The sequence below is a fragment of the Ostrinia furnacalis genome, unplaced genomic scaffold (assembly GCF_004193835.3).
Source record: "Ostrinia furnacalis isolate ACB-3 unplaced genomic scaffold, ASM419383v2 OfSCF6383, whole genome shotgun sequence".
Classification (NCBI taxonomy): domain Eukaryota; kingdom Metazoa; phylum Arthropoda; class Insecta; order Lepidoptera; family Crambidae; genus Ostrinia; species Ostrinia furnacalis.
Genome location: NW_021136622.1, coordinates 1 through 72,089, shown reverse-complemented (window position 1 = coordinate 72,089; position 72,089 = coordinate 1). Strand labels below are relative to the sequence as shown.

Genomic DNA, 72,089 nt, shown 5'->3' with positions numbered 1-72,089 from the left:
GCCATTTCTGTTATAATTCAATACAGTGACTATCAATAAATTCAATAATCCTTGCAGGTAAGCCTATGAGGTGAAAAACTACAATTACCTATCATTTTAATTAAATAGCCATTGAAAACGTTTGTACATAATGTTAATTATTAAAATATTAATTCTGCGTCCAGTTTTAATAAAATAACATTTATTTAATATCTTAATAACCTATGACATCCTATAAAAGAGGAAGAACGATGTCAAATATTTAAAAACCTATCCTAGCAATCGTTTACATTGCGTTTACATCTTACCACGTCTAAGTTTAACAAATATTATTATACAAATTGTTAACATAAACAAAACAATGAACAAAAAATGTCTCCGTGACTGCATTGGAAGACTCGGAACAAACGCAACAAACTACGTAATTATGGCAAGTAAATAATTAAAATATGAAAAAATAATTTAATTTAAAACGTTTGGAATGATCGCTTAACTAATAATATTTACAGTGCAACAGAAATAACGCAATACCGTTATTTTTAGGGTATTTACAGCGTGGATTTTGTAAAGCTAGAGACAATTGTTGGTAATTGTAAGGAAGCTGTGTATACTATGACACCACTCAATAATCAACACTACAGGAACTGTCACTTAAGCATTGCTGTCACAGTAAACTCAAACTGATCTGTCTCTAGCCTTAAATATACATAGGATTGTATTACGAAACGACACTCACACTTGAATAGAGATAAAGCCTATGATTTGTTGAATTTCAGTACCTATTTATTTATTTTTTATTTTGTATTTAGTATTTAGAACAATCGTGAAGAATGTAGTCTTGAGTTTATATTCAAACATGAGTGTCGTTCCACAAGAGCTCTAACTAAATTAGTTCAATCTTTGATCGCTCGGAACTCGTGTTAACAAATTAATTTTACATACCTAACAATCGTTAACGTGCTGATTTGTTTTTGTACTAAACAGGTAATGAGCAAAATAAATCGATATTGCTATCAAAGCCTTTGAATCTAGACAAGATAACTACGCTACGAATTTTCACATTCAAAAATCACTGGCAACTTCATAATTTAAATTTTAAAAAAATGCATCTCGTCTAAAGTTTGTTCTCACTGATTGAAATGTCCTGATGAAACTAAGCGAACTCAGTCTTTATCGCCGACGAATCGGTATACGTCTGGGGGCGGTTCTGGCATGCAGTAACCGTGGTACGTGCGGATGTCCTCGGCGGCGTACGTGACCCCAGCTAAGACCCCGACCTCGGTGTGGTGCTTGGGGCATATGTGGTCCCTGGGGCATTGGCAGATGGTGTTGGCATTCACCTCGTCTATTTGCTCGTGGCGCCTCCTAGCGCTGAACAGCTTGCACGGTTCTTTGCGGGAGCAGCGTAATCTCTGTGGAGGGATAATGTTCTCATTAATAATATTGCCAGCAAATGCACTAAATTGAACCAAAAAATTGTATTGAATGAAAAAAGAAAAACATAAATTTTTCTCCCAAACTTTCCATTTAAAATGTTTCAAGCGATACTTTAATTTCAATTCAGTCTGTCAGTTTTACAAAGTATTCGTCTGGCGTAGAAAGAAAACCTTGAACAGACTTTGATTTGTTGTGAGAAAATTTTACCATATTGTGAAGTGTACCATTTCAATTCAATGTGTCAGTTTAACAAAGTAGGTATTCGTCTAGCTTAGAAAGAAAACCTTGAACAGACTTTGATTTGTTATGAAAGAAATTTACCATATTGTGAAGTGTACAGAAATTCAATTTTTGCTTCGCTTTACTCCTTATTACATAAATGGCCAATGCAAAAGCTATGTAATGGATCAAGACAACTAAAAATGCAACCTACAAAAGCCTACAAAAAGCGCCACCAAGCGGCGTAAGACCGAACTACAACACTTACGCTTTGCGGCGAACACGCGAACTGGTACTGGTTCCCTTGCTCGCCGGTAGGTGTCGTGTACGGCAGCTTCTTCAGCAAATACGTCACGGAGTTTCTGGGGCAGTGACAGTTGACGATCTGCTGGGTGGCGTTGCTGTCAGGGAAAGAGAAGATGGTCCACGCGGCCTCCTTGAAGTAGCGGCATTTGGGCAGACGTTTCACGGGCTCGCACGTTTTGTAAAGAGTCGTTTTGTCGGCTAACGTGTGATTGTCGTCGGCGGTGAGCTCGCTGAAATAACAAAAATTCAGGTTATTTCGATTTCTTTAATTTTTATAAAAATAGTCCAATAATACGGTTACAAACTAAAAATCTTTTAAAAGGGGATTTGGGTAGAGTTGTAGAGTTTTTACTGTAAGGTCGAGTAATTTTTGACTGAATGACATGTCGTGCCCAGCAGGTAACAAATGAATCACATTGAAGTTTCTGTATGGAAGGCAATATCTAGAACATTTATTTGCCACAGAATTAAATCAGACACTTAAATCTCTAGTTTCAGTAAAAGATGCCCTTCTATAACTAAATTAAAACCTTTGAAAGTGTGATATTCTTAAGTAGCAAAACAAAAAAATTAAGTCAGAGTTTTAGGGTACCTATGTATATTAGAGACAAAACTAGATATTATGATAAGTATTATTAAGTCGGGAAAGAAAGTTTTTCAATTAAAAGCTTACCTAGAACAAGGTCTGTGCCCCAAACAGCGGCATTTCCTCTCGATCCAGGGCTGCCTCGCGTCGTACAAGTCCACCTTACTGCAGACCTGTCTCGCCCTGCAATCAGGGAGATCCTCCTCGGACACCTGGAATAGAAGACAACCATAATGTTATTGATGTGGTTTTAAAAATAAAACATTCGAAATTTGAAAATGTACGTATTGTTTTGTTTCAATCGAACAAAGTTAGTAAAAACATAATGTTATTAACGTGGTTTTAAAAATAAAACGTTCCATAATTGAAAATGTACGTAGTGTTTTGTTTCTATCGAACAATGTTAGCAGTACAAAACAGTGTTTAATTTTATGAGAGTGATGCCCGTTTTCACCATCAACCCCTAATTTGTAACTGACCCCTATGGTAACACATCAGAATTTTGTTTTCAAAGGGGTCACTTAAAAATTAGGGGTTGATGGTGAAAACGAGCATAAGAATGCTTTTTTTCTGACTTCTGCCATAACCCAAGCTACTCCTTTAATAAAAATACGTCTTTTTCTATTGTTTAAGGTAACTATCCTGCTACCACAAAAATTATGCTATCTTGCAAAGCAATAGAAACTTCTGCTCCAAATCTTATCCCTACCGTTGTATTGTGTTGTGGCTAAACGCAAACCGCGAAAGCCAAGAAAAAAAAATCTCGTTAAATTTTCATCTGAAATTCCCATCGGAAGGTGGAATTATTTAAAGGCATTAAAATAATGTCACACATAACGATATCCGTCATAGATATTTGTTCTGACTAGTAAAGTTTGCGATTATATCCCAAGTACCTATCATAAAATAATTACGAATATCCTATGTGAAGCAACAACATTAATTGCGGAACTTTTATATCGCTGTAATTTCCTTCGGTCGTACCTACAACTCGTACCTATTACTTGTGTATCAAGTCACTATTTTAGGAAGTTGAATTATATGGCTGGTACACAGTAAGTTTTCCATATAATTCCGTTATAGCTGCCGAATTTTTTTTTCATAGAGCGACTGATTACTTTATAGTTATAACCGAGGTATAACTCCCTTTGCAAAAAGTTGCTGTAGGCAATACCATTATGTATCCGATGACGTAATTTAAATTAATACTTTTGCAATATCTTTGACGTAACGAAGTTATAAGTAAAGGTATTGTAATACTTTGTTAAAAAAAAGTGCTGTTGATCTTGCCATAGAAGACTGGCTCTTTCGAGCACAAGCAAACTCTGTTGCTTAATGGGAAGCTTCATCTACTTGATACCTACTGTAATACATCCCACTGATATTTAAATAAACATATATATTTGTATATTTGAAAAGGAATAAGTAAATTCTGACTGATGCAAAGCTTCAACGACCTGTATCTCAACAACAACAATCATGTAGAGTCAATGTACAGGAAATGTTAAAATTAGAAAGCACGTGGTGCATGCTAATGTGTTTTTTGTCCATCGTCTAGGAATGCAATCCACAGTCTTCAAATTCGCGCACATCCATCACATTTTACGTGTTTACGTATTCAAGTCGCGTCCGCTATCGAATATGACACTGAATTCGCTTAGGCTGAGTTGCACCACCTAACTTTGACCGTAACTATTAAGATAACCGGTGCTTTTTGTATGGAGTTTGACAGATTTTTGACGTTTCGACTTAGAAGTGAAGTTAACATGATACAAATCATTTGTAGGAGAATGTGGTATCACAGAATAATAATAAGTACTGTATCTACATTCTTGCCATAGTAAAAAAAACTCTGCACCCCTTAAAAAAGACGAGCTTTTTCGTAAAATAAATAACCCTAATTGAGAAAAATTGAAGAAAACGACATGAAACAGTTAAGAATAGTTAAAAATCTACTCATTAACTAATAAACTATCAGAATCAAAAAAAATCATTATGTCAACCCAAACCTTACCAACCGATACATTTTCTGTAAATTGTCATGACGCTACTACTAAAACAATATAAAATATCCTAACACACAAGCAATAGTGATCGTTGCTTTAATTTACAAGTAGGCAGTATTCACACATTTCAAACCACTGATTCCAATTCCAATACAGAAACATTTGCCAGATCCTAATAACAGGCCTAATTGCCATATGCTCTAAACCCATTGTGGATACCTCGACCTTACCTCGTGAGAAAATATACAAGGTGTTCGAAACCAGATCGCACCTGCTGCTGCAAGAAAGTGATCACCATGACGAATGGCGTCCGAACACTGGCCATAATGGCACAATGAAGGCACATGTGTCCCATTTTTTGCGCCAGATTTTTTCTTGACTTCCGACCGGAAGACCGTAGCAACCTGTTTGCTGTGAGAACTTTTTTTACCTTCAGGGCTGGTGATGTCATGAACACGGTAATTTGTTTCATTTAAATACGTTTATTGCGTGATTACTACCTGAATAAGTTGGCGTTATGCATGGTAGACTTTAAGGATTATGCGTAAATTAAATTAATTTACAAATTATACAGAACTTTATGGCAGTTGTAAGCTATTCTACACGTATGTTATCGACCATGTTGTATAATAATTTAGGCACACAAGTATTATTCTTTTGTTTTAACGTTTAAATAATAATGTAGATAACATTTTTATTACAATAGTATGGCAGCTCTTTTAAAATAGTTCAGCGTTACATTTCACCAAGGCTACAACCCTAACGATGACATACTATTAAAAAAAGCTTTTTTCCGTTGTTCCGGCCACACTTCCCGTTTCTTGTGCATTGCGATAGATTTCGCGGAAACGGCCCGGTCCGATCTTTGTACGACCGGATATAGCCCTTTTGTGTCGCCCACAAAAAGCTGGCAACACAATGAGCCGGTTGTTGACTTGTTCCTTAAGCGGGTCGAGCTTAATCGGTGTGTCTCCGGCCTAAGTTAACGAAATTCCGTGTCTTCTGATTTCAATTTTTTTTAGGGAGTTCCATCATTTTTTGTGGAATAATATCAGATTTTATCTTTATTGCAAACGACAAAAAACTGTCAAGTTGGAATGACACAATTCAAGCGGTCTTATTGCTAAGAAGTAATCTCGTTCAGACTACACGAGTGGACGTTTGTTGGAAACAAAAAGAGGAAAGCGTCAAAGAAAAAGTACCTAATATGAATAAAAGATTAATTTAAGCTATTTTATACAGAATGTTTTTTTTTTTAAATTGAACACCGAAATAGTCATACAAATTCGTAAAGTAGAACTAAATTATTTGTAGTTATTTTTTGCCTACACTCTTTAACGGGTCGCACGTCGCCTCTAGAATATCAATTTCGCATACAACAGAATGTATTGTGTTGACAACTGTGAATACATAATCGGTCGGACATAAAACGACATAATAAAATGTATTTCGATTCGATATTGACACTTCGACTAGTCAATCGCCTCGTTTGAACTCGAATAATTTTGATAACGATGTACGATGTTTGTCGTTATTTTGATTAAGCTATAAAATAGGAGTAATAAAATTATATGTGTTTGACAACGTTTTTTCCTGCAAATGTCATATGCTAATGTTCCCAAAGTTTGAATTTCATTTTATTTGTTCAAGGTGCAAAACATACAACAATTATGACTTTAGAATTTGTTTAATAGGGCTTATCATAGACTAAAATTAACAACATATTGGTTTAATTCTACTGCTTATCACAAAATTAAATTTACATAACGATACATAAAATAAATATTGTCAAGTTAAGCCCCTTTAAGTTATGCATTCATGTTAATAAAAAACAATGCCAATTAACTGAACCAAAACCATCAAAACACTTTTCTGCACGTACGACCATTCATCAACGGCAAACCCAAGTTCATAATGTTATCCAATTTATTTTTTACCGCCCATAATATATTGACCGTGAAAGGCATTAGCATAACCTTACGTGTTACTAATTTGGGCACAACCGACCACATGTCCCTCCGACCAGTGATGCTACAGGGCCCATCGGATGTTCATTCGAGATTTTTTGGAACGATATTCGAGACGGTCAACCTCGGGCGACACAGCTAAAACCCTTTTTAGTCTTTTTCTAAAAGTCCGAATTAGCAAATCTTAGGGCATTAAAAAGTAAACTGTAACAGTCGAAGCAGAAGGCGTGATTTGCGATGGCGGTTTCTTAGCACGAAATGTAGCAGCATAATGAAAGGGGCACACTATACCAATAGGCTAGTTGCCTAAAAAAATTTTTTTAGTCCGTAATGTTTAATATCAAAAAATATTGGACACGTATATTTTTATTTGTCAATCTAACAAATAATTACATAGTTATGGTGCGTTGAAGTTGCGCACGACGTCACAACGTGCGGCATTTTTAAGCAAGCGTTGACGTCACGGGCCTCTTCTTATGAACTTTGGGGCGCTTTATCTCTTTAAATTTTCATTAGTTTGAAAAAGTGAAAAATACGTGTAGAGTATTTTTTGATAAGTTAACTGACGGACTAATTAAAACTCTTGCTTTTTGACCCAGGCAACATCCCCATTATCCAAATACGTTTCAAGGTTTGCGAAATAGAAGATGATGTTATGAGTTTCAAAGCAACTTGTATAGACAGTAATATTTGAATTCAAATCACCTAAACAAAACACTCAAATCCTATACGAATAAGGGATATATTTGTTTCTAAAGCAATCCCAAGCACAGCTATAGATGTCAAAATCTGATTTCTTAGTCATTAGAAATCGGCGGATAAGTTATCACCAGATCTGTTATGTCAAAGATTAAACTGAAAGCATGTAGACCAAGTCTTAGGGCCTTGCGGGGAGGGGCGCGGAGGGCATCCGGTCCGGTGGACAAGCGCGCGCGCACCGCACCCACTCCAAGGAACAATTTGTTGTCGCCGACCTAACACAACCTTAGGCTGGATTGCACCATTTTACTTTAACTTTGACAAACGTCAAAAATCTGTCAAACTCCATACAAAAAACACCGTAATAATCGTAATAGTTACGGTCAAAGTTAGGTGGTGCAACTCAGCCTTAGTGTAGCGATTTTTAGGGCCATTAAACGTATACTACACCCCAGCATAGACTGTGATTGGTGCAGATATTGAAAATCGACCAATCACAGGCTGGACCTACCTACTTGAGTTTGAATAGAGTTTTGAGATTCGTGTCATAAAGTTTAATAAATGGAAGCTATATTAAGATTAGACAGACGGATATTTGTACAAAACTTTTCAACGTTCTCATGAAAAATATTATTTTATGATCCTGCATATTTTGCAGTAAATAAATAATACATTGAATTTTCCAGTTAGAGTGCAAATTCTGTCCTTTGTTTATGTTTCCATATCTACAATTTGAATTGGCTCGTCTCCAGAAAACAGAGAATCCCTTAACCTCTAAAAACAGGCAATCTAAATGCTTAACACTGCTGTTAGGTACGTCTAGACATTAATACTAAAAAGCTCCCAGCATAAAATCAAAGAAATAATAGAATACCTATATTATTATTATCTCTAAAGGCACTACCACAGCAAGATTATTTCGATACAAAACTTAACAAACACGTAACATTCGGTTTCTAAGTATTTTTTATTATTAAATACAAGCTCAGTGCTCTCAGTTGAAATCTTCCTATCAATATAAATAAATTACAAGAAAATTTGATTACAAATCGAAGTAATTTGTTTAAAAATAATTATTAATAAAAGTAGTAGCCCCAAGGGGCGGACGTCGCGACGGATGCTGCGCCCGCGCTTCCAGGGAACACAGGTAGCCAACAAATTACAAATCAGACTAAAATAATTACACCCGCTTCAGGGCTGTCACTTTTGAGGAAAATAATTACAATAAATTTAACTTGCGAGGAAAAAAATTTAAACTTTCTTTAAGGTGTCGTAGCTAGATAGTTAGACGAAAAAATAAACGTAATTCGTTGCTCATGATCTAAAAAATCAGTTTCAGTATCAAGATGATAAGGAATAATTGTTCAGTTAAGAGGATGCAGAATACGAAAGTTTGAAGTAGATTTGTTTTTTTTTTCTCACAATATTAAGCAAAAAGAAAAACTTTGAAGGTGTGAGTAAAATCAGTCCCCTGTCAACGGAAAAACTCAACAAAATCGTAGTTACATACTTTTGGAATTAATTCAGGTAGACATTATTTTAGCCACCATTGATTTGCACCATTAAAACTACGTTTCCAAGCGAAGGATGCTATTGTAACCAACTTAACAAGTAACAGAGGAACAACCGATTCACTTGTGCCAGATGCAACATGGTGTTGTCTTTTTGAAACAACAACAATATTAAACACATTTGCTCCTCCAGGCGACGGATGCGGCCCGGATGATTTTAAGGGAACACAGGTAGTCGGGACGAATTACCAATCTGACTAATTATACACCAAAGATGGAATCAGGGATGTCAGTTGTGTCACAGGCAGTAACAGATGTAGGTATACATACATATTTTTAGAGAATAGTTTTCCTGAAAAGACCCCATAGGTATAGTAGCATATTCTAAAACTCAAAGTCATTAATGTTTTGAAAAGGTAGCCATAGTCAAACATGAGTGACTTTTAAAAGATGATTGATAAAGGCTATTTTATAAAAAATCTATTTCTAAATCGTTTGGTGACTATCCACTACAAAGATTCACAAATTCACATCTAATAAAATATTTAACTGCTTTTGGTTTAAAATACATTTATCTTTGCTGGCAACCCTACAGTCTCTAGTAATTTATTACATATGTAATTATCGCCGCCCTGGGCGCGATTCGGTTGCCAACCGCTTTCGGTGATTTTCCGAGTTACCAACAGGAAATTGCTACCGTTTTCATTTTTTGTTGAGGCAACTTTGTAGATTCCGTTTTAACCTCAGGCTAAAAGTTTTTAAAAAAGTAACTACCAACACCAACCGACCTAATCTTAAATTGCCTAAATGTATTAATGTATTTTCTTGTAGTAATAGGAAAATGAAATCGTTCGTTATTACAGGAGATCTATCATCAAAATCATTATCGTTTCAGCCATAGGACGTTGAACATAAGCCTCTCCAAAAATTTCAAAAAAATTATAGGCAGCCTGTCAAAGACATTTAAAGGAAAAGCCTATATTTACTAATAGTTTAAATAATTAAAGCCTATCATCATCAAATAACGGGTATAATAGATACTTTTATGCCTAAATGTAGAATGAGTGATGAGTAGTAGTAGTGCTACGCTACACGCCGCGCGTAGCTACAAAAGCTCTATGAAAAGACTTCAACGGTCACTATCGACTGAGCGACATGCGCACGCGACGTTCATTTGTTTTACATTTTATTTGAGTTTTAATTAAATCAATGAGTATGAATTAAAATTTAAATAATGATAAATGATTCATAGATAAAAATATTTTTTTTTCATTATAAACATAAGCATACAAACTTATCAATCGATGTAAAAAATACTTTAATTTAACTTTATTAGAATACGAAATTCTGAAACATAAAATGCTTATAAAACTTATAATCAAATAAATTTCCTGAAATTAAAATTTATATTTTTATCGCATTTGAAACAAACAGACTGGCATCTTTGTACGTCACAACATTTATTTTTAGATTTTATATTCAGTCAAGTTAACTGTTTTTTTAACTGTTACAATTAATCTCACTAAAATCACATTGCATAACATCAAAGCTAAGTAAACTAGATGGTTATCGTTATCTCGGCTATAACCTAGGCAATTGAATTAGCATAAGAATCTCACAGCTCTTCACAATGTGTTACAAAAGCATACAAAGTAATTCAAACTCAACATTAACATGTTAGCTCAATCAGTTTTATTCGCATCTAAATTCTAATAAAAGTGGTCACGGGTCATTTACAACTGTTCAATAATAGTAAATTACTAAGTTAATAAGCTTTTCAACAAATAAAAAGCTTCCATCTGTGCTTAAAGTGTTTCAAGCTTCAGTATGTGTAGCTAAAACTAATACGTTCATACTTACCAAAATTAAAAATATGGAACATACTTTACGTCCAGATAGATCTCAAAAAGAAAAATATACATTTTAGCATATGAACGTCACTCTATTTCCCTCCTTTAATATGAAATCATGTGCTCATCGATTCGAATGTATCGCCTATTATCTTATCTTACTAATATTATAAATGCGAAAGTTTGTATGGATGTCTGGATGTTTGTGAAAACAACTGAAACTTGTTTGTGAAATCAGTTTTAAACAATAGTTTATAACGCAGAATAACATATAGGCTATAATTTATGACATCTAAGTAAGTCTAGATATTAGCACGTCACTACCTTGTTTAATATACCACGCAATCTTGTATACCTACCCATTCTTATGATACACCATACAAGAATGCATGGTAAATTCAGTGAACTGCTCCTGAATCGAATGTACCTACTACTACTATTTCTATTTATTTATATTAACCGGCAGACAGTGGTGACTGAGTTTGTTGCGGCGCTTCTTCTCAGCACTTGCCAAATGTTGGTCTCGAAGCGCTGGTAGGGTAAAAAGATTATGAGACATGTAGAGGCTCCTTAAGAGCATATTTTATGACGATTTGTAAGAACTATTTATTAGTCTAAACAAATAAAGAAATTTTGACTTTGACTTTGACTTTGACGATCTGTGACAAACTAAATTTCACGCGGGTGAAGCCGCGGGCAAAAGCTAGTTATCGATATTCCAAAACGCCAAAGGACGCTAACAATAAAATCAAAAGTAATGAGATAATTTACGCTTCGCCACGGTGCAGCCCACAAAAACCGTGACACGCGTCAACAATAGAGAGTGAAGGTTCCAGGGCTCGGAGCATTCTCGATCAAGGTTCGCTTCTAATGAGAGACAATTATTTGAATCAAGTCGTAAATAGACTTGTGCGAATGACCACGAAGTGAATGATTTTCTCAATTGGTTTTGCACTTTATTTCAAAGATGTAAAGTTTCTTTAATCATGTTCATCTTTTGTGATTTTAATTGCTGTTGTGGTTGACTGTGCCCTCTGTTTATGAAAAATATACATAAAACGTTTTATACATTCTTACATAACTATTTCTTTTTGGTAATTTATTTTTTTAACTCTTACTTTTTTCAGTAATAAGCTCCTTCGTCGATTTGAAAACTATGGTCATCTTACTTTTAAGATACGGAACCTTAAAAACAAACCGTTTGCGGTGCACGGAGATCTTAAAAAATAAGATAAAAAACGTCTCCCAAACAGGACTCGAGCCGACACCTGCGTTACGCGACAAAAAACCTAAATCTTTTTACTCTTTTGCTGTTCAAAAAATAAACACCCGTCGACTGTGTCAAACGGGAGTGTTTTTTGTTTTTCTTTTGCCGAATCAAAATCATAGATACGTAACCAAAACTCAGGGTCGCACCACGAGTGATTCGAACCGCGGTGTGAATCGTCTAAGAATTGAATGGGGCTTTTCGTACTATAGACTTCAAAGTGGTGACGAAAAGCTAAAGGAAATTTTATGGAATAGGTAATAGGTATTTTCCTCTTTCAATCAACCCGAAAAAAAGGCTGTTTTGTTGCCTATCACTCCGAATCGGCCTGAAGCAATAAGTTCTCTGTATTCACACCACCGTATGAAAACTCCGAACCACTCGTGGAGCGAAACGCCTCAAGACCTTTTAGTTGTATTGTGGTTTGACCTACAACAAAGCCCTTACAAAATTACTTAATCCTTGTCTCTTGAGTTACGTAATTGTGCCGAGAGTAACCGAACAAAACGTCGATTTGAATAGCCAAGTACAAGTACCAAGTTCTCAATGAGACTTGGCACTCGAGATTACGGCCGGGAGTCGAACTGTGGACTGGCATCCGTCTCAAAGGGATAGCCACGTGCGTCTTCAATGGAACACTCCGGATGCTCTGAGCAACAATGGGAATACCTATGTGCGCTTAGATAATTGTGTACCCGGGGACAAAATAAATAGGCGCGAAAGCTCTTCATAAAACTGGGGCAACTAAGTAAATAATAACATAAATAAATATGCATATTTCTAACTGTGTACTATTTTATTTATCTTTTAAACTACATAGATAGGTGATAAATTCGAGTCCGAAATGTTTTATGATAACAAAAAAATAACCAAGTGCTTTTTCCTAAATTTGTGGCTTATACCGTTTATGACCTTTCACCTTTGTGAAATACAATCATCAACTGAATAATTTCTTTACAGCTACATGTGATTTGAAATCTGAGATTTAATAAAAACCTCTTTGAACTGAGTTATTCCCACTGCTACGTTACGGTCTTAAATTTTATTGAACCCTGCAACAATGACACGATTAAGTTCAGATTATACTCCATGATCACCTCGTTACTGCTGTTAATTCCACAAACGCTGTTTCACAAACGCAAATCACGCTGTCAAAAGATGCGCAACTGAAAATTGATATTGTGTACGGTGCAGTTGTTTCGGCCGGCAGTGTAAGCGTGGTAACATTAGCTACCATAAACATAGCGATGCATAAGCCACTCTTCCGCCCGTATGGTATCGTGACACTGTCTCTATGTGCATTTTATGCATTCACTTACCTATTTTAAGTTGGCATTACACACTCATTTTCCATTGTTATTCGAATACTCTGTTAGTGATATTCGCAGTAATATTTTGCTATGTTTGTAAGAATTAAAGCGCACTAGGTAAAGGCTGAACGTGTTTCGATTAAGAATTAAAACTGAGTACTTAGCCTATGTATATCTAGAATCTAGATGGTAAATAATTTGTAGTATGATAATGACTAGTAACTTTAGTAATCAAATGAATCAATCACATCACATTTTCCTTTTGGTCTTTGGCGAGCTATACAACCTATTTAGGGGTGACTAGTAATCGGCATTAGATCGCGATTTAGGGACTTCGAGATATGTTTGTTAGATGCTGATACTGACCAGTATATTCACAGAAATCGTGAAGAATTTTGGCATTAATAGAATGGTCGCTAGTATGCTTAATTCACACTTGTTTCATTCATAATGAATCTGTAGCATTTGTGTGTGTGCTTCAGCATTTGTTAAAAGTATATTGCACAAAATATACTCACACATACATGCTGCAAAATATTTCAAGCAAATGTACGACAGTTGTGATTGATCACCTGACACTATGTGAGCTAGTAATATCCGGAGTGTACCAATTCGCGTCTTAATGTGTTATGCTGTGGTTATAGATCATAGAGGCTTTTAGCGGATTATAATCCTTCGGTGAAAAAAAAGCTGTTTACCAAAATTACTTTTGATGGTCCCCACTTATCAAACGTTGGTATCAAATTACCGGTAGAACTGTATTAGGAGGTAAAAATGAGTACTTACCAAAATTTTAAAATTATTTATTAGTAATACCTTCCTACTTCCTTAGTAGGCCTTTTTCAGGGCACTTCACGGCCCTTATAAACCCTACCACTTTGGAAAATAAACTTATCGGCTGCTGCAAAGAAGATGCGGAGAAACTCATATTTTAAAAGCTATACATATCTACTAAGGTGTACCATATTGAAAGTACAGTACCTGGTTATTTTTCTGAAAAATGTAAACTGTAATGAGAGCTAGAATGTATCTATCTCTGGTTACATCTCAATGAAGTAATCCAGTTTAATTGATTCCCTTAAGAATAGTGCGTGTTACAACAAATTCAGGTCAATATACAATAATGACTCATTTGCCACCAATTGGTGTCCACACGCGAACTAATGAAAAAAGGTTTGTTTATTTATTGAATAAATAAAGCATGAAATAATTAAGATACCTAAGACTTAAAGGAGTCTTCCGGCGACTTGGCACTTAGCTGGAAGACTCGTCTTAGGTAGGCAATAGGCATATACTAATTAATGGCATTTCTTTTAAAAGCCTGAACGGCATGATTCAGAAATGTATATTCATGTTCATTAGTGATAAAGTATCGTCTTGAAGATTAATAATTCATAGAAAAGCTTTCATCTAACCAACATCGTTAGTACGTCATTGAAAAGTCCTGCGAATATTTAGGGACGTCTGGAGGTCGATCTTTGCAACCCTCGGGATAAATATAGTTCTGATCTTATTAATTCTATCTACGAAACAGGTAATTTAACTAAGGCAATTGGTAGAAAACCAAATAAATATTATATTTTTACAGCAAAATGTAAATCTTAGTCACTGTATTGGAAAAATCGCATATGCAAAAACAATAGAATATAAACAGTCGCTTCGTGAACTTTGATGCATTTTAATACTAGCTTTTTCCCGTGACTTTGCTCGTATGCACGGCAAGTTTTCCGTCTTTCATCCTCTTTTCTAAAACCGAAAGAATAAGTGTCCTATATTTTTTCCAGGGCCTCAAACTATGTATCTCTATATCAAACTTCAGTTCAGTGGTTTAGGCATTTAAAGGATAGCTAACATCCATACTTCTTTACAAAAGTCATTTGTAATACTGTATAGTTGGTACGATTTATAATATTAGTAGTAAATATATCGTTCCATTCAGCCAAATGACGTCCACTGCTGGACAAAGGCCTCCCCCAAGGTTTTCCACAATGAACGGTCCTGCGCTGCCCGCATCCAGGCTCCTCCCGCGACCTTTACCAGTCGGTCCACCTATTAGGAGGCCTGCCCACGCTACGTCTTCCAGCAGCCCGTGGTCGCCACTCGAGAACTTTTCTGCCCCAACGGCCATCGTTTCTACGGCTCATATGTAGAAGATTTATAATATTAGCAGTATATGGCGACTAGTAAACAATAACCCCTGCATGTGTTCAAAGGGGTTCATAAATTGCCGCCAATTTAACACCAATCAGCCACAGGAAAGCGCACCTCCACATGTGTTGGTCTCTGATTGAGTCGAGTGCTTCAATCACACTCGTTTAATCTGGATAACTGCAGTTCAATCTATATATTTATACCAATGTTTGTCCTCGACCGTTTTTCATCGCACAGTCAAAACGCCTGATACTTAAAAGTTAAAAGGCAAGCAGGTTTATTTTGCCATTTACGTGCATAAAATAATAACAATTTAAAAATGGTATTTTCTCTTATTATTGAGGAGTAAAAGCCTTGGACGTCAAGCTTTGGACTCTAATTATCCTGAAACTTTACTGAGAACTTCAAACACAAGTCAAATCTATGACTGATTCACTAATGTAGAAATTTTCATAGAATCTATTCCCCATTTCAGAAAGCATTTCGTACTGGCTTGACATAGAAACAATATCTAGTTTTGACCTCTTATAAAATGAAATACAAAACCTAAGACAATTGTTCCAAATTGCAATCCCATTATTCTATTCAGGATCAATCAAATCATGATGATGCTCCAGAAAGAATTGTCAAAAACGCTTCTAGAACTATAAAAAGTGATAGGTATACTTCTACTTTATTTTTTATTGATAAGTGATATTGTGACTCATCTGAGAATCGAACCGAGAACATCTGAGTCTAAAGAGTCATAATCACTGGACCAAAGGGGCTTAATTACAGATTCAGGTTTTTTGGCTTGGCGAAGTTTGTAAAAAAGTTTTCAATTACATTCCTTGAAAGCTCCCTTTGTCGAAGTACCGCCAAAGCGAAAGCGCCGCTGAAAACGTAATTTTCGTTTCAAGCGCAAAGAATTTACATAACCCTCAATGAAGAGCTCATAGAATATACGCGGTGTCTTTCATCAATGGAGACGCCAGATGCGGAGGTGTGTCTCGGCGGCGACATCTAAAAGGTCTGTGTCTCTGTCTCCAGAACAGCTCCCGCTGCGTTCTAAACGCTTAATTATCGCCAAAAAGACCACTTGTTTAGCCACCTGCCATTGTCAACGCTCCTTTCATAACCTCTTTCAACGCCTACCTTCATTTATAACTCCCCAAAACCACAGATTTAATATTAAAAATTTTAGTACGCCGTATATCTGTCAAGATTTAACCGCTCGCATAAACCTTAATACGAATTAAAAAACGACAAGATAATACCAAATTCCTTACCTTAAAGAGATCGGAAAGGTTACCGTTACGAATGGGCTTAGGCGACATAAAATTGTTTTTTTTTTAAGCAAATAGCACACACGTCCCGGGACCGAGCCTCGGCCGTAAGTCATCGGAGCTGTCAAGATAAGAATGACTGAATGAACACCTGCCGCCATCGCGCTACTGGTGTTACGCGAGCGCCTACGCACCGGATTTTATAATTCCATTTTTAAAAAACAACATCCTCCACTCACTTTCAACCTTAAGCTTTAAACTTAAAGTCGAAAACGGAACACTGGCTCGATATTTTTTTCTTAAACTTATATTATTGAACGGACGCAATTACGGGCCTAGGCTAAAGCGATTATCGTCTTGAATCGACATCGAAATTAGATATAATAATGATTATCATTGTTTTTGAAATACGACAGACAAGATTTGACATCCGGAACTTTTTTATTTATAGCTGTTATTGATTAGAAAATGTGGTTATTATGATTTATGTGTTGGTTGGTTTTGGATTCGGATATTGTGTGGTTTGGTTTTTAGTAGGATTAGTCATCGGGTACTGGTTCAAGCGGAGGCATGTGAGGTTGGGGTTAATTGCTGGGCGGGACTTCTTGGAAGCCATCAAACGATGTACCTACTCCGTGGGATCTCATGATGCGTCACATTTCTACGGTAAAATTGATCGCTTGCAGGAATAAATTCCGTTGGGAACCGGGAAAAGATTTTGTTTAAGAACATTCCACAAGTAACTTAGATATGTATATACTTTTACTAGCTTTTGCCCGCGGCTTGAAATTTAGTTTGTCACAGATCCTTATAAATTATAGCCTATATGTTATTCTGGGTCATAAAGAATAATACTGTAAAGTTTCATCAAAATCCATTCAGTAGTTTTTGCGTGTAAGAGTAACAAACATCCATCCAGACAACCAGACTTTCGCATATATAATATTAGTAGGATTATGACTCAAAATTCGGAGGACATATTGTTGTTATGTATTAGATTGCAATGTTTATGGTCCATATTAGAAGTATCTAAAAATCATCTGTCAACGCCAATTTACCTTACCATTGTTGCTAAACAAGCGAACAATTTATCACTCAACGCTCTAGCCTATAAATTCACAGCGTTATTGCATTGGAACCTTATTACTTATTAATAAATTACTGAATTAGCAACAGTCGTTGTTACTCCGAAAACCAATTAATATTCGTAACAATCGTCACGACTTTGAATCGTAAGCTTGTACAGTCCGATGCATAACTATGAACTAGTTTTAATTGCCCTTTGCATGCGTATCTGGTTTGAAACCTAAGTGTAATAACTTGTCTAAACTTGCACCAAAATCATTCAAATTAATAGGTAACAACTTAAGAAGGTACTTTATACATAGGTACACAAATTACCTAAATATGTACTGATATCAGATGATCATGCCTAATACAAAAAATCTTTGTGTTTTTACAAGTAACATCCAGATATTTTTTTAGATCGATCCAACAGGACAGTTTTTGTTACTTTTGACTATACGACGAGGGCATGTCAAGCAAATCATTATTGTCTTAAGGTGTCATTTTGTCAAAATGTATTCTCTGACATGCTGGCGACTGTACATTGATAAATAATTATAAGTAAAGGCTCCGATTTATTTGCAAATATCGTGACTCCCCGTGATAAAATTAACGAATAATGCACACGGGTGAGTAGATAGACTGGTTTTATTATTTGGCGCCAACTAGGTATTATTAGAAAACAAGAAACAAAAAGATATTGAATACCTGCGATATGATAATGAAATTCTTCGAAACATATCACATTTGTGTCTTGATACAGGCATTCGTCCTGGATTTATACAACTTTGGTTAAGACTTGAAACATGTATATCCCTATGGAAATTCCCTAAATTGCAGCAACCACATCAACATCCGTCCAGTATTTAGTTGAAATCTACACATGAAACACTATCTTACTTTCATAGTCTTTATTAATCATCGAATATTTATATTTTTATTTATTTATTTATTCATGTTACATAGAATAAGAGCCTTAAAATAATAATGCAGATGAATAAACACATGTGACAATAACAAGATGAATGCTATCATAATCAATATCCATGGATTCCCACACAACAATATTAAATTACTACATACTATAGTAGTGATCCGTCATCACGTACGATTCTCTCAAACGAAATTTGTCTTGTTTACACACAAGTGATTTCATCTTAAGGTAACTCAATTGTTTTGTATCTACGCAGGATTAAAACACTGACCATCAAAACACATAAAAAACACTTCTTAAAACTAGTAGTAAATAGACCCTAAATAACTTCTAAATGTAACTGTAGGATTTAAATGAATACCCCTTAATACCCTCCACGTACAAACCCGTTTAATGCAAAACTCACCCCAGTCTGATACAAGATCTTGAGTCCGCCTTTTGGCGGCAACGTGGTCCTCCGGTGAGGCAACAGCGGCAGCTTGTCCGGCCTTCGGACGTGGATCTCTCCGGACGGCCTGAACGCTTCTAGGGGCGTCCGGATCACCGCCCGGACACCGGTGATGAGCCACGCTAGTAAAATTGGCGCTAGCACTTGCATTGTCACTCGCGTTGTAAAGTTAGTTACGATTTGGGGTTTCGTCGAACTTGTTCGGACGATCTTAGTGCGTGTCGCGCCCGCCGATCGACAGAGTCTGACTGGCAGCGTTCGCGCCGGCCAGGTACGGCTTGGCCTACGCGCCTCTATAAGCACTTTGTACGGCGACGGAAACGCCTTGGTACTTGACTTTCTGAGCTTTGCGACCTCACCTTCCCGTCAGTTTTATTTCATGGTTATAAATGTTGACAGAAATATGCTTATCTCCAACGTGAATTAGATTGATAGTTAATGAGATCATATGAATAAGTAGTCCTTTTTAAAAAATTTGAGGATTATTGTGAAAAATGTCTCTTGCAAAGATTTTATTTCTAGAAATCTTCATTATTTATTTTGTAATGGCTAATTTACGTGTAATGTATCTCATCTTCTAAATATATAAAAGGAGAAACTGACTGACTGACTGACAGATCAACGCACAGCCTAAACGGCTAAACGTAGGCACTTGAAATTTGGAAGGGATGTAGCTTAGGTACCGTAGAGGTGCACTAAGAAAGGAATTCCCGAAATTCCGACGGGAACGGGAATTAGCGGGGAAATCCTTTTGTATGAAAAAAAAATGAAAAAATCTAAACCGCGTAAGATAGATGATGGGGGTAAAACGGGAACTACGCGTATGAAGTCGCGGGCGGCCGCTAGTTATTTATACAAATAACTGATTTATGACTCAACATGAAAATGTTAAAGTACTTTTATGAACAGTATAAATAAACAAATAAATATTTGTTATTTTCCTTCCATCTTAGACGGATCAAGACGATCCGGTCGCGCTCGGGTTGACTTCCTACCGACAGTGTTTTTTTACACAATCTTGTTGTTGCTTTGATATAAAGCTGCGTCCACAACCGCTCAAGTTCGATCTAAGTTAGCATTAAGTTACACGTTCATTTGTTTTTTATTCAGTTCTAAATTAAATTTATTTTGAGGGTCTTGAATATTTGTATGATTACACAGGAAATTCCTCAGTAACGTGCGACTTAATATTTTTGTTAGTCAAATTTTTTCTTAGTCATTTAGTTTTCTTCCAAGATATTATTACGGTAAACTTTTGAAAAACGAAGCAATGTAAGTGCTATTTTATATCCGGAAGAACGTGCCAAAAAAACTCAAGTACCCTACAAGAAAAATTCCATCTAATCCGCGCCTAATCCACTTGTGGGGGGATGCCAGAATAATCGCCCCCAACAACACCCACTTCAAACAATCCGGCCACCACTCGATTGTCTTACCACAAAACAATGCGACACATTTCGAAGAACAGGATTTCAACTCATTCATGGGAAATTGAAAGAGACGGCATTGTAACGCGACCTTACGGATGCTCCGTCTCGCTCGCGCCCATTCACCGCCGCGGCCGCATCAATGAACCGTTCTTATGAATGGACTGGCTTACTATACATACTTGCTAGTATACCTGTGTTGTTTGTATCGAGTTATATGGCCATCGGGAAATGTATACGTTATTTATATAGCATTGGAGGCCATGGCACGTGTTTAGTCTTTTATTTTGTTTATAAGCCAACGAACGGCTCCGAGACGCTATTTACTCCAACCGCGGGGTATGAAATAAATGCTTGACGACATAGAAATTATACTCAATATACTATACTCAATAATGTTTGATGCTTGGATAAAAATAGCGCTATAAATACTTCCTTTGCCCTCTTACACGTGATCTTATCGGCCTTACAGTATTTATGGGGCCTTATTTTAGACGTTAACAATTTCTAACTAATATCGTGACTGTCAGGAAAATGCTATTTTCTATGAATTTTCTTGACGAGTATATGTGTTCCTTGTTGTTCTCTTAATTAGAGGGGTAAAGCCTAATATTGTTACTCATGGGACTTGCCGTCATCATCATCATTATGAGGGTCTAAAAATCGAATCCATTCGGTTTCTTCACAGACCTGTTCAGAAATCTATTTCTTTTAATTGCTTGATGAATGAAGTGAATGCTTTGTGACTTTATATAGTCTGAAATCGTGATCTGCATAGATGACAGCAACACTGAAAATATAGTCAAGAATTTCGTATCAGGCGTAAGGGGTAAATTTATGAATGACGGGGTAAATTTATTCCACAAGACTTTGCTAAAAAGAAATTATTTCATAATAATTCACAGGCGTTCTTTGTACACTTCCGGTCTGAAGTCCGTGTTTTATTGCAGTGTTTTCATATTCATTACCGCATTAACATAATTGCATTTTTAAACATTATGATTGCTGTCATTTTACGTTTACAGGAAACCGAACATCGTTTTTTATTTCTATTTAATTTGATTACTATTCATATAGATTTTTATAGATAAAAAAATATACTTATTGGCAGTAAGTTTGTGATGAAATTATAGTATGCGTAACATTTTAGAATATCTGAACAATGAGTCATCAGTAACTAAGAAGCACCTAAAAATTAATGCTGAATTTTAGGTGCTGATAATGAAGTACAGATAAACTGATAACAGTGAATAAAAAGTATTATGTAGAAAACAAAGAACACATATTTCTTACAAAAACACGAGATCGAAACTAACGTTATAATAACATTCTGAAATTATGGAGGACTAATGTTTGAATCCATGAATATTTTATTGAAAACTTATAGTGATGTGCGTCAATTTATCGATAAAACTCAACATGAACTAACTGTACTTCGTATTTCAGTTAACTGAAATTACTTGAACTTGTATCCGCATATAAAGTTAAGAAACTTGCACTGCCAGTATGCATAATTGAATACCTTGTATGAAAAAACGAAACAATTTCTACAACTACCTTGAAATCTTGTTTCCTTCACACGACTAAATTGCACGCTTTTGTAGCCGTTATTTTTAAAATAGGTAGTTAATTTTTGCGAATTTTTGTGTTTGCGATCTCTTTATTTTTTCACCACAAATTGAAATGTCTTTTTATATGAAACTGTTAGGTGAAACCTAAGAAAGTTTTAAGTGAAGGCAAGAATATGACGGCAACTCAAATGAAAATATTAAATCTTAAATAAATAAGATTTAATATTATAATAACAGTGTAAAACCTACGAGTATAAAATATTGAAAAATTTTACCCTATCTAATCTACCTAATTCCTATAGAAGATGAGAGCTTTTTCAGTAGGTACCTATAGTCTATATTATATTTATTTTTATCGATGCACTAAAACTACTTGGTATCCCATTACTAAAATTCAATATGCACATATAGATTTAGGCAAAAAAGGCCAGGTTACACCACTCACGAATATGCCTTTTAACTCATCGTTTATTGCGTTAAATCACCTACATTATTTGTTTGATACGACATAACATATCCGATAAAGACATGTGAGGTTATAAACTCTATGGATAATGGCGCATCAAGCTGATCTTATGTAGTTGGAATAGGTGTTATTTTTCAACAAAAGTTAAAAGCCCTTTTTGGTAGTGACTACAAACAAAATAATGGTTCGGCAATGTCGGCGATCTTTCTAATAGTTATTCTATCTATACAGGGTGTTAAGTAAATGGGGTTATAAGCTGACACTAGCCCATGTTAACATGTGCATATAAATGGTATGGTGAAGTCAGAAAATTGATACCATCATTTTAATTATTTTAATTTTCATACAATCTCATTTTATTTTGATTTTGAATTTCTTCTGATTAATTTCGTTGCGGGTCCAATGACAGTTTAACTTTCCCCCGCGACAAACTTTACCTTCACTGGTTGGGTTTTTATTGGCGATCAAGCTGTAGATCCTGGCTACACAGGAGTTGCAGCGGTGGGAAGGAAATGTGGGAATAGTCCCGTGGCCAGAGAATTTGAATTTGAATCAAATAAGTAAAATGTCTCAGGCTCTTCGAACATATTCAAAAGAACAAGTTCACGTATAAATACAGTTTACCCTTACATCAACAAAGCTACCCGCTTTGTTATCAGCACAGTTAATGTGGTCGCGTGTAGCCCATAGCAATTCCACAACTTGGAATATTCCAGCAATTGTTCCAACAATTGGAAAGTATGAAGGTTTGTTCTAAATTCCACGATGCAAAAGCAAAAAGTGCGGCCACATATTTTCATACTTTCAACGTTATGTAAGTCACTAATATACTTTTTGCTTTAAATTGATGACGGTGTATTAGAAATAAGTAACATAACCAAGTTTGAAGATCACATCAGCAAATGTAATCAAAGGCAGGCATAGTTTTAATTTTTATTTTTTTATAATTAGGTGTACTTAACTTAACTTATAAACTAATACATAATCTAGACTGAATCCATGATTAAAATGATACAATAACTCAGTACATACCTAGTATAAACTTTCAGGACCTCCTCTATCTTAAATGTTTACAAAAATAATGTAAAAAATATGTTTGTCAGTTTTTTAAATTTCAAATTAAAGAAAAAACGCAAAATCTCTCAAAAAATAGAACGCAACACTCAACATTTTTTCATTCACTAATCTTACCATGAATGGGTATTCCCTATCTCCTAAACACTCACGTAACTTTATGGCTCGTATAATTCAGTGATAAAGGCTATTATTGCCAAAGCAGGTAACTTTTAGTGTCCCCGAGGATGCAAAAGGCAAGAAACAAGAAATGTGCATCGCTTAAGCCCAGGCAATAGACAATGCCCACTCGAAACTCGAGTGGTCAGCGTTTTTTTCGCACCCTTACTGAGAGTCAGGGATAGAAGATAAATAGGGTTGCCTATTGAGACATGAGTGTCAAAGAAATATTATTTGTTAGTTAGAAATGATTAAAAAAGTAACTTTTGACCGCCTGTTTGCTTTTTGTTTGCACACCTAAACCTGCTGGGCCAAGCTAGTTTCTATAATACGATTTTTTTAGTGCAGTACTCCAAAAGTAAAAATTAATGTAGAATCCACCATTTGATATTTCAAATTGCATCCAGCCGGAGTGAAGATATGTGTAAGTATCTGCATTTGTGCAAAACGAAGTCTCCTTAATAAGTCTCTTTTACAGTACTGTCTTATAGTCATTACTGCTACAACAATTTTACTTACAAGCATTTATACCTAAATGACTTAAGTTAATCTGTCCTCTAAGGGGTCATCCATAAAGTACGTCACACGTAAAGAGGGGGGGAGGGGGTTGACAAATTGTGACATGGTGTGACAAGGGGTGGGAGGGGTCCTAAGTTTCGTGACATCACATTTCAATTGTTTCAAATATTTGATATAATGTTGATTTCATAAAAAAAGTACTTAATTTAAATGGAAATGAAACTAATTTCGGAACTGCTGTTAATTTAATATTTTTTCGAAGTGAAATTGCAAAACATGTGACGTGATTGCAAAAAACGTCACACTAGGGAGGGGGGGGTCTCAGAAATGTGACCACCTGTGACAAGGACGGAGGGGGGGTCAAAAAATCATGAAATTCGTGTGACGTACTTTATGGATGGCCCCTAATACATAATTTAAGAACGTAATCTTTCTTCAGTACATAGTACATATTTAGGTTTTTCCATTCACACAACAGCACTCCATCTTACAACTCGTTCCATTCATAACAAAAGAACGTGTCCTCCATTCATTGAACGCCCAAATATTTGTTCTTCAAGTTTCATTCTCGTGGCACCCCTAATTGGCACGCGTCCACGTCCTCTAAAACCTTTGTAGTACCTTTTTATAAGGCAACATTGTTCTTTACTTGGAAGTGACAGATCCGGTTAGGCCCTTAAGTGTTTTTTTCTCAGTTATCCACGTCCGTTACCGCTCTCTTAATAGATAACAATGCCTTCGGTCATTATGACCACTTTGCATATCTTTTATTGCACCAAATTATAGGGTTCCGTGGAGACTCAGTTTTGGAGATTTACATATTTTTTAAGGTTTTCCTTAAATGTAAGTTTACAATATTCGACTTCTTTGACACTAAGGCTGGGTTGCACCATCTGACTTTAATTTTGACAAACGTCAAAAATCTGTCAAACTCCATAAAAAAACACCGGTTATCGTTATAGTTACGGTCAAAGTTGGCGCAACTCAGCCTTAAAGCTGTAAGTAGGTATATCCCAAAAATAATGAAAAAAAAATTATTTTTATTTTTACTGGTTGTTATGTTATAAAATTTGTTTTGTTACTACCCTCGATAAAGCGATTGCGATTATTTCCACCAACATTCGTGTCAAAGGATTCATTTATGGTTGTTTTTGTTTACGCCCACTCAACTTCAGGTTCCGTGCAATTACGCCTATCACCTGTCATCGCCATCTTGATAAACAGTCAGAAAAGCACGAAAATGATAGTTTGGCTTTAATTACGCGGTGGATATCAAAACTTGGAGCTTTGGGGTGGGGCCTCACTGCTAGCGGTGAGCTGGTTTCTTTTTTTAACGCACTTTACTGTAGCATTTTATGTATTTGTAATATACTACCCACACCTAAACGTTATTTGAAAAGGTATGAAAAGTAGCTATTCTACGTGAATATTGTTTTTTGTTAATACAAGCCTCAATTTTGCAGTTAATCTTATTATAGGAAATATCAGAATAATTATGGCAACTAAGTATTTCAATCAAATTATGAACTTGTCGCCAAATTAACAGTTTTTATTTCAGTCTCTCGTCACGTGAGAATTTGTAGGCGCTTCACATAATTGTATTTTATCACATTAATCGCTATCACTGGCGCCCGCCGCGCCCTATGAAATGTTAGCCCCCCAACTCGTAGCAGAAGTTTAGTAAAAAGTTATAATAGTGAAAAACACGCGATGCTAGTAAATATCACCTCTTCCTTGTCACGCTTCCGAAAGTGCTTAAAAACAGTAATTTATTGTTTATTTACGTCTAGATAAACTCAAAATTCATTGCGCGGCCTTCATTATGAAATATTAATTGAGATAAACAATAACGTGTTAAATTACTTAAATATTTTTTATGCTTTTGACCTTGGATAACGCCTAATTAGTTTAAAAGTATTCACCTTTACGAAAAAAGAAAATTAATTAACCCATATTTTATATTATGATTCTGTTCAACCGATAAGTATAAGAAATTGCTGTAAACAGCCTAGGTTTTCTAACACAAAGTTATTTCATGTGGAGGTAATTCTGTCAATGATATATTTCAAGTAATCTATAACTTTATAGAGATTATAGTGCTGTTTAGTAGGCACATTTCATTCGTTTAGTTTTTATACCCATTTCCATTTAGTGCGTTTCGTTAATTCTGTTCTTACATTATGCTCGACTTGGTGGGGGCACTACCGTGCCCCCAGATATGTACTTTTGGCAACCCTGATATGGATGCGCTTTTCAATTACCACCTTAACGTACGCGGTCGCCGTGACACGACGCCTTATGTAACTCATCCCACGCGGGGGAGTGGGATCGGGTCGGCCCACTCTCTGGCCCACTGTTTCCTCTCGTATATGGACGCGTAATCGAACAGGTACCTATTTAATGTGGTTTCTTTCATAAAGTCGAGCTAACAAGGTACAATCGCCGATAAAACCAAAGTTCCCATAACAAATGCTTCATTGATGGAACTGTTTGGATATTGTAGGTTTCCTTGAAGTGACTGTACCTGGAGCTTGACCTGCCTCATTGTTTTAGTAGAACTAGCTGTTTTGCATTAAAATCTATAATGTACCTACTGGTTAGGTGTTTTTCATCACACATACAGGATGGAAACGATAAGTGATCTCACTCGATTATTTCTAAACTACATAAGATATCCAAAAACTGATTACTGATCCTAAAAGTGCTTCACGAGCTCTATCCAACGGTACCAATAATAGGTTACAAAATTAACTGCATCTATCTGAAAATTCAATGTTTCCAGCCTCCATACATTTAGTAAAACCACATAATATTAAAAACTATACAAGATATCGAAAAACTGGTAACTGATCCTGAAAGTGCTTCACGAGCTCTATTCAACGGTACCAATAATAAGTTATAAAATAAACTGGATCTATCCGAAAATTAAATGTTTCCAGCTTTCATACATTTAGTACGGCCACAGTCATGGCACGCATGTCTTGATAATATTATAGCCAGTAACCAATGTTTTCCATGAATAATTATAAACTGGAATGCAATTTACGAGTTAATTTTAAGTGTTTATTATTTAATTTAAAAAAATTAACACTTCCAATATTGTGTGACTGGCATACATTTAGTATGGAGGCTGAAAACATTGAATCTTAAGGGAAGCAGCAAATCGAACTCACAGCGTTGAATAGAGTTCTGTGATTCGTTCATGTGTGACCCTGTGCGTCCACTCGCGCACTGTGAGACCTCATAGTAATGTTTGTGAATACGGGCGTTAATCAAACTTCAAATACATTAGACAGAAATCACAAATACCGGTACAGCTTGCTTTTATAACTTTCCTAGATATAACATGCAATTTTTCTATAAAATGACTTATGCAATTCCGTGCAGTAGTTTCTTAATGAATTAAAGCCAACTTTGCTTAACCCTCAACAGATACTCCTTATTCACCATTTGGTCAATCAAGTCATATTTATTTAGGTGACAATTACCTACTTACAAAAAGGCTGTAGGTAATAGAGTATCATTAAATTCCTTATCTAAGATGTCCAGCTATAAAAGTATCCATACTAATAAAATAAATGTGAAAGAAAATCGATACGCCAACCTTTTTATGCCTAAACTAATAATACAAATAAATAAATGAATAAAATAACTTTAATTTTACTAAGAGACCCTTAATCTCGAAAATAATATTTGAAGGGGGAAAAATAGGCCATGACTGTTCTCCATAGATCCCTAATAGTTTGTCACGTAAGCGCACGTATAAAATGCATAAAAAAATACGTTTGTTATGAAATATTTTAAATAGGCCAAATCCATTTTTGCCTCTGGTGAATTGTAATACGTACTTCTGCTGAGAGTGGAGACCAAGTGATCTGATGATGATGAGAAACAAATTTATTTTGATCGGGAACTCGCGTTTTGATGACTTCCTGTGACCGATTCCTACAGGTAAAGTCGCAGGCTAAAACCAGTGTTAATGTATGAAATATAGATGTTTATCGGTGCCTGTACAAGGCGCTACGCCCACGCCCGGCACTGCTCCGTTTACTATATTAAGCACTGGATATAATTATTTAATAATCACGCCATTTCGTATTACTTACGTATACATATCAATGACTATAACGTTTAATATTTTATTAACATATCCTTCGAACGGCATGCGACTGACATTCGTAATGTAATGTGGAATTTTCCTCTAGTGATTACCTACATGATTGTAGATAAGATGGTTATGTAAGTGCGAGTTAGGTTCTTCTTATGCACATTTGCAGGGAATGTTAAACTAGTTGTTCCATTTAGATTTCGAATGTATCAATAGTCATATCCTTTCAGCATATGACGATCTGGTGAAGGTCGCGGGAGGTGCCTGGATGCGAGCGGCGCAAGACCGGTCTTTGTGGAAATCCTTGGGGGAGGCCTTTGTCCAGCAGTGGACGTCTTTCGGCTGAATTGAACGATATGGTAATCCATTACTTGAAGTAGACCTCTCCACAAAAATTGCCACAAAGCAGTCTCCTGCATATTTCATCCAGCTGTCTTCAGCGCTTGAGGTCGTCGGTCCATGGACATCTGCATACTGGTTCAGATTGTTTCATTTAAAACCTTACTATATTTTTTATTGAAACGATATTGATAGTAAACAGTAAACCTACTTACCTACCTATTTTATGGAGGCTGGGTAGATTATTTCAAACATTATGTTTTGAAATGGAAATTAAAACATTATTTACCTACTTTGTGGGTAATTTGAGTATTCTTAAACTGTAATTATATCTAACATACTTATAAAAGTTCACCTCGTTTGGTAGCCGTATTAGAGCTTATTTAAAGCTTATAAAATATTCAATAAAATAGTCATAATGGTCGTCTATAATTAAACTAAAACAACGGCGATTTAGGTTAGTAGCATAACATAGCTGGTCGATCGCGAGCTATTAAGCTATTAGTACCGGCGGCGGCCGACAGGTGGCGCGCAGGAAGCGGCGGCGCTGAGGCATGCGGCCGCATCCCGCCTGGACCAGAGCCTGCCATGCTTTGTAGACGACGGCAGATCAGGCTTGACATTTTTGTTGCAAACCATCCTTATTTAAGACTACATAAGTTGCTAAGTACCATAGAGATATAGAGAGATGCCAACTAATGCGCTGAGTGCTGGGTTCAAAACTCAGTGTCGCATCGCATTAGAAATTGTCACAAAGTAATCAAAATATGTGCTCACTATCCACTGCGGTAACAGTACTCAACGTTCGAATAATCTTTAGTACTACGCAAGCAATGTAAACTGTTTACATTATGACGTCTGCAGCAATGTGTTCTGTTTTGGTCATATTGCTGCGACGCCGGCCCCGCCCCCTTGACACATCTCCCTTTAGTTTCTGTGATCTGTGGTTGCTACAGTGTTAGTCTGCAAGGCTTGGTACCTACATGTAGTACATATTGCCCCAATGTGCTAGCCATCATGTTGGACCAAACTGTAAAGACCCCAACATTTTGAGCTAAAGCAATAGTTATTTGTATTGCACAAATTACATAAACATAGCATTGTAAACTCCTTCAGCTAACTAAATAAATATACTCGATTGCTTGCGACAGGGCTGGAAGTACCGACTCTAGAATCCCAAGTAACACAAAACACAATTATAAGAAGCGTACAACAGCATGAACCTACGTGCAGAGCAGTATATGAGCAGCATATGTAGCACTATATCAGCCGTATAAAAGTCTATAAGTGTCTTGTAAGCGCAATTTGGGCCCCAAATAATACGGCTTTGAGCATTATTAAATATTATTAGTGCTGCTAACCAGCGCTTATAATGTTATTGAAGACAGACATTAGTAAAGTTGTTAGACAGCATATTCTAATGTAAAAAGCATTTTATTAGATGTTAGTACAGCTTTGAAACAGCTTTCAGAATTACAATGCCAAAGTTACGTTTTATTCTAAGGCTGAACGTTTTATTTTGTTTGTTTGAAAGTATTCGAAAAAACTTATCGCATTTTATTGTCCGATTTGATTATTTTTCGTTTAGAGTATTGCAGTGCAATGGTGTTGTGAGGAGATGTTTTAATGTCTTTATTTAAAATAATTTATCATAAGGTAAGTATCATATTTTTTTGTTTCAAGAATGAAAATGAGCTGGGAGTATTAGTCTTATGTGAAAATATATATATGTTTGTGGTTTATAATTCACGCGCCCTCACAGAAATCCTTTTTTTAATAAAATAGGGACAAATTTAGAATCGACATATGACACTTTTTGTGATTTTTTTAACGATTTGATTAATTTTAACTTATAAAATTGCTTCTATCGATACTCCGCTTGTAAGAAAAGGATAATAAGTAGTATTTCATGCATATGTGTATTATAATTTTATTTTCTATGTTAGAGAAAACAGAAAGCAAATGGCGTCAGATAATATTAATGTTTTAAACTTTCAACTAGTGTCTTTTAATGTTGTCAGTCTTATTATAGTAAAAAGAAAATGGTTAAGTCATTCAACCTACATATAAAATATCTAAGTGATATCTTTAGCATTACTGTAACACTTTTTAGGTATGTTATAATGTTCATTAGGTTTAAACGTCATAAAAATGGATTGCTTTAGTGTTAATCAGGGTACCGAAACAATAATTTAGAATCCTTTAATCACGTCATGATCCCCTACTCCACGTCTTTCAATTTTATCTGTCTCCAATTAGGTAGGTACCTAGTTTGACAAGTGTTAAGTATAAAATCATTATCACTACAAATGTAATTTGTAATGAAACACGATATAGCTACCTATCTTATTTTTCGCTCATTGTAATAGTAATAATTTAAAGGAACTTTTTGTAACTAGTTAGTAGTGTTGCTGTAGTCGTTTTTTTAAGGGTATGCGTTATACGGGTAATTATTTAGTTTTCAGGTAACTACTTCTCTATTAAGTCATAAATAAGCTTATTTGTTTTTTTTTCAGATGCCTTTTAAAATAGTGCAAACGACCGAAAGGGATGAAGGAATGTTCTACGGAACTTCTTGACTCACACAACAACCGATTGTACTGTATTTTGTGTATGAGGTGTATCATTTTTTGGAACACGTTTTGCATTTCTTAAACCAAATATAAAGTTTGAATATTCCGTCTTTATCTTTCTCTTTACTCCACCTGTTCTCTTAGGCTGAGTTGCACCACCTAACTTTGACCGTAACTATGACGATAACCGATGTTTTTTGTATGGGGTTTGACAGATTTTTGACGTTTGTTAAAGTAAGTTGGTGCAACCCGGCCTTAAGTCTTTTTCCACTGTTTATTCATGTCAATAACGTGACACGTTCGACATAAATTTTCTAATGAATATACAGGACCTACTAACGCACAAATGAATATAATCATACGGCTCGTGGTTTTATGGCCAAATTATGACCTAAAGTAATAAAATATTTTTTTTATTTATCTAAATAGTGCTAAAAGCTTTAAAGTAACAATAAAATAAGAAGATAACAGAGCTAAAACTTTAGTAAATGTTTGGCTAATGCTGAGCAGTAAATAAGCATAAGAAAAGATCATAAAAATGCGTTCAATCTGTAAAATGTGTTAATATATCTGAATGCACTATAGAATATTTCGACAACGTTTATTTAATGCATTAGGTTTTCTTATTTACTAATATACGGTTTTAACCTTTGTGTTAGTGTAAATGCTGTTAAAGGTGCTGTATATTAAAAGTAATTAATGTTTTAGTATGATTATAAGCCAATTAACTTAATTTTTTTAGACCATATAATAGCTTCATGCATTGTAAATTTTACCGCATTCTACTCAAAAGCATTTAAAATAAGTCAAAACTGATATAAAGTGATAGTCTGACTTTAAAACGTAAATCAATCTTAACTTAAGTGAATATACAGATTGCGTGTTACTTGGGATTGGTTAAATCGAATCGAATCGAATTAAGATACTATTGTCGCCTCAATAAAGTCGTTTGATAAAGATGGACGAGTATGACTTTTGAATCCATATACCTTCGTAGCGAAACGATTACGAAATCTAACATTGCTGCATTGTCTAGAAACTCGCAATCTCCAAAGTCATTAGACATCACATACTTTGGTAAAAACTCAATAAAATACCCATGGAATCGGAAACTGGCCACCATAATTTGTCACCGGGTAAAAAGCGTTGACTATTACCGACCGTCCGCCGACCTAACGTTTTACTGCCTTCCTGCGTAAGCGCAGCTTCCCGTCACGACAGTATACGGAGCAGTTGATCGGATGTCGAACGCTTGGTTAATAACACCCACGATGACAAAAGTAAGAGTTTTGGTACAATTTCGAGTGACGAAGTCTACTGATTAGAGAATGGAACTCAAGCTTTTAGTTTCTGGCCTTTATTCCGTAGAAACTGTAGAAAGAGATACAGGAATTAAAGAGTTTGCATTGAGATTGCTTTTTGAATTTGTGGATTTTTTTGACAGTCATTAAAATGTTATTTACACTCATCCGGTATACAGGGTGTTAGGTAAATGGGTATATGAGCCGACACTAGCCCATGTTAACATGGTCATATAAATGGTATGGTGAAGTCAGAAAATTGATATCTTCATTTTAATTATTTTAATTTTCATACAAAACGGATTTTCAAAACGGATTTTCAAAATTTATTTTGTATAAAAATTAAAAAAATTAAAATGATGATATCAAATTTCTGACTTCACCGTACCATTTATATGACCATGTTAACATGGGCTAGTGTCGGCTCATATACCCATTTACCTAACACCCTGTATAGTTGTCAATGTCATATTACTGCCTTAGCAGCACTTGTTTTGAGTAGGTATGTAGAGTAAACATGTAACATTTTTATATAAAAAATAAATAACTATTTATTTACTACATAGTTTATTAACTAGCTCTAGCAGCAACTTCGTATACATACATGGAAATAATAATATATTTGAAATTCTGCAGAACATAAATTTTCAGAAAAATAAGACTACGACCAGAAAAGTATCAAGCTTTGTCTCTGGATTTACATTATTGATAAATGTTACGCAGTTAGCGTTTGCGGGTTCTTATCCCGCCGGAATGATCATCATCCGGATGATCATGCTGATTGTATTCATGATCATATTCACGTATTTAAAGCAAACGCAATCGTATTTCTTTCCAAGTTAACTAAAGAAAATTTTGTAACTCTATTTAGTCAATTGTCACTGTTAACCTTATGGCATTTCATACAGATATCTCGATAAAAACTTGAATGCAAATTAAGCAGGCGCGAAAAGGCGCGAAGTCAACATGACCGACCAGAAGTGGGTCTAGGTCATCTTGAAATCGCGCCACATATCTTTCTCCCACGTAGTTTTATCATTCGAAACTGTATGTGAAATGTAAAACAACATTAAGTACTTTTGGATAATTAGTTGTTCCAGTTTGAATTATTACATGCAGGTATTATTTTTTACCAATAAAAAAATCTTTAGCTTCAGTTATTTTAAATCTATGTCTATTTATTTATTTTGACATAAGTAAACTAATAATTGATTTGAAACAATACAAATAATAAAATCATTTATTTAAATTCACTTCTTATGTCTTTAAAATAAATATTATAGCATACTCCTTGACAAAAAACTACAAACAACAAAAAACTCGGTGAATTATCATTATTCTTCTTAGATAGAAATCTTAACGTTCTTCCTTATTGAAAGAGACTGTAAATGACGATTGGTGACAAGATCAGATAAACAGTAAACACACAAATATTCTATCCTACATTTAAATTACTATCTTTTTGACAAGCAATTACAACTTATCCGAAATTTAACAGACCATACACAAACCTTTCGTAATTCATTGTACATGTTTGTCATCCCTCGGCAACCGGACATGCCCACATTGGCGGCCATTTTGGATAGTACAAAAACACTTTCCCGGCGAGGCGATAATTGTAAATAAGCACTCCAATAAATAGTGGCAGTTTCCGTGGCCGGCGATAAGGTGGCATCTTGCCGCATCCGCCCTGACTCTTAGAAAAACCAATGATAAGTACGCGCACCACACGGTATGATTGGTCGAGGACTTAGAGAGACTTTCCTGAGTTGTTATGGAGCACTTATGCCTCCACCATAATTATGGAATAATGTTGAGAAATATTAGTAGAAGTTCGATACAAAATTCTTAGTGGGACTTTCCTGAGTTATGGAGCACTATTGCCTCCACCATAATATTATGGGATAATGTTGAAATCGATAAGTAGGAATACGATACAAAATTTGCTACATATACCTACTACTGTTATTTTTTTCTTTGAATTGGATAGATGTCCCTTAATAGTTCTGTAAAGACGACACCCTAATAATAAACCACACGGCGGATCCCTGCTGACGTTTATCGTAACGGAACCCACGCACGTAACAGTTGAATCCGACCACATCGGTGAACTTGGCAGTAGAAATCAATTGGCAAAAAATCAATTAAATGTTTTGTTTTTATTTTATATGGTTTGTCACTTGACAGTCATTGCAAGACGAGACGTTGCTGAAAATCACAGCAAGCATCAGTCCTTCTGAATTCTCTAAACTCATAATTTGTCACATAGAACCCTTTTGCAAAACATCATCCAGATGTTCTTAAAAACAACGAACAGATTACTATTAATAACTTCACTGAAATTCAATGTAAAATATAAGCTATTTTGCGCTATTACGTGACAATTATAATACAGTGCTGACTGTTCATTACAAAATTAACTATCATTAACTAACCTATAATTCATTCTATTCTATGAATGGTATGGATTGTGAATGAAACCATTTGGTATTTAGATGTTAATGAATAGAATAGATTAAAATCAATAGCTCTCCAAGATTGTAGACAGATTATTATTTCCAACGGGATTACATTAAGTCTAGTATAATTATTCATCAAAGCGGCAAGAGAATTAAAGTGCGCAAGCTATCGGCATATTCAATAAAGATTATTAAACTGATTTATAGTTAGATCGCTAGATGATGTAAACGTCGCCACTCATTCATCATCCATCAGGCATCCCCAAGAAATCTCATCATTTCAGCCACAGGACGTCCACTGCTGAACATAGGCCTCCCCCAATGACTTCCACATCGCAAGGTTTGTAACGGCCTGCATCCAGCGCCTTCCTGCTACCTTTATGATGTCGTCGGTCCACCTTGTAGAACTCTCTCATTGTGGATTAAAAAAACCAATGTTTTCCCTAAAGGTGTAATTCCAGTCCTTTCACCCACTAATTTTGACTTCTGGTGTTCTGGTACAAAGTCACGAAGGGTGAAGGAGTCCATCTGGCCGACTCGTGATCCGAGGAACGCGGGTTCAAATCCCTCCGCCGTTCGACGATTGTGGTGAACCCACTCGTAATATAAGCATTGCTTGCTTACCACGAGGGGTTGGGTTAACGGGACTATTAGTAATTTGTATTTGCAAATTGCTCATATTCTTTTTTAAAAATGTACGAATATGAATATTGATACAGCGACATAGGTGATTAATAAGACCTATCAGACGGACGTCCTCCGAAGCCTAGAGGAGTCCGTTAGTAGCGGATGGGGATATGGGACGCATGCGCAACGGGACCGCGCTGTTATCACGACATAGGTATGCCTCAGGGTCTACACCGCAAAACTGTTTTTTCTTCTCCCTCGCTGGTATTAGAATCAAAAGATGAATGAAAGAGATAGGTCAGTTGGAAATGGTCTTGTGATTGTCTAATAAGAATAGCATGAAGTTCCTGAAAATTTTATTATAAAGGCTTGTGTTGGAGGCTATGAATTGTTAGGAGAGCATCATCATCATCATTATGATCATCTTTATATTTATTTATTTTACTAAAACTGTCATGATGTCTTGCAAAGTCACGTGCTGACCTTACATGCGGATGAAAATTCATAATAACTACATAATGTATTATTATTTTATCGGGAATGTAGTACCTGTTATAACCCGCATACCACATAATTTTATTGCAAATAGTCTTCAAGACGCAACACCTTCTTAGGCAAGGTTCTATCCACAATCAACCGAACCATTCTCACAATTACAGAAATAGGAAGCAGCACGGCCGTTACTATTAACGCTAACACCTACCAAATATTTGTGGCGTGCGTCATCCGAATTGGACGCGCAACTTGTTTCCCAAAACAATAGCCCAATACCCAATAGCAATCGATCCACAACACACATGGCAATAAAAATAGCTTTCTCAAGCTAGGTACTATCACGGTGTGGCGTGTATAATTATTATTTACCGATCGCAGGAAATGCGGTTCGAATTCGACAATGCTTACGTCAAGGCGGTGAGGAAATGTTCGTTTTTGTGAATGTAACGTAGGCAATTTTGCACACTGGCCACCGAATTGTTATGGTGTCACATTTGAGTATGAAGAAGCCCAGTGTCAATGGCCATGTAACGACTAACATCTTTCAAATTCAAGGTTAGTTATAGTTAGGCTCAGAATAAAATACTGTTAGGGAAAAACTTTTACAGCATTTTTCAGGGATCCTATTCTAAAATAGCGGTTCACAGCAGACTGCATCCAAAGTCCTGACTCCTGATCATCATCAGGCTATTGAGTCTTCACTGCAGGAGCACAAAAAGGCTTACTTAGGAGGCCCTTACTTCTCCTTTCGGAGCCTCCCTAATTTACCGGTGGTAAAATGGAGAATTTGGCCTACACTCCCCCACTGGGTTAGGGAAGGCTTGATAAATGCTATTCATATTAGTTGTTGCAATTCACGAAGGCGAGTGAGCTTTGCATGTGTGGAGGCTCGCTACTGTTCGTTGTTCAAAAGTTTTGACAGACATATAGACAATACACTATCGTTATGTGCATGTACACGTACACACACAAGTAAAGGCTCACTTGCCTTCGTGAGTTGCAAGAACTATACTCCCTTAGTTGCCTATTACGTCATCCACAGAAAGAGTAGAACATTAAATAGACCTACGCTGTCATTTTACGTCTTGTTAAAAACATAAAAGCAGCTGGTGTATACTAGTCCTAAGGCTCCATTCACCAAGTCGAATTGTTTTGTCCAACCTACGACCGAATCTCAAACGACCTTTGAGGCAATTGCTCGGAGGTGCTTCCCGTTACTCAATGATATTTGTAGTTAACATTCTTGTGGCGATGAAAGTGCACATTATTCGGTTGAACCACACATTCGAAATAACAAGCGTGTCCAACAACGCTAAGGAATTTACTAGTTTAGGTGGTAGTTACAGAAGCGGTATTCTTTCTTATAAAGCTTTCGCGTACCTATTCACACTGATCCTATAAGAATTTGTATTCGATTTAGAATCTTTAGTTGGTAGTAAGAAAGTAGTAAGAAAAAATATACTTCCAACTTTTTCGTTAAAAATGACATCATCAGATCTGAGATCATATAAGGGAGAGTCCGCTAATTTGGACCAGTTTTTTTCAATCCCATTTTACACATAGTTTTCTTTTGTTTTTGCTAATGTCCATGGTATATAATAAAAGATACATTATTCCACTTACTATTTCATAAGTATTAATTAACATGATTGTTGTATATTTAGCACAAATCAACAAAGTACGAGTTCAGAGCTTCGGTCCAATTTAGCCAACCGGTTCGATAATTTGTACCACAGGGTTACTAAATTGGATTTCAATAAATTTCAAGCCTTTAAAAAAACTATGGCAAAATATTATACGATACATTCTTAACAAATTAGGAAACGAAGAGGAACAGTAGTTAATAACATAGACAATCGATATTGTTTTACACGTTATCACGATTTTGAGTACAAGTTTTGTAATTCCAATTATCGTAACGCACACTTGTACCTAATCTACTTTGCCAGTCTTTTGCTTTCATTTATTGTTAGTCAAACATAACTACGCTATTATAACTTCAAAATATGATTTACTAAAAAAAATTTCAAAATCCTTTGGTAAAGTTCCATACAACTTGATGTGGTACAATTTAGCCGACTAGGTGATAGTGCTTTTAAAAAATCGGTAAAAAATATAGCTTATAAATACCGAAAAATGTTTCAAATAATTGTAATCCACACTAATTTACGCTTCTAAATAATATATTAGAAACACCCTGCGATTAAATTTAACAAAATTACAATCTAAACATGTATTGTCAAAAGTTACTTGAAAACAATGAAAAAATACTTTTCAAAATAAAACACACGTGTTTCTTGTCACGGCAAAAACCACATGGCCGATATTAATTGATTTTAGTTGTGTATCGCTAAGTGTTGCAATTACAGACATTCAATAAATACTTTACGAAATATGAGGGTGGTACAATTTACCCGGCGGTACAATATACCGAACTCTCCCCTATAGTCTCCACTCCACTGTAGGAACACGACCCTCTAATTTACAAGAGGCAAATGGAAGATGTACCCTATACTCTCCTTTTGGCCAAACGGGGTGTGGAGGTTTTCAACATTTAATAAACTTTATTTTAGCCCTCACTAAGTTGAAAAATCGTAAGCACAATACTTAGACAACCAAAGCCTTTTAGCTCGCACGGTCATCACAAATACCAAGGCGCAACAAGTTACCTCTCCTTGCCCAAGAATTAACATGTTTACCGATTTTGCCTTTTGTCGGGCAGCCGGACCGGATACGCGTCCGTGACCGGAAGCCCCCCTTTCATCTCAAAATGGCCGCGACTAATGACTGGAGGAATTTTTCTACGCCACTGACCACTGGATATTTGTCAAGCGACCCCACCGACATGATAGCACGAAGCGAACTTTTTCAGTGCACGAAGTTTTTTGGCTTCCGATCCTGATCACGAGTTGCGGATGACGAATAGTTTTTTTTTAATTTGAGAAAAAAATGCCGCGGAATATTTTACGTTGCTGGTAAACAGCTCCGGTTTATTTTTTGGATTGGTAAGATAAGAACTTCTGAAGCCATTGGTTGGCAATTTTTATCCTAAAGAAATGATAATTAATACGTCCAAACCATTATTTCTTCTGATTATTGTAAGATATCCTTATGGTCCAAATTCAGTTTAGGTACTTTCTGTTAAAAGTTTATGAAACAACACGCAGCGCCATATTATTATCGTGTAGCAGCGATATGATGATGACGTCAAGCTCGACTATAATACAAAATTTTAATCTCGTTCCTTTGTATTTCTAGTAATGTATCTTTTCACAGATAGATCGTCTAGGCTTCTAGGCTTTAACTAATTAGTTTACCTATTTATGGTTTTTATATTAATATTTTTCTCAATCTTTCCAGGCAAGCTATACGCGTCGCTCGGCAAGCGCGGCGGCCGCGTCGTCGGCAGCGACCTGCAAAGCGGGTCCGCTTCGTTCCGGGTGCGGGCGCTGCTGCCGGTGGCTGAGAGCTTCAAGTTCGCGCTGGAACTGAGGACTCACACGTCAGGGCTGGCCGCGCCACAGCTGCTGTTCAGCCATTGGGAGGTAGGATTGGATTTTTTTATATAATTATTTTTTCTAAAATATTGCTTGTTCCTAACGAGTCATCATACCCAAACGAGTAACCCTGTTTTTTCCCAACTAGTCACACTGGTACTGATCACACACAAACATTAAATACCTTTATTAAGTACATATTATCAAGATAAAAGAGCTTTCATTATAAAGAAACATGATGCAATAAACATTTATGACTATGACTATTATTGACTATGTACAAAATACATAAAAAATCAAAATAATTAAGTAATCTAAAGCTTACAGTAAGAAAATACGGGTTAATGATTAGGGATGTAAATAGGAGGGATTTATTTCCCAACGAGTAACAGGGTTACTCGTTTTGGTCTGACTCGTTGGGAACAAGGGCTTCTTAAAAAGCTTAAAATGACTTAGGCTGAGTTCCAACTTGCACCACCTAACTTTAACCGTATCTATAACGATAACTGGTGTTTTTGTATGGAAGTTGACAGATTTTTGTCGTTTGTTAAAGTTAAAGTAAGATGGTGCAAGCCGGCCTTATAATCCAATAGGTAATTTAAATTATATTTTTCTTCTTCTTTGCTCTTGCCTATTCCGGTTACGTAAAGTCCGCTTTCCTTAGGTGGCATGTGGTGCCATGAAAAATAAAGTAATAACCAAAAATATTTTGAAATTATTGAGATTAAAAGATGAGATTATCTGTCTCATCTTTTCATTACGACAAGCATGGAACAAAACAAAGCATTGAGTAAAAAAAGTTGTTTCCTTAGATTTGTAATCGGTCACCGTAATCGACTAAGCGCAATCTTATTCGACTTCGATTGTCTAATAATCGTAATTGTTGTTTGAATGCAACATTACTACAGTAGCAAAAAACTACAAAATTAATGATATTGTCACTTGTTGAAAGTAGGTTAACCCCTTGTTTTCAACATTTTAACTTGATTACACCAAGACATACTTTTCTTTCATAAAAAGCAACAAATTCTAATAAGATTTCTTTGAATTGGTATGCAAATTAGAATTCTTTATTATTTCAATTCAAATAAGTAAGGCAGGCAGCGCTGGACCGTTCGTTGTGGAAATCCTTGGGGTAGGCCTTTGTCCAGCAGTGGAAGTCATTTCGCTGAAACGACATAGTTCACCTCCTTCACTATTAAAGATTAGTACATAATAGTTAATAAAATAACATTATTTCCAGGTAATAGACATCGATCCGTTCTGGCGCCCGCGCACCGAAGAGGAATACCTTCACTGGGGCGAGAAATGGGACGGAGTGAACCGAGCCAAGGCTTACATGGACTCAGTCCGAGCGAGGAAAGGTCTGGCCACCGACAAGCAGCTGGTGCAGCATGCTGAGAAGCAGAGAACGCTGTCGAAGAATAAATAAAAGTATTTTTAAAAAGTATACTTAGAGTAGGCGCACACCGTTGATTTTTAGTTGGCCGATAGTTGTGCCCGATTTCAAATTGTATGAAGAATCGACCAAATCGAATCGGCGTAGTGTGCGCACTCCTATACATGCCCATACTTATCAACTGCCCGACTAAACTATCGGCCGACGAAAAATCAACGGTGTGCGCCTACTCTTAAGGAGCCACGATAGCCGAACGGTGAAGGGGTTGGACTGGTCGACTGGACATGCAAGGAAGGGTTCGAACCCCGCTGCCGCTCGACTAATGTGGTGAGCCCACTCGTAACACAAGCATTTTTGCTTACCACGAGGAGCTGAAGAGTTAGGCATTCAATCAACGATACTTGTTTTGTTAGTGATTTGTATTAAGTTATTGTTAAAGCTGAATTAGGACGTAAGGCCCTAGAACATTGCGACTTTTTACAGCGATAAAAATACCTTCTAACTAAATAATATCTTTACACTGTACTCCATCCAATCTCAAACTAGACAAAACTTGCCCCGTATCAGATTGTGTTGCATTATTTTTTGTAAATAATTAATAATTAATTTAATGTCCTACATTTATTATTCATAGAAAATAAGATAAGTTCACACAAACAAATGTTTATATTGTGTGGGGATTGAACCCGCGACCTCTGTCATTATAATCCAGTACGGGAACCATTGGACAAGGTGGCGACCGTCAATGTAGACAAAAGCTTCTGTACCTACTTATCGCCTCAAAAAGTCGTAGTATTGAAAGGGTCAAGTTATCTTAATAAATTGTAACATGCCAAGTTAAGTTTTTCAAATGTATTTGGAAAGAAAATTGAAGCTAGAAATCGAACCCAGATTCAAAAAATAAGCCGTTTAGAATGTACTATCGGGGACTCGAACGCCTTGACACCTTAAGGGCCTAAATTGTTTGCACACACACGCTCGATTATGCTCCGCCCCCGTTCATTCATGTTTCGGGTCTAAGCAGCGTCGGCGCACCACTGTAGGTGTTTGCCCTAGCAAACCAAGCTCTATGTAAAGCATTTAGGATTGAGTATTGCTTATTACCCGCATCCGTAGCGCTCGTTTGGCAACGTCGCATTTTAGTCAATTTGAAACCCAATAAAGAATCGCTACAAAATATTATATGAGGCTTCGTGTAAAATTTGAACTAGCGATTGCCCGCTCGGGTCACAAAATTGCTATCGCACATTCCGAGGTAACTATGCAATTTCCCGAGAAAAAAGTAGCCTTTTCTACAATTATTGTTGATATTATGAGTGTAAATCTTATGATATTAGTTTAGCTAGTTAGGGCGAGAAATACAAAATCATACAGTTACTTTCGAATTTTACTTATTTAATAGGTATTTAATTTATTCGGAACTTATAATTTAAAACAATATGTTATTGAATTAATTAGTAAAGAGTTAAGGAATATTTGTGGCTTAAAAACAATTATTGTAAGATCTGGCTATAACTTTCTTAAATCCTTGAATGTAAATAAAAACTTATAACTGATAGGTTTCTATTTATTTTTAATGCATATTTTGTTTTCCGTTTTAAAGAAACACTTATCTTTAAAACGGAACATCTCACATCCAGGTAATTGGTTATCGTAAATATTATAATATTCAGTTAGTTTTATTTCAAATTCAATTTTTTATTGCACATTAAGTGTCTTTACACAAGGTCTTAAATCAATAACAATTAAACTTCAAACTAAATAATACTTAAACAGTTAACAATGTATAGATAAGTTTGTAAGTAAATATAAGAATTATTTTGAGAGGCATGGTTCAGTAATCGAGCGGAGGTCAATAAAAAGGCAATCAAACAGTCCAATTACTAGCACGGGTCAACACAAATCAATCGGTTATTGATCACGAAACTTCACAAAAAAACAAAGGAGAGAATATGTCGACAGATCGCCAAAGCAAAAAGCAGACAGACCTCGTATAAAAACACAATATTAAAAAAAATACATATCTATTTGTTTGTAACCAAATTCTATTATTAAAATTCTAAGGCTGAGTTGCACCATCTTACTTTAACTTTAACAAACGTCAAAATTCTGTCAAACTCCATACAAAAAGCACCGGTTACCGTTATAGTTACGGTCAAAGTTAGGTGGTGCAACTCAGCCTAAAACTAAGAAAGATTGAAGAAAAAGAAACATTTCGTTTTAAACCTTAACCGTATGACAATAAAGTGCACAATGGTATTTCGTATTGCAACCTAAGCCCTGATTGTCTCTTATTGGTCGTAGTAAAAATATAGTAAAATGCGTAACCAATTAGAGACGGGGTGAGCACGTGACCGGAGCGATGCGCTTACGCAAAAATTTCTACAAAGCGGTCAGGTCAGGCGGAAGAGTCCCCGATAGTACCTATTAATTATCTATTATGTACAAAATACAAACAGTATAATGCTAGTTCTGTAAAAGCTTTGTAATTTCCGAGTCTGATACCGAAGGCCAACAAAGTTACATGTAATCAACTGTTAATTCATTAATGTAATTTGTTTTATACATCAAATGTATGTGTTATACTATGTGTATATTTCAGTGAAGTAAAACTTATTAAGCTAATAATGTATTATTGTTAAATTATTGTGTACTTAGTAAGGATTTCATACTCAAGTAGCAATAGCTTGTATAGTATATTTTTAATACATTGAATTATAACAATAACTCTTGTTTTATTTCATTCTGCCAACACTGTCCTACTGCTTTGTGGATCTAAGCTTTGTGGCTAATGCCTGTTTTCACCATCAATCCCTAATTTTTAAGTGACCCCTTTGAAAATTAATTTCCTGGTGTTAGCATTAGGGGTCACTTAAAAATTAGGGATTGAGTATTATGCCCGTTTTCACCATCAATCCCTAATTTTTAAGTGACCCCTATGAAACAAAATTCCTGTTAAGTGTCATCATAAGGGTCACTTAAAAATTAGAGATTGATGGTGAAAACGGGCATTAGTCTACTAGAATCGGGTGCGTAAATATTTTTCTTAAAAACGCTCGTATCTCGAAAACGATGCGTTCTAGCGCAAAAATAAGGTCAGTTTGCCCCCCCGTAGTCCCCCAATCCTGCCAAAATACTATCAAATGACAGAGAAAAAACAGTAATTTTTCGCATATTTTGGATTTTCCCATGTAGTCCACTCAAAAAAGCAGTTGTAGAGTGCGTGAGCTGGTATCTAAACAATTTCTTCAGAAATTCGTTCAGGATGCTTAGAAAGTAAACATACAACATACTAAAAGTTCCCGCCTCTAGGAGGGGGGGAAGGGGGGTTTATGTTCCCACTTTTGAGTTTTTCACTAATGTGTTAATACCATGAATGTAATTTGTTTTATACATCAAAATTAAATGTATTTATGAACGATTATATTTATGTACGTACATAATTATTTATTTCATACTCAAGTAGCAATAGGTTGTTTAATTCATTGAATTAAGCTAACAATAACTTTTGTTTTATTTCATCCTGCCAACACTGCCGCGGCATAGGCCGACGAGCGCGAAGTCTGAAATCAGGTACGTATTTTTCTTACAATCGTTCCTATCTCGAAAATGGTGCGTTCTAGCGCAAAAATAACGCCACTTTGCCCCCCCGTACACCCCCATTCCTCCCAAAATACTATCAAATGACAGAGAAAAAACAGTAATTTTTCGCATATTTTGGATTTTCCCATGTAGTCCACTCAAAAAAGCAGTTGTAGAGTGCGTGAGCTGGTATCTAAACAATTTCTTCAGAAATTCGTTCAGGATGCTTAGTAAGTAAACATAGGTACTAAAAGTTCCCGCCTCTTAGCCGCCGCCGCAAAGGGGGGGCGCCGGAGTGGGGGAAGGGGTTTTAAAATTCCCATTTGAGTTTTTAACTAATATGTTATACTTACCAATAATGTAATAATTTGTTTTATACATCAAATAAATAATGTATGTGTTATGTACGTTTATACGTATGTGTATATTTCAGTGAAGTTTTACGCTAATAATGTATTATTGTGTACTTAGTAAAGATTTCATACTCATTTTCATATTGCCAATATTGCCGCGGCACACAGTGGTCCCGATTTAATAAAACATGGACATTGATGCTAGAGGCACGAAAAATTTTTTGATGGTTACTGCTATGATAACTAATAAGGCAAAAAAATATTACAATCCTACGACGTCTATTTCGTAGTAAAAAAAAATATACACATATTTTTTGTATGGAAGAAATTACGTTTCTGTCAATTTTTCGAAATTCTTTAACGATGTCAAGATGCCGATCACACATGTTATAAAACAAGTGATTATGAGTATTTCATGCGAAGATACTTGTCACTTATCTCTGCGTACTTTTGAGTTATCGAGGGTTGAAAAATCGTTTTTTTTATACTAAATATTTCCACGAAAAATTGCCAGAATTACAATATGGTGTATAAGGGACACTTTTAATGACACATAACAACGACTCGCACTCGCGCGCGCTCGAATGCATCAACTTTTACTAAAATAAAAAAAAATTAAGGGAAATACTTAATACAACGTTGTATGTATAGGTCCGCTGGCCGTCAAAAAGTAGCTTATACGAGAGGTTGCCCAATTTACAATATGTCCATCATTGATAACTCAACAAATATCGTCTCTCTCTGAAGGATAACAAGTTTTTTTTGTTTCCAGAAGCTCTTGATAGAATGGAAGCCCATAAATACTATCTGAAGTGAGAATGAATCTCAAATTGCGATATTGCCATTTTGACAAATTACATGATGTAACTAGCGCTAACGTTTATCTTCAGGTAGACACAGTTTTAAGTTAAAAGATTGTCTACTATTTCACACTGTTCTTCGTTTTGGAACAGTTCTTTGATTATAGGTAGTCGCTAATTTAGTTTTGTTAGACTCTTTCAGTTTAGCACATAAAGCTTAAACTAATTCCTCCTCAGAATGATCTAAAAGTGTTAGAGAGCGCCTCTTCTTCTGCAGAAGAAGAATTTTGCATAAATCTTCAAAAGGTTTTTTATTTATACTAAAAGTCGATGGTTGCACATCTACTTCCGCAGTCTCATCAACTGGAGCGTCTTCCTCGGTGTTAACGTTGTCTATGCGTTGTGTTAACTCGGTAAAAACATTGTTTAAATCTATATTTTTACAATTCGGCCAGACAATTTCAGAGTCTAGCCAAAGCGAATTCTGGTGCAAAAATGTCTTTTGGGCTCTGCTGGAAGCAGACCATATCTTCTTTGATATATTTCTTGTAAAATTACGACTTAATGATTTGATAATTACTCAAATCTTTGGAAGACAATTCAATGCCAATACGTTCGTCATTTTAGTCTGAATTGGTCTGGCCGAAATGTAAAAATATAGATTTAAAAAATGTTTTTTACCGAGTTAACACAACGCATAGACAACGTTAACACCGAGGAAGACGCTCCAGTTGATGAGACTGCGGAAGTAGATGTGCAACCATCGACTTCTGGTATAAATAAAAAACCTTTTGAAGATTTATGCAAAATTCTTCTTCTGCAGAAGAAGAGGCGCTCTCTAACACTTTTAGATCATTCTGAGGAGGAATTAGTTTACGCTTTATGTGCTAAACTGAAAGAGTCTAACAAAACGAAATTAGCGACTACCTATAATCAAAGAACTGTTCCAAAACGAAAAACAGTGTGAAATAGTAGACAATCTTTTAACTTAAAACTGTGTCTACCTGAAGATAAACGTTAGCGCTAGTTACATCATGTAATTTGTCAAAATGGCAATATCGCAATTTGAGATTCATTCTCACTTCAGAGAGTATTTATGAGCTTCCATCCTATCAAAAGCTTCTGGAAACAAAAAAAACTTGTTATCCTTCAGCGAGAGATGATATTTGTGTGAGTTATCAATGATGGACATATTGTAAATTGGGCAACCTCTCGTATAAGCTACTTTTTGACGGCCAGCGGACCTATACATACAACGTTGTATTAAGTATTTCCCTTAATTTTTTATTTTATTTTATTAAAAGCTGATGCATAATAGCGCGCGCGAGTGCGAGTCGTTGTTATGTGTCATGAAAGGTGTCCCTTATACACCATATTGTAATTTTGGCAATTTTTCGTGGAAATATTTAATATAAAAAAATCGATTTTTCAACCCTCGATAACTCAAAAGTACGCAGAGATAAGTGACAAGTATCTTCGCATGAAATACTCATAATCACTTGTTTTATAACATGTGTGATCGGCATCTTGACATCGTTTAAGAATTTCGAAAAATTTACAGAAACGTAATTTCTTCCATACAAAAAATATCTACATATTTTTTTTACTACGAAATAGACGTCGTAGGATTGTAATATTTTTTTGCCTTATTAGTTATCATAGCAGTAATCATCAAAAAAAATTTCGTGCTTCTAGCATCAATGTCCATGTTTTATTAAATCGGGACCACCGTGCGGCAGCGGCCGCCGAGCGCTAAGTCTAGAATCGGGTACGTATTTTCTTAATATCGCTCGTATCTCGAAAACGGTGCGTTCTAGCGCAAAAATAAGGTCACTTTGCCCCCCCGTAGACCCTCATTCCATCCAAAATTCTATCAAATGAGAGAAAAAAAACAGTCATTTTTAGCACTTTTTGGACTTTCCCATGTCTTAAAATAGCAGTTGTAGATTGCGTGAGCTGGTAGGTTACCTAAGCAATTTCTTCAGAAATTGGTACAGGATGCTTAGAGACATACTCAAAGTCCCTCTAAGGGGGGGCGCCAGAGTGGGGGGAAGGGGGTTAAAGTTCCCACTTTTAAGATTAGTTTTTCGCTAATCTTTTAATTGGTGCTTCATACAGAAAAAAATATCTATGACGCTATGAAAGCTAATAAAAATTTTGAATCTTTTTTCTGAAATACTTCAAATTCCTACCCTTTTTAGAACTACACACTATCCGCGAAAGTGAAAATTTTCAAAACAAACTAGCTGTTCCCTGCTACTTCGCTCGCGTTATTTCGAGACAAAAAGGTATAATTTGGTAGGTATATAGATTTGGCTCCATATCCAACCCATCTCTAGCCAACTAACGAAAATGTGCACAACTCTCATTTTTACAAAAATCAAGATCCATTACATTTTGATCATAAATTGCAGTTTTTTTTAATATCTTCTTAGTATCGTAACGCATGGAATCTTGAGTTTTACAAAATGTTAGATGTACATTTTCATGGTCCTGCAGAATTATGTATGTATTTTTTTGCGATAGGTTAAAAATTGAATAGGAGGATTATTGAAACCAGTTTTTCAGTTAACTCATCTATCTATATTTACATTAAACAACAAACAAATCATAACTCAGAACAAATATACAAAACACCATCAACCAAATCGGTTAACAATTCCTACGCGGTAGAAATAAATTAACATTTTCATTTAAAAAAACTGCCTATCCATCACTGAATAATACATTGCACTCATATTTGTGAGCTGATACAAAACAAGCAGATAATTTCTCTATTACAAATCATTAAAATTTAAATAACACAACGATATTGTAGTAATTTAAAATAAATAACGGTTGCAGGGTCAGTCAGAAATTATCATTGGCTAAATATGAAACTACGAAACGAATACGAACTAAGAAAGTTGTAAAAGTTCTTCCCGCGATAAGTTGTTCGAAGTTTAAATGCATGTTGTTCAAAAGATTCATTATAAATTCAGAACCTAATTGTAAAAATAAATACAAAACATTTACAATTTCTGACTGTCCCAATAGGTTAACAAAAATATAGCAAATTACATATTGGATTTATCCGTCACTGGTAGACCAACAACAGATTTATAGCAACATAATAATCAAACATAACTATAACATCATATATTCAGAGGTAAATTATAATAACCGCACGGGCATGCCTAAAACTAACTATTGTACAAACCTCCTATAATTCTATCTACGTTTGATATTTCAACTATTCTAGTGTTGTCTTTGGCAATATTTTTATTTTATAATAGCTATTCCTGAAATCGTGACTTGCACGTTGCTATTATTTTATGTCAGGACCGATTCTTCAAATGTCACCTATAAGGTCGCGCGTTGCATTGAACTTGTTTCTACAATAACCATTGTGGTACAGGCGACATATAAAATGTCTAAAAATTAAGTGACCTTCAGTTTTTTTACATACCTAGATGTTGCTACCCTCGAAAATTAAGAATATGCTGGAAGTTCAACAACGCACGGCCTAAACATCAGAAATATAAGTCTAAACCCTATTTCTTTAGAAGTAGGGAGATATTTCTCACTGATATGAGTTGAGTATATTTCTATGTATCAGTAGGTCCTATCCCGAAATAAATACTCTAAAGAATGAGATAAACTTATATATTTATAATGCTAAATGGCAGGTAAATGAGCTTAAAAGGTTATAAACTTTGCAGCTATAATTTTCTACTTACTAATAATAATATTAATGGATAATATTAATGGAATATACTACAAAATATAAATAAGTAGTAGGAATAAATGAATGAAACGAGGTGACATTGAAGAACCGACCTTAAGTAGCTGTAACACGATTTTAATCCGGTTGGAGGCCTAACTTGTCGTGACAAAAAACAAAGTTGAACAACCCACTTTGGCACTGATGGTAACCTAGGACGAAATTAGGCCTTTACGAATAAATAACAGCCAATATTCTAACGGATACGAGGTAAAACATAACTATCAATTTATTTCGTAGATGTGCCCCGAACAAGTCAGAAATAAGAAAAAATAACGCCTAAAGAGTCTTCTTTCGAGATTGTATACGTTTTTTGGAAAATTTAATTTAAAAAATCTTTCCACGAAGCTGCTTCGCATTCAGAAATCACTGGGACTAATTTAAAAGTTAACACCATCTATTGTCAGAAGTTTAGAACTTAATTAACACTTAATCATTGTGATTTTTGTAGTCACGCAAATGATCACATTGCTATTAATTACTTAAATATTTGAGCACAAATTTTTCGATATTTATTTTATAACTATATCGACGGCACATCTACAAATAATGACAATAATTAACAAGAGTACGTCAAATTACAAAAGTTCAAGAAAGCTCTTGGATACATACATGAAAATAAATTATCACTAGCATTTTTAAATCACATCTATTTTACTTTACGATTTCAAATTAAAAACATTCAAAGTTTCTAGCATGTGTTATGAACTAATATTTACTAAGAGGCATTCAATACTTTTAAAGAATATGTAGATAGCGCCATCTGTCTTCTCTTGTTGCAACTAAATTGTAATTACAGATCTTTATCAATCTATGCTTGCTGGGGTATTGACCCAAGTTTATACTGATTATTGCACACAATTCGTTTCTTGTAGCATTATGATTGGGTCAATGTAATTTAGTTGAAAGAGGAGAAAATTAGCAATTATTCTTTAGAAGTACTGAATCATGAAACTAGGTAACAGTTATCTTAGTTTAGATATTTTGAACATAGCAATAGCTTGTGTAACGACTGCCCAACACCGCTTATTTACAAAGCGGATTGAAAACAAGTAAATAGATTATAGATTTACGTATTTTCTGGACAGACGTTATCCCAAGAATAAAACTTATTTGCTAGGAAATCGACACCAATCGAGTCAAAACAGTCTGCTTAAATCACTCACAAATGATTCTCTAACATTATTTTAAAACGTCCTTGAAATATTACTAACTGCATGAAATGAAATGCACCTTTCAAACACCACGGAATGCATAAAAAAAATGTCAATTGTCAAGCTATTTTTAGACGCTTAACAATAAAATATCGACCACCATTTATATTTGTGTGCCAACATAACATTTCGGACGACCGACATACATAATCGGATAAAATATAAGTACAAATCTAACTCATATTTGAATTCCTTGAGCTTTACCGAAGACTAGAATAATAAATTAAGTTATATTACACAAAATTTACATGATAACTACATACATAAACGACTAAAATATTCAAAATTTCACGCACCAGACATACTGTAGGATACAAGTAGGTACATGTACATTACAGTTACTATTCGGTTAGTATTAATACATATTTGATTGCGAACGCTTTGGCTTACTGTTGGCCATTATTATAGCTCTTATATTCCGATAGTGATTTGTTTACTCAAAATTTATACTTTTTGAGTTATACACTTGTTACATATGAGGAACTAGATCGCCGAATTCACTGCTTCATAAAATGTAAAACTACCCACAGACCGCTAAAGGTAACAAAGAGTCAATATAACGTGCTAAGCAGTAAGCAAAAACCTTATACATTGGCAAGATACATTACAAATATTTGGCAAACCATCACGGACAAGCTAACATTGGGCCCAACATTTGATTCGCACTCCAAACCCGCGTTCTTCCTGACTTAGGAATGTTCGTACGATCCTTACCTTATTACTAGCACCACTGCCTTTGAACTTCGCCATAATAACATTCGTGTAAGTATAGTTTAAAATCCAACGGGAAGATTATTATCCCATCAAAAACAATACTTGTCAAAAAAACCAAGTCTCGCAACTCAGTTGTTCTACGGTAAAAAGTTGTGAGATCCATGTAATACCAAGTCCAGGCCAGGAAATCTTTAACGTTTTACATAAATTATTGACTTGGCCATCGCACTAAATAATTTTATTTACACGTGTTTTCATGCGATGACCAAGTCAATATATTTATGTAAAACGTTAAAGATTTCCTGGCCTGGACTTGGTATTACATGGATCTCACAACTTTTTACCGTAGAACAACTGAGTTGCGAGACTTGGTTTTTTTGACAAGTATTGTTTTTGATGGGATCTCATTTCTTTTTGTATTTTGTAGACAGCAGTTATGTATCTAGAAAACTGGACCGAAATTGAAAAATTTTACTCGACTTGGCGGTTGCACTACCGTGCCCCCAAATATTTTAGTTTTTCCTTGATTCATACACCAAACACTACTTATATTCCAAATTTGAAGCTTCTAGGTCTGCTAGAAGTGCCTTAGAGTTTTGATGATCGGTGAGTCAGTGAGTGAGTCAGTGAGTCAGTGAGTCAGTCAGTGAGTGACAAAATTAAGTAACTTTGACCCGTTATAATTCTTAAACTACTGGTTCAAATTGAATGAAATTTTAAATATACCGTGTCTTTACAATGCCTGCATAGCTAATGAAAATTCAGCCTTCTAGTTTTATCCACAACGAAGTTACAGGCGGTCGAAAATGGCCTGAATTGCTTCGAGAAAAGGATGGTACGGCCGTGCCGCTTTTTTGCTCGACTTGGTGGGGGCACTGCCGTGCCCCCAGATTATAATAATTATATTCCTTTAATTATTAAAACTATTGTGGAGACGTCATTTTGGGGTAAAAAGAAGAATTATTTCCTTTAAAGTATTTAATGATTTTTATGATTGTTTGACAATTTACACGAATGTTTTTATGACTGCTTTACGATGCTTACTCATGGCCAAAAAGAAGACGAAAAGTGAATTTATTTTAGACTCTGTTGTACTTTGGATAGACACTCAAAATTAATGTGAACTTACTTGAGCATAGAATCAAGCCAGTTATTGGTTCAAATTTGAATCTCAGACTTGAGTATAAATTGAGTTAGAATTGAGTTTTGAGTGACGTTTCAGAGTACGAACCTAAGTAACTCTCCGTCTATGTTGTTAGCATTTATTTGTCGACTGTAAAAATATCTGTCCCACGATGAATTTCCACTTGAGCTATCAAAGATTAATTCGTTACAACATTTTTACAATTTTTCTACACATTTACCCGACGAATCTACGCGTTTTTGGCCTTAGCTCACACCCTTAGTATAATGTGTTTGACACAATAATATGACGTACACAGTGCCTTAAAGGCACACACCGACTCAGATTACACTATATACATTTCACATTTACTTACACCAATGAGGAGCAAACCATAGAAAAAGCAATTTGAATACGTTGAAATAAACTTCATTTTAAATATTGCATATCTTTTTTTTACCACACATAACGGAACTAAATTAATAATCATAAAAACAAACAGTTCATTTTTACGTATCATACATTGTCATATTAATGTTGAGCGCACACTCATACACAATGAATTTAGATTTTAAGAGCAATTAAATCCAGTTTACGAAATGCCTTTTTTGCTATCCAGTTCTTAACAAACATACATTTACAATTTTTAGTTTGATGCTACAAAACCAAGTTGGAATTCTTGCATGCCTCTTCGTCACACTAACTTTAAAGACAATGGACGTATACAAATCTTTGTATATTATTATACATCAATAAATTAATATTTTATGCTTATGTTTATTGTTTATACGAACCATGAATGTACTGCGTTATACAACAAGTGGATTGATGATTGAAAAATAAGATTAAAGTATTTATTTTTACTATTTTGCATCACGTTTTTTTTAAGTGCTTATGGCATACCACTAATAAAATGACCCGCATTTTGACCTTTATCACTGTTCAGTATAAAATTGCTTGCTTTTTGTTTAACCATTAGGTTTGAGAGGTCCTTCCAGCATTATTCTGCAATATTTAAGCTTATCTGGCTACCCTAGCTTGCTAGTCCTAGCTCGCTTGGGAATTCTTAGCTCAAACGGTTACCCTAGCTTGCTGGATTATCCTTACTTGGCTCCTAGCTTATTTGGGAGCCCTAATTCAGACAATCTCCACTCACTTGGCTAACCTAGCTCGCTTGGCTATCCTAGCTTGGTTAACTATCCCGTTGAGCTACCCTAGCTTTGCTTATCCTTAGTTACTACATTTGCATCTGTTGGTTTATCATTCTCACATGATAGGATAACTATTTCTTGAGTAGCGTAGTGAATACTGTAGTTTGACATATTTTTTATCACTCCAGAGGCTTATTGCTCGCTCATGTGGCCTATTAGCTCGTTCATATGGTTTATTAGCTCGCTCATTTGGCCTTTTAGCTCGCTCATGTGGCCTATTAGCTCGCTCATGTGGCCAATTAGCTCGCTCATGTGGCCTATTAGCTCGCTCATGTGGCCTATTAGCTCGTTCATATGGTTATTAGCTCGCTCATGTGGCCTTTTAGCTCGCTCATATGGTTTATTAGCTCGCTCATGTGGTTTATTACGCTTACTTTAATCCAGGGTCGGTTGGCGGCGCTAACTGAAGACGGTTTCGTTGGGCACGTCAGTATGGTGACCGGGTTGAGCCATGTCCGTTAGTATGACACCCGATAGTGCTTCGAGTGATTGTCGGACCTGTGAAAAAATAAAGAAGGATTTAACTTGATGTTTATGTAGACATTTAACTGAAGTTTTATGTTGAATTAAAGCAGCCAAAGGTGTTACTTCATCGTTTAAGAGTACAATAAATGCTCAATTAGTTACTCTTTCATTTCTAGTAACCCGTTTCTTGTAGAAAATAACATGGCATTTTATGGCTTGTTCTTTTTCAAGGCAAGAATTTCAAAGCACGATTCTCTTATGTACCCACTCATAAAACCTAGCTCGCCTCGCTACTCTAGCTTCTCGAGATACTTCAAAATTCGTGAAAATTTCGAGGAAACGCCAAAGAATATGCAAAGCTTATGTATATTGGTACATAAGGTCCACGTTACCTTGGTGAGCAACAGCAGGTTGGTAGTAAGGAACGCGTGTAGCTCGCCCGCCGCTCGGCCGTGAAGCCGCGCCCGCCATCTGACTAGTTCTGAATATAGCTCCTCGCCTGATAGCTTGCTTAGCTCCTCCTGGAACAATATTAAAAATAAGTTACTTGAATGATTTTTTTAGTATATTTCTGAGCCGTTATTTGAAGATTACCAGCCAAGCGACGCTAGCGCCACCTACGGTAACTCGAGAGTCGAGACTAAGGTTCCAATTTCCATCAGAAAAGGTAGAATTAGCTGCGATTACACATTCAAGTCGATATGAGTTTGCGTCATTCGATGTCGACAGCGTAAAAGTGGCATTAAATGTATGACGGATTGTACAGCGCCCCTAGCGGAAACGTTCAAGAACTAAAATTTTCATACATTTTTTTTAAGCGCTCACGTTTGATGAAAACTCACACTCAGCCATATCTCAGCAATAATTCGGTAAAATATTATCATCATAAAAAAGGAAGGTACAGTTGAATAAGATGCTGCTGCAGCGATTAGCTTGATATCCGTACTTCTAAATAATAACAGGCAATAAAATAGTTATAGCCGTGTTCGCCGCTCACCTGCGAATGCGCGCGCGCCACATACAGCTTGTACGACAGCACTATGGCGGAGAGCGCGAGCATTACAAACGCGCACACGAGTAATGTTCGCCCCCAGCGTACCGGCGGTTTGCGCGGCGCGGCCGATCCGGTTAGCAATGCCGGCTGAATCACTGCTGCTCCTGGAAAGATGAATAAATAGATATAAAAGATATTCTTTATAAAAGATGTTCTTCAGTGGTTGGGGTTTTATTTACGGTCAAGCTATAGACATCCCATAGACTACAGATCAAATACTCAATATGTTCTCAATATATTTATTGTCGGAAGATAGTTGGGTCGATTTTTAACCGACCCCAAAAAATGGTTCTATGTTGATTCGGAAACAGCTTGACCAAACGCGACCAAACTCGGAAAAAAATCTGCGGGGTGTATTAGATCCTGGCTTCAAGGAAGTTGCAGTAGTCTGGTATTAGTACTTGCAGATATACGGCCCTATTCTGCTTTGTAGAAAGTAAAGGCTTTTAAAAATAGAAAGACACAACTTTTTGCTACCCATAAACAAGCATAAGAAAATATTATCATCGCCCTACTGCTGTCGCCCTCCAGCGAATGATGATGATGTTGATGACGATGACGATGACTGACGTTTGTATAGCACTTACCAGCAGTGATGATGGCCTCAGATTCTCTTCGCACGGGCGGCGAAGGTGTATCTGGCTGGTCTCCGCCAGCGGAACTGCTGTCATCCTCTGGCGAATACTCTGAAGGGTCCAGCTCCACTTCTGACGTCCTGAGATCCTGTAAGCAACATTTAGCCATTGATAAAGGAAATATTGGAAAGTATAATCTCGAAAAAACATAAATACAGACGTATACAGAACAGGCATAAAGCATTCTAATCAGGTAATGAAGAAATGCGAAGGGTCACGGCGCGGCAGATCTGTCATGGCATACACGTCTGAAGCTCATCCGAAGTCCAAAATGGAGGTGAATAAGCTAGCAGATCCACACTTATATGGCCATTGGCGTATCTTAGAGACATTTTTCATATGAGTCTATCCTCGCATTACGGACCCTCAGACAGCTTATTGCTAGCAGATCTATGTTTACCTGGGAATTGTTCCACGCCTCGCTTGCTAAGTGTAGCCTCCATTCGAGAACCTTCTGTGAACTGTCCAAGGGTGATCTTACCTGTGGCTACGATCGCAGCCTTCTACACGTGCATCATCTGCTTGTAGGTGGAGTCACACGCCCACCGCGTTAAGGACTTTCTAGAACCTTCTCATTGACTTTGACCTTGACTGGTTGGGTTTTTATTGGAGGTCAAGTTGTAGATCCTGGCTACACAGGAATTGCAGCGGTGAGAACGTGAGGTGGGGATAGTCGCATATCTAAAACCTTCTGTGGAGTATCCTTTGATGAGTCTTCTTACCTGTGGCTTGGGCACCGCCAGCTCCGGCACTCTCGCAGCCTTCCACACGTGCATCATCAGCTTGTACGTGGAGTCTCGCGACAGCAGCGAGCCGAACACGTGGCGTTCGTCACTAGAGCATACTCCCACCGCGTTTGGGACTATCTAGAACCTTCTGTGGAGCATCCAAAAGAAGAGTCTTCTCACCTGTGACTTGGCACCGCCAGCTCCGGCACTCAAAGTCCCACCGCTTTAGGGACTATCTAGATTCTAGAAGAACCATAGATGGTTCTAGATTATGTTCTTGATTCTAGAACCTGCTGTGGAGCGTCCAAAGAAGAGTCTTCTTACCTGTGGCTTGGCGCCGCCAGCTCCAGCATTCAAACTCCCACCGCTTTAGGGACTATCTAGATTCCAGAAGAACCATAGAAAGTTCTAAATTCTAGAACCTCCTATGGAGTATACTTTATTGAGTCTTCTAACCTGTGGCTTGGGTACCGCTAGCTCCGGCACTCTCGCAGCCTTCCACACGTGCATCATCAGCTTGTAGGTGGAGTCACACGCCCACCACGTTCGGGATTATCTAGAACCTTCTGTGAACTTCCCAAGAGTGTTCTTACCTGTGGTTTGGGCGGGCATAGCCAGCTCTGGCACTCATAGTCCCACCGCTTTAGGGACTATCTACATTCTAGAAGAACCATAGAAGGTTCTAGATTCTACAACCTTCTGTGGAGCATCCAAAGAAGAGTTCTTACCTGTGGCTTGGGCACCGCCAGTTCCGGCACCCTCGCAGTCTTCCACACGTGCATCATCAGCTTGTAGGTGGAGTCTCGCGACAGCAGCGAGCCGAACACGTGGCGTTCGTCGCGCGTGCATACGCCCACCGCGTTAGGGACTATCTAGAACCTTCTGTGAACTTCCTAAGAGTCTTCTTACCTGTGGTTTGGGCATAGCCAGCTCCGGCACTCATAGTCCCACCGTTTTAGGGACTATATAGATTCTAGAAGGACCATAGACGGTTCCAGATTCTAGAACCTTCTGTGGAGCATCCAAAGAAGAGTCTTCTCACCTGTGGCTTGGGCATAGGCAGCTCCGGCACTCATACTTCCACCGCTTTAGGAACTATCTAGATACTAGAAGAACCATAGAAGGTTCTAGATACTAGAACCTTCTGTGGAGCATCCAAAGAAGAGTCTTCTCACCTGAGGCTTGGGCACCGCCAGCTCCGGCACTCTCGCAGCCTTCCACACGTGCATCATCAGCTTGTAGGTGGAGTCACACGCCCACCGCGTTCGGGATTATCTAGAACCTTCTGTGAACTTCCCAAGAGTCTTCTTACCTGTGGTTTGGGCATAGCCAGCTCCGGCACTCATAGTCCCACCGCTTTAGGGACTATCTAGATTCTAGAAGAACCATAGAAGGTTCTAAATTCTAGAACCTTCTGTGGAGCATCCAAAGAAAATTCTACTTACCTGAGGCTTTGGCACCGCCAGCTCCGGCACCCTCGCAGCCTTCCACACGTGCATCATCAGCTTGTACGTGGAGTCTCGCGACAGCAGCGAGCCGAACACGTGGCGTTCGTCACTAGAGCATACTCCCACCGCGTTAGGGACTATCTAGAACCTTCTGTGGACTTCTCAAGTCTTCTTACCTGTGGCTTGGGCACCGCCAGCTCCGGCACTCATACTCCCACTGCTTTAGGGACTATCTTCATTCTAGAAGAACCATAGAAAGTTCTAAATTCTAGAACCTTCTGAGGAGCATCCAAAGAAGAGTCTTCTTACCTGTGGCTTGGACACAGCCAGCTCCGGCACTCATAGTCCCACCGCTTTAGGGACTATCTACATTCTAGAAGAACCATAGAAGGTTCTAAATTCTAGAACCTTCTGTGGAGCATCCAAAGAAGAGTCTTCTCACCTGTGGCTTGGCACCGCCAGCTCCGGCACTCATAGTCCCACCGTTTTAGGGACTATCTAGATTCTAGAAGAACCATAGACGGTTCCAGATTCTAGAACCTTCTGTGGAGCATCCAAAGAAGAGTCTTCTTACCTGTGGCTTGGGCACCGCCAGCTCTGGCACTCTTGCAGCCTTCCACACGTGCATCATCAGCTTGTAGGTGGAGTCTCGCGACAGCAGCGAGCCGAACACGTGGCGTTCATCGCGCGTGCATACGCCCACCGCGTTCGGGATTATCCTCGCGACTTTTTCTTTTGTTATCCGGAGGACTGATGTGGTGGGGATGAGGAGCTGGAATAAATAAATTATTTTCAATACTAGCTTTCCGCCCGCGGCTTCGCCCGCGTGGAATTTTGTCTGTCACAGAAAAACTTTATCGCGCGCGTCCCTGTTTCAAAAACCGGGATAAAAACTATCCTATGTTCTTTCCCGGGACTCAAACTATCTCTATGCCAAATTTCATCAAAATCGGTTGCGAGGTTTAAGCGGGAAAGCGTAACAGATAGACAGACAGACAGACAGAGTTACTTTCGCATTTATAATATTAGTTGGGATTATTGGACATTGATATTAAGCCATTTAGTCCCAAACTGAGCCAAGTTTTAACTATGAAGCTTGATAGAACTGAGCGCCTTTCGGTAGGTACGTACATTGCCTTGTTTAATTTTCTGTTCATTTGGTGGACATACTTGTTATGGCATGACAATAAAGTTATTCTGTTTAATGTTGCGCCCCTGTTGCGCGCCTTCTTGACTGGTAGCCTCAATATGGTCCCGGTCAAGAGGGCGCGCAATCCGCAATCTTCATCGTGTTGGTTCCCGCTGAAAACCAGCTTCTCGACATGGCGCTTGTTATGTCGCGAATATAGCTGAGCGGACGCCTCTTCAGCATAGCTTGTAGTTTAATGTTATATGTACTGTATTTTTATTTTATTTTTCTATGCTGAATAAAGTATTCTTATTCTTTATCATTAACTGAATTTGGTGCAGTGTACAATTCAAGTCTGTATGGAAAGCTGACTGAAGTACCAGAAAAAACGATATTTGGTATCAAAGAGGAACTGTTAATCACACTTTCGGTAAAACTTAAGCTATAAAATCTAGATATTCTACCTAAGTATTTCAAATTCTGTTTTTTTTTTTCTATAAATTCGAGGGTCACATTGATTGAAACAAGAATGATTCTCTTGTCCTAAAAACCAGTTCGGTTACATAAGAAATCCAAAACGACCTTAATAACATTGACTTTCAATACCAATTTGAATTTATTATTCTAGGTATACAACTTTGACCTTTTCGGTTTACGAGTTCAAGAAAGGTGAAAATGGAGGTTAATATTAAAATTAGTTTAAAATTGTTCTTTTATTGGTACCTACCAACGAAGTTATACTAAACCACATGTTACTTAAATTATGTTAACACGTGAGCACTGACCCGACACTATCCTTAAAATAGGGTTGCCTACTATCCCGAAATTACAGGTGGCAAATGACTACGTCAATGCCTGAGGTATAAGAGGTGGGAAGGGTGACATTATGACGTGACAAAGCATACAAGTCTGAAGCACATAATGAAGTCTCGCTTACATTTGACGTCACAAAGACACCCCTCTCGTGTCACTCTTATACCTCAGGCACTGATGCCCGTAATCACAATCAATACTATGAGGCCTCACAGTGCGTGTGGACGCACAGGGTGACACACGAGCCAATCACAGAGCTCTATTCAACGCTGTGCGTACGATTTGCTGCTTCACTTAAGCAAGCATCGATTGTGAATACGGGCATGTGAGTCAGTTAAGCGCTAGTAGGGTACTATAGTTTACGTTCACGAAGATAGTTACTGTCTTCCTTTTGCTAGCCCTGACCCCAGCTGACGTCCGGCAACGAATTAAGGCCAAGGATCATCGGAACGAAATGAGTAATCCGATATTTTAAGGTTTCTTCGAGACGCGACGATCACGCTACTAATTTGAATATGGGTTCTAGCTATTTTTGAATATTGGTAACGCAAAGACATCGTACCTATGTACGAGTATACATTTTTCGTGATGAAACAATTGACAATCTGACACTTCAATATATTTTGTTTTTATTAGAAAATTTGTCTTTTTCTGTTTCTTTATGGCTTCATGTTGTTCACATTGAATATATCTAGCCAGTGACTTTTTAAGAATAATAAATAGTCACGAAAGTCAAACTTAAAAGAAGTTAAAATGTACAATTTTTATCTAAGATTTTATCAATTGATTAATTGGTTTGAATATTTTCAAACTTGTTTAGAGTTAGCAAAGAATTTTAAATTACTTAGCCTGACTAATTATTCACCTTCGAAGGTCACCTAGCTAGGTCATAGAACTTGCCGAAAGCCTACTGCTGAACAATAATTTTACCTCTTGTGGCTTCAATATTATGCATAAGTTATCAACTTATCTACATGCCATAATATTACTGCTATTACAAAAATGTGTATGGTTCCTGGCAATTAAATTGAAATAATGAAAACTAACCTAGACAAAAATGTAAAGGTTAAGATCAATGCTACACACATTTTAAATAAACTTGATATTATAATCTATATATATAAAAGAAAGTCGTGTTAGTTACTTCGCTTAGAACTCAAGAACGGCTGAACCAATTTAGCTGAAAATTGTCAGGGAGGTAGTTTAGAGCCAGGAGAAGGACATAGGATACTTTTTATCCCGTTCGAAATTAAAAAAAAGTCTGCTTATTTATTGCCATTAAGGCGGAACAAAGTTCGCCGGGTCAGCTAGTATAATTTAAATGCGTTATCAAATAAGACAATGGGGATGTTGCCTGGGTCAAAAAGCAAGAGTTTTAATTAGTCCGTCAGTTAACTTATCAAAAAATACTCTACACGTATTTTTCACTTTTTCAAACTAATGAAAATTTAAAGAGATAAAGCGCCCCAAAAGTTCATAAGAAAAGGCCCGTGACGTCAACGCTTGCTTAAAAATGCCGCACGTTGTGACGTCGTGCGCAACTTCAACGCACCATAACTATGTAATTATTTGTTAGATTGACAAATAAAAATATACGTGTCCAATATTTTTTGATATTAAACATTACGGACTAAAAAAATTTTTTTAGGCCTAGCCTAAAAAAGCCTATTAATTCAAATACATACTTTCATATTTCTCTATGTTTTAGATTGCATCATTCTCATTTCCGTGAGTTATTTAAATCCTACATTTATTGCGATAATAGAGGTCAATTTTACATTATCAAGACTCGTAATCGGGAACAAAAATTACGGTTATGAAACACAATAAACGGTACATTATACTTCAACTAGGCAAGTCACGGAATTGGGGCCGCGCCGGATAACTCGTCGACATTGAACAAATGTTTAATTAAAACCAATTTTAAATTAAAATTAGTTTGGTTTGATAACTGATGAATATTGGAATAATTGATACAATAATTACAAAACCTAAGCGCGTGTGTTACTAGCCTTTTGACGTATTAGTTCCCATCAATTTCATTATCTTATTACCCTGGCTGTACAAGAGTTGTGGTGGTAAGAACGAGAAGTCAGAATCCGTATTTTCTTAAAAGCCCAAGCTCGTTTGTTGAAGTAATTTTTAATTAAACACTTGGGAATATAAACAGATGAATCATTGCACACTGCACAATCAAAATAAATTTTGGAAAGGCACGATTTAATGGAAATTCATACCGAATTTATTGATATACCCCCCTTATTACAAAAAGTTAGACTCTGTTCTGGGATGTCCACCCACAAGGTGGACCGACGACGTCATAAAGGTAGCAGAAAAGCGCTGGACGCAGGCCGCTAACAACCGGGTAGCATGGAAACAGGACAGTGGACTTCCTATGGCTGAGATAATGATGATGATGAGACTTTGTTTTACCTCTTCAGTATGGAAATGTCATTTTAAACCAGTGTTCGTGCAGGGTTTACTTTTTTTTGTAGTAATACCCTACGTGTTTACTTTTGTCTTGTTGTTGTTTTGGGGGTCAGTAGATGAATAACTTTATGAAAATTATTAATATGAATTAAATAGGTTGCTATTACATTGACTACTCAATTATCATTCTAAATTCTGTGTCACACTCGCACCTCTCAAAAAGCGTATCTAGTTTGTACGATCACGAATGTCAAGTGAGAGTGGTCCACATGTGGCTCACCTTGGTCACATAGCCGAAGACGTTGGAGTAGAAAGCGAAGTAGTTCATCGTGATGTACAGGTGCCCTTGTAGGAGTAGATCGCCGAGTAGTGCACAGGAGTAATCTGGAAATGGAAATTTTGGCATTAAGAAATAACTCTACTACTAACTAAAAGGATGTGCGAAATTCCGCACGGGTTATTTTCCAAAGCTCCACGACTCTATTGTAATTCTTTTCAGACCGGGTCCATTAAATTTCAAAATTTTCATATACGACTTCCTAATGTGTCCACGAGACTTATTCAAAGAAGGACAGTAAGCATTCAAGAGCTGTTTTGTATGAAGATATACTATGAAATATTATCATGGACCCGCTGGGAACGAAAATGCTTTTTTATTTCAATTTCGTGTACATTTAAAAACATTAAAAGCTGTGGGTGGACCTTTGGGAATACGTCCACGCCTTTCGCGGATTTGATATCAGCCGATTCCTCAAAAAAATTAGAATCCGACCAAACTATCGGCCGATTAAAAATCTGTAGTCTGCGTCCCGTCTAAATCAGTTGAAAACGTTCTTTGTTTGTGAACTTTAAAACAAACTCGATAAGATTCAATATAATGTAGAGACAATATTCCTATTCAAGCCACTTTAAACCTTACCTGAAGCGAGAGAGGTGTTTTTGGGGAATTACCATTGAGGAAATCGATTGCCAAATAATGTTCAGCGAAAACTACAAATAATACTTATAGCTTTATCCTTATGAACTTGGAATTACCGACAATCTAATCAATATTGAGTATTTCTACAGTTATGCATATTATTTAGTCCATCTTGAAATGCATTAACTGCAAAAATGAAAACAACTATAAAAAGACCGTTACGAGAAATATTTTCTGATAAGATAACTTAGCTACTGCTCAATCAATAGCAATGAAAGATTTACTAACTTATCTTTGTTTAGTGTTTTGTTATAATACATTGTCTTAGTTGTATGTTTGTTAAGTTGTTACGTACGCCTAATCTATGAAGATCGCTGCATCGACGCTGACCCAGTTTACCCAAATCAACATTGCAACTGCACTATGGNAATGCTGTAAGTCCTTGAATCTTTCAAGTCCTCACCTTCCTAATCCTAATTATATTAAACTTGATTAAGTTAAGTTCATATTACGTCGATAATGAAATAGTAATAGTGTACAAGTTCCCAATCTTTACTCCTTATACATACGACCTAATATAGGTACAAATTATCTATTGTCCCTAATGGAAATCACGAAATCCTTGTTCCATCATCCCCATTCCTAGCTATCCATGAGAAAGATTTCAAGCACATAGAGGCTGAATGCCCGAAGACCAACAAATGGTTCTTATGTGAAGAAACACGAAGTCTCCAAAGCCAAACTTCAGCCCAATCACTGTCACACTAAATCAACCAGCATACGAACAACGAGACGACCGCCACTACGTCATCAACTTCCCTACTTCTACGAAGGTACATCTGTCCTGCGGGCAAGATCTTTCAACATCAACAAGGAGTATCGAGGCAGCTATCTCGCAATCATCCCACACAAATTGCACATGGAAACATCTCAGTTGACCATCTTCAACCTCAACGATCGACTGAAAGGACATGTGCTGACAATCACGAATCTACCGAAGGAACCAGAGTACGATATTTCTACAGTCAAACTAAACTCTATGAATCTGGATCATCTTCACACCACCAACATGAAGATTTCCCAGCATCCAAAGTTAAATCTTGAGAAGAACGTAGATTACAGTATATACCATACTACCATCCCATTGTACATGGTATTAATTGGTGCATCTGTACTCATCAGCGTCATACTATACCGCAAGTACTACAAGAAATTAGACTCTGTCTAGAGCCAACCAAGGGAAACTCAGACACAAAGGACAATATACGCTGTACCAGAGTCAAGGGCAAGCCAACCCCCACCTCAATTCACTACGAAATTCTTCGGTGGTGGCTGTTCTTCGGGGGGAGGTGTTACGTACGCCTAATCTATGAAGATCGCTGCATCGACGCTGACCCAGTTTACCCAAATCAACATTGCAACTGCACTATGGACCGCGAGGAGCAGCATCAGCAAAATGCGCCTCTCATGACGACAGCGGCGACGTTTCATTAATTTTACTAATTATTTTATAATCATATTTGTTTCACACTTCGAGACGGTATCACTAGCTTACCTAATTTTACTTTTATTGTAATTTCTTTCTTTTAAATTAAATTTAATTAAATAAAGTTTGCTTTTCTTGGAACCTCCGGTTGCAGCTAACGAAATTAAGTCACCTCAGGTTTGTTGAACTTAATTAATAATAAAATAGCCTTTCTATTATCACCTGTTTCCACAACAATTGAGAAAATGTCTTATGTAAGTTAATTATTCTTTCTTTTGTATTCTTTACTAGTGATGATCGAAGTTAGTAATCAATCATTAAGTTTTTTTCTCATTTAGATAATTATTGCTGATTTATTGTTTATCTATCTTTTATTTTTATCTTTATTTCAGATTAATAACAATAATTTTAGTTTTTTTCAATAATTATAATTAACTGACTAATTTATTATTTTTATTTGTGACATCTTTATTGAACAATATGAATTGATTTCTTCTCGTATTATTGATTTATCAAGTCATTAGTGAATTAGCAATATGATTGAGAGATTTATGGACAGATTTATTTTTCTGTTAATTTTTACATTACCTCATTGCATTGGTAGGAACGGCCTCAGTAACATTAGTTTGTTTCTTACATTAATAAGAGTAAGTAAGCCACTGTGTATGGATTTTTTTAAACCATATACAATTATATATACCTAAATAAAGATATAAAGAACCAACTACTAGTTAGATCCGTATTACAATCCTTAATCAATTAATGCAAATAAGTAAAGTGTCATCAGTTTTTTTTTACAATTCTTGATAATTATTCCAAACATAATTTATAATCTCGGCGATTTATTGCTTGGAAATTTAACAAATGTTACTTCGTGGAAACGGTGTCATATGGTACAACAAATTACTACGTCTAACAGGTTTTTCCTATAGATCCTTCAACCTTGGACCTAGCCAAGAGGCCGCGTCTCTCATTTTTAATGCTTACCGTGTGCTTTTAGTATCACTTTGAATGACTTCACTTTTTTTTTGTAATCCTTCTAGGGAAGAATAAAAAGTATGTTTACGATGGTTGCTTTTTATTACCGTGTTTTGTTTTTATTTTGTCTTTATTATAGCACGTACTCCATGTGGTAATTTAAATATACTTTAACACAGTTTATTGTGATACCAAGTGTAACCAACACATAAAAAAATGGCATTTTTCGTAAGATTCATGGTAAAATTTTGTGGAAAATTTTGAACTTTGGGAAAACTTTTTTGCCACTACGGGAGCAAGTTTGGACAAAAATAGCTGCCCCAGCTAGGCATTAAGTATACCAAAGTTGTCAAAGGCATATTACGCATAGTATGTAAACTGGAACCGTCCAGTCTTTCTAGAACGGATATACGCTAAATAGCAATCATTTACCGCACAAATTACATGGACTTAAGTTAAAAAGCTAAAACCGAGCTCGAGTCTTAGATGGCGTGCAAAAACTGGTTCCTAACCTACACCTATAATTTACAAATTTCCACGTAAACTATAAATTAGCGAACCAAGATAACACACAGGGCGATTTCGAAATAACTTTATATTTAGATTGATTCAATGATTCAAATGTTATTTACTTTGACAGCGGGTGTCTATTTGAAAACTGTGTCAATGGCGAGATACCTAAACTGGGAAAGTAATACGATCGTAGAGTTAAGGTGCTCTATGCTTCAGTAACAAAATGTTGGTGAAATACTGAAGTTATTATGTTTGTATCTTTTAAGCGTAATCACGATTGTCCATAGTTATGCAGTTGGTTTGAGAAACGCTTTCTAATTAAACTGAACTTATCGCAAACGCTTTCATCGTCAACATCAATGAGTCATTTAGTATTTCATTAGGAGGAGAATTTGGTTGATACCCCCCACGCTGGACAGATAAACTATACATCCATTGTTGCGGCAATACAAATAAATCCCTATAACGACTGTCTTTATTAACCAACGATGTACACAAATTGCCATATTGCCGAATAGATTCTGATGCCGAGGCAAACAATTAGGCCCCGATTATGTGGGGTTCAGGTAGCCCGAAATAATCCAGAAACCTTTGCCAATGCTTTGATGTTTCTGTTTACTATGGAACTTTCCGAGTTACCACGATGCTAAGACAATTTCCCGATTAACACTCCCGGTTCTAATAACTCTCAATTGAGCACTCATTCCTCCGTGACAGATGATCTAATAGTTCTCCCTACCGACCTGCAGGAAATGCCTTGGGATTTTTCCATGCCTTGCATTGGTCTTACTTGCTCACTTACTTCATGTCTACACGTAATCTTGACTTGTAAATACACTGATATGCATCCCAGAACCTATTCCACAACAATGCGGAAAAGTGTGATATAATTATGCGTTTTAGCAACACTAACCATTTCTCATTACTGACTTCCAGAAAAGACTTATGGAACTTTTTCTAGTAGTACTATCGTCCAAGAAGCTACTTCGTCTCTTGGGCATTTCAGACTATCCAGCCTGATCAGTTCAAACATCTAGCAAGCTTATTTATAGTACTCACAATTGAGCACCCGCTCCTCCGGGCCGACCTGCGGGAAGTGCCTCTGGAACTTCTTCTGGCGCGACTTGCCCAGCTGCTTGCCCTCAGCTGTGTCGTCAGTGCCTCCCAGCGCACCGACGGCGCTGACCCGGAGAGTGGTTTTACTTACTAGATACAAACGTTATGCTTGTATCGTCCAAGAAGCAGCGTCACTTTTCTTGATCACGCCAGACATGTATACATACCATCCTTCACTGTTTGGGTTTTATTGGAGTCCAAGCTATACAAGAGTTACAGTGGTGGGAAAGTGTGGAGGATTATTCCCATTTTGACGGACGGTACTTACAATTGAGCACCCGCTCCTCCGGGCCGAACTGCGGGGAAGTGCCTCTGGAACTTCTTCTGGCACTATCTGCCCGGCTCTTACCCTCTACCGTCACGCTAATGCCGTAACTATCCCCTACTAACACTGGGTCTACTGATGAGTAGGTAATAAAGTCACATTTTGTGACGTACTATCGTCCAAGAAGCTACATCGTTTCTTGGACATTTCAGACTATCCAGCCTGATCAGTTCACACATCTAGCAAACTAATTAATGGTACTCACAATTGAGCACTCGCTCCTCCGGGCCGACTTGAGGGAAGTGCCTCTGGAACTTCTTCTGGCGCGACTTGCCCGGCTGCTTGCCCTCAGCTGTATCGCCGGTGCCTCCCAGCGCGCCCACCCGCACCGACGGCGCTGACCCGGAGAGCGGTTTTATCACTTGTCTGAGGAAGAAAGAAAGATTTTACTTTAATATTTTTAGCTGTCAAATTCATAGTATGTAGGGTCATCATCGGAAGGTTAACAGACCCCTACATCTAGCATAGGATTACCAGATCGATTTCGAAATTTTGATCGAAAGAAACAATCACTAAACTGAGGACCTGAGGTTAGTCAAAACATACAAAAAAATCGGGAGAATCGGGACAAATCCCGACAACCTAACTATCGTAATCCAACAAGGCGCCAACTAGTGCCAACTATCAGATTGTAAGTTGTCAAGGTATCAAATGGTATAATGACGTTTTATTTTGGTATGACACACAAATATCTATTCTTGGAGAGCTGTTGGATAATATGTGTATAGAAAAGATTACGGAAGAACATTTTTACATACAAATGATAACGATTATTGACCAAGTAGAATGTGAATGCGTTACCCTAGATTTGGTCGAAACAGATTTAGCAAATCATAAGACTAAGAAATCTACGCAAGACGTTATGATTGAAAAAACGAAAATAGAAATTACTGCCTAGTAGAGTGTTCCAACTTCTGTTATTTTAATTTAAACGTATGCATAAACTTTATTACAGCGCATTCAAATTGCGGGATTGCGTAACCAGTACTATGCTATAAGGGTTTTACTACCACGAGATCATAATAAAAAGCGTTTTTATTATGAGGTAGAAATCGAGAAAAATTATGTTGATCTAGTCCAGGAAAACACGGATTTTCCCATCTAACTTTTTACGACTTCGAAAACACATTCAATCCAAATCCTGGAAAGAATTGATTGAGACATAAATTCGCGTTTTAAATAGGTGCAATATAAACTGAGTTTACAAAACAACATTTCTGCACTACATTACATATTATACTTTTGCAGCGCAATTTCCACGTGAGAAAGACGAATAGATGCAGAAACACAGACATTAGCCACGCCAAGCTCATAATATCCGTCTGGTTTAGCGAAAAGTTAATCAACGGCGAATAAATCACAATTATCAAAACATTAATCGGACTGCATATAATATTTCTCTCAAATAGGCCAGTGCACGCTAACTTTCCTGCTCCGTAACTGTCTACGGACAAGGTCGTTGAATCGAAAGGCAAGGCAGATTGAGGCCCGTATACATATTACATAGCCGTACTCAGTTTAGAATCCATATTTGAGGATAAACTAATGAGAAAATAAGCAGTCTTAACTCGAGTTCTAGATTACAATGTGTGTAGATTTCTTGAAATTCTATGAGTCAAGTTCCACAAATAGCAACTGAAGAAGATCAAACAATGACACCGAATCACCTATCTCTGTCCCTAATAACAAAATCAATATACAGTAGAACGCCGATTATCCGAATCAATTGGGACCGGGGTCGATTTGGATAATCGAAAATTCGGATAATCGGACATAGACTGGTAATAAAGAAAAAGCGCGTTTAAAACGAACCGTCACACATAGAATAAACTTTATTAAATATGTTTACAGTTCTACAATAACGCTCAGTTGAAATAATCTAGACTCCTGAGAGTTCCTACTTGTTACAACAAAACAAAATAAAAATTACTTGGTTTTAATTTTATTTATCACGCTTAGGACCGATTCGGATAATTGGCGATTCGGATAATCGGCGTTCTATTGTAATTATATTTGATTGTATAGTGAACTATGTAATGCAGGTAAAGTTGACTTATATGGACCAGCAAAATCTTCAGTAGATTTTTTTAATGTATTATTTAAAAAACCTATAATGATGACATTGATTTCAATAAAACGCAGACTCTTTAGTTTGGTAACCACTAAGTATAGTGCTGTGATACGGGCCCAAAGAACGAAAGATACAGTTCAGCAGCTTTATTACTGTTACTGCTGCAAGATCACGGTCGAAATAAAATATAATAACAAATATAATGTTCATGGCCACACCGAATATTAAGCCGGAAATTTTAATTTTAAATTAACGTCAATGTTACAACAAATATGTAACGTAAATTTCTTATCAGTTAATTTTTCCTGTGATAAAGCTTGTTGATTCGGGATGTTAGTAAGGAAATATTTTAAGCCTAAAATATTTACCTATTTATTAAATTTGAAAACGGTAATTTTTCACTTGCATGTTAAAATAATTCAACAATTTTTTATACGAACAGGACCCAATGTTCTTTTTTTTGTATTGGAAGCTTTTATAAAACGAACACCAAATATTTTTATCTTTTTGCAATTAAGTTTTTTTTTATCTCTACGTACCTATTTATGTAGATTTTTCGTTGTTTTTATGTCTGTTCTTTTTTAATATTTTTTCTATTGCAAACATTCAAGCTTACATGTCACAAGTTTTTAAGATTCAACTAAACGTATTTCATGAGTTATACTTTCTGTCAAAAATACCTGACTGCTTGACATAGTGATCTATCAACGCACAGCCCATACCACTGGACGGATCGAGCTGAAATTTGGTATGCTGATACTGTTATGACGTAGGCATCCGCTAAGAAAGGATTTTACGAAACTCCACCCCTAAGGGGGTAAAACGGCATCCAAACGTACGAAGTCGCGGGCGGCCACTAGTACATTAATATGATTAATGTCCAGGTTTATTTTGAAGAGGTTAATTATAGTTGGCTTTATCTCTGACCATCATAGTAATTCATAAGCATAGTCATAATCGCAATATCAAGTTCAAAGGTAGCTATTTTGACGTAAGACCTACGTAGATCTAAATTACTCTACTGCAACGTAGATATTGAGGTACACTCAGCGTCAAATAATTCGTGACACCCAAAGTAGCCAAAAAGTTCGCAACTCGCCTTTGTTAGAATAGAATAGAATAAGGTGGCGTTATCAAGTTTTTGGCCACTTTGGGTGTCACGAACTATTTGACGCTGACTGTACAATGTACATATCAACGGCAGGTCAACCTACACACTGTGGCATCTTATTTGCTTGTAATAGGGGGTATTTTGCAACTAAATGATATTGCATGTGTTGTCGTCTATGTAACAAAGTGATAATTGAGGATTTAGCTAGGATAGTAGAGTTTATGATGAGGAAACATGTAATACAAAACTGGTTTCCATACCCTTTAAGATTATAAATTGTATTACGTGCTAAGCACTTCTTAGAAAGACTTTACGCACATTATTTTAATAGTTTTGCGTCAATGATTACATCAATATGGTATTAACGTATTAAAGTGCCTATTGTAAGACAAGTAGCAATACTTATGTTTAAGACTTGAAGATTAGTATTGCTGAACAGATAACAGTAGAAGAAAATAATATAAGTATTAATTGTTACTACCAGTGGTTATATGTATAACAGTGTATTTAAAATTAAGAATTTTTAAGGACATTTTATTTTTTATTGCTAACCACAGTGCCATAAAGATAAACGACTACAACTGCAGGCTTTTTTTCATTAAGTTACGATAGCTGAACAACCTCTTATTTTAATGTTGTTTTTTCAAACGTGTCTCTTAAAGTGTTTGGTTGGTGTATGGTGACACATAATAATGATCAATCATGTGTTCAAACAATTTAATCGTGGAAGCTACCGAGCACTCAAACTGTTTTTAAAGTAACGTTTATCTTGTCAATTAACATTGTAAAAAACATAGTTACATTTAAAAATTACAAAGCACTATTTTTGAATGATCAAACGAACTTACCAAGTGAAGTTCGATCTAAATTATCCTGTTTTCGCCGAAGAGATTTATTTTACCATGTAGTACCCCTGTACGACAACCCAATCCGCACACAATATTCAGCGTAGTAGTATTAAAAAACAAAAGAGCGGGCAACCCCACCCCTACCACGCTGTGGGCTCGGTGTCCGAGCGGTCTCATTATATTTAGAGAAGAGATGACATTGACGTTTACCTCCAGGGAAGAAGATATAGACATCTTCGGGTTGGG

At 36.5% G+C, this 72,089-nt stretch overlaps 3 protein-coding genes across 3 annotated transcripts in view; 1 reads left to right on the top strand and 2 right to left on the bottom strand.

Moving 5' to 3' along the window:
• The window catches only part of aos (protein argos), a 19,600-nt gene extending 364 nt beyond the window's left edge, over window positions 1–19,236 (bottom strand). The window contains exons 1-4 of the mRNA XM_028317616.1: window positions 18,959–19,236; window positions 2,615–2,739; window positions 1,904–2,171; window positions 1–1,391 (exon numbers count right to left, since the gene is read on the bottom strand). The exon at window positions 1–1,391 is cut by the window's left edge and continues 364 nt beyond it. Coding sequence (XP_028173417.1) covers window positions 1,143–1,391; window positions 1,904–2,171; window positions 2,615–2,739; window positions 18,959–19,150 — 834 coding nt within the window. The 5' untranslated portion in view covers window positions 19,151–19,236 and the 3' untranslated portion in view covers window positions 1–1,142. The remainder of the gene's footprint in view (window positions 1,392–1,903; window positions 2,172–2,614; window positions 2,740–18,958) is intronic.
• Window positions 19,237–39,441: 20,205 nt separating this feature from the next.
• LOC114362300 (elongation factor-like GTPase 1) lies at window positions 39,442–41,112 on the top strand. The gene is made up of 2 exons (XM_028317615.1): window positions 39,442–39,663; window positions 40,859–41,112. The coding sequence occupies exons 1-2, from the start codon at window positions 39,442–39,444 to the stop codon at window positions 41,045–41,047; spliced, it is 411 nt and encodes a 136-aa protein (XP_028173416.1). The 3' UTR covers window positions 41,048–41,112.
• An 11,602-nt stretch (window positions 41,113–52,714) lies between these two features.
• Window positions 52,715–68,179, bottom strand: LOC114362299 (GRAM domain-containing protein 2A-like; the record flags this gene model as incomplete). Its single annotated transcript, XM_028317613.1, has 7 exons — window positions 52,715–54,272; window positions 54,632–54,760; window positions 55,237–55,397; window positions 55,881–56,016; window positions 58,679–58,876; window positions 62,757–62,860; window positions 68,019–68,179. Coding segments are annotated over 7 exons (988 nt in total), but the record flags the coding sequence as incomplete, so codon positions are not given.
• Between the last annotated feature and the right edge of the window lie 3,910 nt (window positions 68,180–72,089).

Excerpts from the sequence above, each read along its gene's own strand:
- LOC114362300 (XM_028317615.1), top strand. The coding sequence starts at position 39,442 with ATGGTTTTTATATTAATATTTTTCTCAATCTTTCCAGGCAAGCTATAC. Across the intron at positions 39,664-40,858 it reads TGCTGTTCAGCCATTGGGAG|GTAATAGACATCGATCCGTT; the intron begins GTAGGATTGGAT and ends CATTATTTCCAG.